Below are 72089 nucleotides of genomic sequence, written 5' to 3' on the forward strand. Positions count from 1 at the left end.
TCATGGAACCATCTTGCACATCATTTTCAGTAAACTTTAACACACCCTTTTACAACAGCCGTCAAACGGTATAATCCTTCATATTTTTGTTTATGTTCTCCATACTGTGTAGGATGTGGTTGTCAGCTTAGAACTTGGAAAGAAGACTACAACCAGATTTGAAACGGCTAGAGTTGACTTTGTACACGGTGCAGCGGAGGATGTAAGTTATTGATCAAATTTGAGTAATGACAAACATAACTACCTCTTAAAAGATTTACATAAAAACACCTTACACTAAATTGGAAACAAACAAAAAGGGAATCCTGTTGAGTTTAACACGTAGATGTATTTATTACGTGTAAACCCAGTTGTATCCCGCAAACAAAAAATACGGAATCTATTTTCTGGTTGTTCTATATCAAAACTACGTGCATCTACAGCTGTTCTCTGTCTGTCTCTCTGTCTGTCTGTCTGTATGTCTTTATCTGTCTGTCTGTCTGTATGTCTGACTCTCCCCCCCTCTCTCTCTCTCTCTCTCTCTCTCTCTCTCTCTCTCTCTCTCTCTCTCTCTCTCTCTCTCTCTCTCTCTCTCTCTCTCTCTCTCTCTCTCTCTCTCTCTCTCTCACTACAGCATCCAAACTCCGTTAGCTACAGTGGACCCTATCTCACCTACTCAGATTCACTCACTGTTGACATGGCAACATACTTATTAACTGCCACTGGAATTGGATCTCCAATCACCACTCTCCAAACTGGTGACGATGAGCTGTCTGAACCAATCGAACTCGAAGTAATTAGCATAGATGAGTGTCTAGATACCAAATTTTGGGGTCGTTTCAGTGATTACGTCAGCCGTGGATTGTGTAGTTTCACTGATCTGTCTGAATTACTTTCCAGACAAATTAATCTACTCAAAGCTTTACAGGTGTATGCTGAATGGAAGAATGCTGACACGCCAAGTGGTGAGTGATTGAACATTGAACTCTGCCCTAGTATCTATCTAATCTTACTACTAGACCGGAAATTACATTTCGTGTGAAAGCGAGGTTGTTATCCACATTCTGTCGTCTGCGTCGTCTCGATGAGTCACTATGATGGATATACATATATATTGAGTTGTAAATTGCAGTAAAACTTTTTTTTGGAGTAGAGTTGTAGTAGCTATTTGATTGTTTTTGAGGTTAGACCCTAGACCCTACAAGTTTTCTAAAGATGTACACAGTGCTTTTTACACTTGTAAACATGTGATAAAAACGAAAGAATAATATGCAAACTTGGTTCTTGAATTTGTTCACCAAGTATCTGAATCCGTCAACTTACAAACGTGTACGTATGTATACAGTCCACTCTATCACAATCGCTAAACACAACAATGTATGTCACGATGCAAAACATAACAAATAAAACACGTACAGCATGTTATAGACTGTCGACAGTCGTTTCTTGCTACGTTTTATCTAAAACTGAAGTCGTCGCCTCGCTCCGATCCGGAGCAATACTATATAACTGTGGACTGATTATTTAGCAACATCACAGTGAAACGTAGCCAAAAATTAAAGGCACGAACGACTGTCAAAAGTCTAAGCATTTTATTAGAAATATGTAAGCCGTTACGCACATCATTGATATTACTGTTGCCATGACAACAATGGTACTGCCACTACTATTTATAATCAATGCACATTTATTTTATATTTTTCCCAAGATCCAATTGTTCAAACTGCTATCACGTGGCCCCAGGGACTCTATGGATTACCGGAAGTGGATACCAACCCACACGGATGTCCCGAATCTCCTGACTTCACCTATCAGACAGGATGGCGTTACCATGACACTGCAGACGTGTTTCCTAGCAACGATTGGTCTAATCCATACAATCTTAAAGGTCCGGTCTATTCAAATAATATGTATCAGAACTTTTGTATGAAAGAACCCAGGGTGGTGACTACATATGATTGGCGTTGGATGAAGGGAGAGTATTGTATCTTCAGAAAGGATGGTACTTGTCCACTTGGTAAGTAAAGTTTCTCTTGTCTTATCCTTCTCAGTTTACATACCGTGAAAGGTTTTCCCTACAAATTTGTGGCAAACACGTTTTCGTTCTTGGTGTTCTCCGACGCATATTGCTGTATACTATATCGGTGGTACTGTAGGGTGTTTTCTTCGATTCTTGGGTGTACTGTTTGCTTATATATTTTATTACCTTTGTATGTACAAGATTAATACTACACTACACTAGTACCACATTTTCTGTTTAGAATAATTACAAAGTTCGTTTTCCGAATTCATTGCACACTGTCTATCTCTGACTCATCGTTATCTATCTATCTATCTATCTATCTATCTACCTATCTATATATATATATATATCTATATATCTATCTGTCTGTCTGTCTGTCTGTCTGTCCCTATCTGTCAGACTCTCTCTCTGTCTCTGTCTGTCTCTCTGTCTGTGTCTGTCTGTCTGTCTGTCTGTCTCTCTCTCTCTCTCTCTCTCTCTCTCTCTCTCTCTCTCTCTCTCTCTCTCTCTCTCTCTCTCTCTCTCTCTCTCTCTCTCTCATTTAAGACGTCATCAAACACGTGAACAATGACAGTACAAAAATGTCAATGGGAGGAGGGTCTTGGGTCTCTTTCTCTCGGTGGCCCATGCGTATCTAACCGACATCTATGATTTATACAGGTTTTGGTACTGGCTATGTTTACTGGGACGACGAAGACTTCAACAACGGGAATGAACATGGCGGCAGTCTCCCAGACGGAATCTATGACGAAGATACTTTGATATTCTACTGTTGTCGTGAGGATGCCACTCCCGATCACGTGATGTATCTCCCAACTAATATACCCTTCGTACTTATAAAGCGAACCACTAATTGCCCCACTGTGTTTGGTATGACGGTTAGTCACCAGTGGTTCTATTGGGACTGTGAGGATACTGGTAACGAGTCAGGTACCAGTGGGACCCACCCCTATGAAGATGGCGGTGATGAAAATCATAGATTACACTATTGTTATTATTCTTAATAATATTTGGTTGGAGTGTAAGGTTTTTGAAATTTGAATAAGTTGATGAAATCTTGAAATCTGATGACGCAAAATAAAGTCATGTCGTGTCAACAATATCCAATGTGCTCTTGTCTCTTCAGTACAGGATATCATTCTGAGAGAGAGAGAAAGAGAGAGAGAAAGAGAGAGAGAGAGAGAGAGAGAGAGACAGACAGACAGACAGACAGACAGACAGACAGACAGACAGACAGACAGACAGACAGAGACAGGGAGAGGGGGAGGGGGAGAGAGAGACGGGGGCAGGCAGACAGACAGACAGACAGACAGTGACATGTGCGAATACGAATGTATGCACGCATATGCACATATTCATTCACCCACTCAAATGAACATGCACCATCCCCATCACACACACACACACACACACACACACACACACACACACACACACACACACACCGACATTCAACTGTGAATTTGGCGGGGTTTTCAAGGAGTGTACTTAAATCATTTGAGTAATAAATCAATTTCTTACTCCACAATGGTCATTTAGTTAACAGGTATCCTAAATTGTAAGACATCAATACATATGATCCATCAATTCACCAGCATATCTCAGTGACAAAATCCAGACAATACAGATTTATTACAAGGAATGTTTCAATTTTTAATTTTACATGAAATTCAAAAATGTGACTCAATAAGGGTGCATTTCACTCATTACTGCACAATCAGAGTGTGGTAACCAATCACTATCATAGGTGAAAAGGCCTATACTTTGGTCATAGGACAAAAAGGTTTCTGTCCCTGGTCAAAGTTACTAAAAATGTCTGTTATCCGTCAGTATAGTCCCATGGTTCGGTGTTGGTTGGTCTCACAAATAATTCAAATGGAGTTTTGTCCCAATACGTTATCGCGCCACCTATCGACGATTGTTGTATAGGAATGACGTCACCAATAGATAAGAATTGTCTGTTGGGACGTAAGTGGTGTTGATTGTCTGTGGTTTCACAGTTCATTATTGTTCAGTTATTCCATGATGCCAAGTTTACATTCAAATTTCACCATCTTCTTAGCCAATTCCTCGCGTCGTTTCATATCAATCTCTTCCTGGGTCCACGGTCTGTATACTTTCTCCCACTCTTCTTGAGGGAAGAGTCTTTCAAAGTGATCACCCTGACCAACGCCAACCTGGAAGTTTCAAAATAAGAGTTTATTTTGTTAGCAGGGTACTCTTGTCGGTGCGTCTTGGACGGTGCCGTAAAGAGGTTCTTGTTTACGACGATGTTTTTAGACAGTTCTATGATTATGCATTATATACATATAAGTATGCCACACATCACGTCATGTGAGCAGTAGTATATTACTTAGATACCAGTGCATTGTTTACTTACATGTGACTAGATATTGAGGGGGGGGGGGTGTATGGTATAGGTAACGCTTTAATCATATTATGCAAGAAATATACCAGCACAAAATTAACGTGATGTTTGCCGAAATCGCAAATAATTGTAGGTTATTAAAATCATGAAATGGCTCTCTAGAACCCATGGTTTATGAAAATGTCACTTTTCTCTGGAGTGGCGTTCCCCTTCCAATGGCTTAATTGTTTACTTTCCTACACTGATAATCAAAGTGTTCCACTTCTACATCCCAACTGTGTGCGGCATGTATATTTTACGTTTGAAGTTGTTGTTGGTGTTGTTGTTGTTGTTGTTGTTGTTGTTGTTGTTGTTGTTGATGATGTTGTTGTTGTTGGTGGTGGTGGTGGTGTGTGTGTGTGTGTGTGTATGTGTGTGTGTGTGTGTGTGTGTGTGTGTGTGTGTGTGTGTGTGTGTAAAATATGTCATGCCCCATGCCCCATCATCGTCGCAAACCACTGCCTCTTTTACGGCACAGTCCAAAACGTGCCATCCTCTCGTTATTTCGAAGTTCGCGGGAGAAATAACTGCTCTGGTTTGCGAATATATGTACCAGGAGTGATACGCCAAGCCGACTCTGCTGTAATATGTACTGCTATTTACTGTTACTAACCTGTCTGAATAGGAGATTTTTGACTTTATTGCTGAATCTGTTTGGATTGTTATCGCCTTCAAAGATTTTCTTATCTGCCCTGACAACCAGTGAGCCACCAATATGGAGATCTTCTTGAAGTTTGCCCTGCTTGTAGGAGTAGAAGACACCCTGGGGGAAAGCTGTGCATCTACAGTCACGTGGGTTCATGTCACCGGGTTTAAAGAACTCTGTTGCACTCATGTTTGGAAACCTAGGGTTGAAAATCAACAACAACAATAACATTAACAACAACAACAACAACAACAACAACAACAACAACAACATTAACATACTGGTAAAGCTGTAATCCTCTCACAATGTCTGAGATTTATTTACTTGCATCTAAAACGTCAATTGGTAGGCCAGTGATGTCTGAGTCGTTTTACGGCATTTCGTCGTAAAGATCCAATACAACCCTTCTGCGGCAACTACGATCTTTGAAAAGGTTTCATGTCGCTCGTACACTACCATAAGATAGCTAAATTAAAATTTGACATGAACACAAAAGAAGATAGCTTTTTTAATGTGAAAGCACAGCTTTTAGTTTTAAAAAAAATTTCAGGCTTTTTGCGTTTTATGATATACAATTGCAAACGTACGTGTAAATTAAATATGCAAAGTTTATAGATCTCCCATCGAACATACCATTTCATCAAACTATTTTAATAATTTTTCATGAGATTATGAGACGTCAAGAGATATGTAAATTAGTAACGTATATGTAAATTATCAATTGATATGTAAATAAGGTATATGTTGACGGATGATGACGTACTTGTGATGGCTGTCTTCAATGGTGACTATTACCATGTGTTCTTGTTTCATAAAGTAGTCGTTCTTCAAAACCCAGGCATGTGGGAGTTCGTAGTAATATTCGGCTACTCCCTTCATTGTTTCACCGTCTGAAAAGAAACACAAAATCAAAATTAAACTTCATTTATGTAACAAGACCCTGATTTACGCGATATGAAATCCGTTACTATTCACATTTCAACTGATAACCAACCCATCTTTTAGACAAGATGGATGTCTTACATGACGTTACCACCAGTCTCAGAAAACAACAGCATAACCGAAGTCTTTCCGGAAATACTCGAGCATTGTCCGAGTGACTAAAACGAATACAAACCATATATTAAGAAACGCGGTGTTGCTGTAGCACCGTGGGTTGTAACAGTTGGTTTGGTTTTTGGTTTTTGGTTTTTTGGGGGTTTTTTTTGTTTGTTCGTTTGTTTTTTGCTGTGTTTTTTTTTGTTTTATCTTGAATACCGTGTTTTACAATCACTGGAGATTTCGCAATCTGCTTTTTTATCGAATTCTTGAAATGATCACTGGAATGATAAATGTAATCCTGTATATATTAGTGATTTACAAAAACCGACTGTTTCCCTACTCACCGCCTTCGGAGTTTTTGCACGGTTTCAACACAAGAACATCACACAGGAATCCTTGTCCTAGCTGGTACAAAGCTGATGAAACACTCACGTGATCTAGAAGACGAAGAATATAGTAATAATAATCAGTGATAATAAATACTAGAATTACGTGTCTATAAAGAACCTCTCACAATGGATCACGATCATAGTACTCAACGATTATTACCCAGGAACAGACCTGTAGTGGCACAAAGACCTTCCATACTTCCTCAACTCTAGAAGCACGCAAACACATGATTGAATCTTTTGTAAGCGCATAGAAATCAAACCTATCAACCTCTATCTCAGGATACCAATCATTCAACATGTAGACACAATCGTGGTCCTCATATTGACCAAGAAAGCAGCGTGTTCTGCCGACACCGCAAAGGGGTCTAATGGTTTTACGACACTAGGGGGAGGGGAGTGATCAGTTGACGAAGTGAAATATTTATTTGACAGAATTGATAATGTAACTGTTTACTTACGGACCATAAAGTTGGCTATCTCATTAGCATCTATGGATGCGAAAACCTTTTTCCTCAGCTGACCGTTGTCGTACCGTAAATCCAGCATGTGAAATAGTGTACGAACATTGTAACGGAATCCATGGATAAATCCAGAGGCGGATCGGCGGTCACGTGACTGCATAGCAGTCCCAATGAAATAAAGGTCTGGTATAGTTGTTTGCCAGTGTTCATCCAAAACTATGTATTTGCCTTCGGTGTGAGTTTCTAGAGGGAAAAAAATATGAAAGTTATCTGTAGAGGGATTGATCGATGTGTGAGGGCGCCTGTCATGACGTACCTTATATACTAGAAGTTGTTTGTAGAATGCCATAGCAACCTATAGTTAACATATATTGCTACTTTAAAGGCTTCAAATGTGTTATGGAACTTGAAAATCCAGTTTAACCCACTTTGCAACCATTTGGAGCCCTAGATAAGGTAAATGTTGAGGGAAGGGCGTAAACTTTGAAATGGGTTTGAAACCATGCAATTACAGAAGCAGTCTTTAAAATGAAAAGTTAACTCGGGTGAGTTCCTAAAGAACACTCAAACAGCTTGTTATCTACTCTGTATTGCATCTGTGCTAATAATTTGAGACTTGAAAGATTGAGAATGGCGATATTTCAAAGGAGGCCCTCTGTGTAACAAAAAAAGTGAAATATTTATTTAATATTTGAAGTGAACAGAGATAGTGAATGTAATCTTATCAAGCAGACGATCATGATCTAAAGCCTCACTTTCGACATATACGTCATTTCCGTTTGTACGACATAGAAGGTCACAACCACAAGTAAATACCGGTTCACACTGAATGTAAACAGACAAGCTAGTGTTTTGAGACAATATTACTATGATTTCTTACCTGGTTTACAACTGTCATCGAACATGGATATATTAATAAACTTCCACCCTGTAGCTAGGATAACTTTGTCGTAGCCTGTGCTCTTAAATGTTGCAGTACCTGGTGGGCTCCAGTGAGGGAGCTCCATCTCAAATGTCTGGGAGATTTTGCCATCGGCCTCCTTAACGAGCTTCTTGGTATCACATTGACGGAGAGCGTGCAAAGACTTAAGGTGATACATGTCCAAAATGGAGTTGTTGACAGCCCGGAGATTACCGACGAAATGAGTGTCCCAGGCCATTTTAACGGGAGTTCGGGTACACATGTGAATGAGAGCAGCACTGCCAGCCAAGTGATCAGCGGTCTGTACAGAAAAAATTAAAGAGTTTCATAGTGGTGAAAAGACAATCCATAATATACGATGTACACTCTCCGGAAATACTGTAATTTAAATACTATAAGTCATGTCTATATATGATCGGCAAAACTGTACCCCGAGTACATTAATTTCATCTTTCGTATTTATTTCGTTGAGGATTTCTTACAATCTAGGTATCAGTACAAAAAATAACGATATCTGCGATAAACATTTTGGTTGTACTTTGTGTGCAAAGAATTTGACAATATCATGAAATGATGAATAAGGAATTACTAATGAGATAAAAGCGCTGTTATTCTATCCCAGAGACATGACAATACTGTAACTTGGCAAGTCCAACCTGAGGTAGGGAAGACGGTACGTATGTGTCTATGATTGATGTATCTGGGCTATTTTGTACTATGACCTATTCAACACGTTGACATGATGCATAGGTGAAAATATTCAATAGATACACTCTATCACCTCGGCTGAGAACAGTGCTAAAGATTCTTACCTCAAACGCACTGTTTCCTCCGCCCAAAATCAACACTTTCTTGTTTTCGTATTCTTTCACATCTAAAGAGTGTGTTTGGTAATCGTCCACGACATCAGCGCCCTCTATGTCGGGTACGTGAGGCACTACTGGACCAGTTCCGACGATGAGCACATTGCATGTGAACTTGGTACCGTCCTCGGCTGTCACTGTGAACTTGGAACGTTTTTCACCCAATTGTGGTTCCCGGTGTATGTTAACAATGTTGGTATTGAGACGGACCTTTAACTTGAACTTGGCAGCGTAGTCTTGCAAATACCTGGTAATGACATTCACGTGAAATCATTAGAGACGGGCTTATTACAAAGTCGTTATATTTTTTAATTTTATCAATGATAATTATGTTTTTTGAGCATACAAGTTAGTGAGTACTTACTTGACTAGGAGACCTGCGTCGGGAAAGAGATCGTCTGAGTACTTTGTGAATAACAAGTCGTCATCATCACTGAGAAGGGAATTCCAGTCGTGGCGTAGATTGTAATCCCTCTCGGGAAAGTAGTTGTGTTTCTTGTTGATTGAAATCAGTGTACGGTGACGGGGATACTCTCGGTAAAACGACCCAACACAGTCATTACGTTCCAATACGATGTAATCTTTGTTAAATTTCTCCATGAAATAGGCCATCTGAACCCCAGAGGGGCCAGCACCAATGACGATGTACTCGAAGTCTAGATGGTAAAGAAAATAATAGTGTGTTAGTGAGAATACAAAGGGTGAAGAATACAGGTTTTACTTGGTTGGTTGATAATACTAATCAGTCTAAGTTACGGGGTATGATCCCTTTATTCTTAGGCTACGATGTGAGCTTACTGTATAGCCAAGCAAGGACAAGTATCTGTACCTGTAGTACATTATCTGTACCTGTACATGTACATGTACCTGTATCTGTATCTGTACCTGTACCTGTATCTGTAGTATATGTATCCGTACCTGTACCTGTATCTGTACCTGTATCTGTAGTATATGTATCCGTACCTGTACCTGTACCTGTACCTGTATCTATATACCTGTACCTGTACCTGTACCTGTATCTGTAGTATATGTATCCGTACCTGTACCTGTATCTGTACCTGTACCTGTACCTGTATCTGTAGTATATGTATCCGTACCTGTACCTGTATCTGTACCTGTACCTGTATCTATACCTGTACCTGTATCTATACATGTACCTGTATCTGTACCTGTACCTGTATCTATACCTGTACCTGTATCTATACCTGTACCTGTATCTGTACCTGTACCTGTATCTATACCTGTACCTGTACCTGTACCTGTATCTGTACCTGTATCTGTGTCGTAGACGTACACGCACCAATACTGGTTGTCGCGTACGTAGTCAAGGGTCGCGTGTGGGGCAATACCATCAAAGCACTAAGGGGCCCTAGTATTGATAGCATTCAGTGCAGTTTTGAAGGCTTGTGTGTTGGGTGCACAGCGAACTTCTTGAAGTAAAGAAGTAAGAAACAACTTATTTGTTTGTGAGCCAAGTAATAGTACATTTCCCAATGCAAAATAACAGGGTACTGTCGCCCGGAAAGAGGGGGAGATAGACAGGAGTGCGGCTCAAATTCAAAACAACTACCTATGTCCAAAAAATTATCATATCTTCGGGAAAATAATTTGTTTAAATGGTGTTGTGAACGTATTTGTAAAACGTGAAGACATGTTATCGACCCCAAATGGTTAGAGGCCTTTCACGGTTTGGTGAGATGTTGACCGTTTGGGCTGCACATATCCGTATACCTTTCTATGGTAGTGCCCCCACCACAACCCATCTCCACCCACCCCACTCCCGGCATCGCGAACTCCAAAGAAACTAATCAGATTCAGAACAAAAGAACGTCATTTATGGCGATAAGACACCAGTAATGCGAGAACCTGGCCTTGGAACCCTGTACACGTGGTTTGAATGTCTTTCAAAGCTCACACAACCACCGGTTATCTGAACTCAACGTAATACGTTTCAATAATGCATTCAGCATGCACTTGTCTTTTAGTCTAGTCCCTATATGGCATCGTTACGATTTACACCTCTACTCATGCATAGTCAAAGTCGTTTGGGAGGGGGGGGGTAGGGTTTCCGCTAACGTTTGATTATTCGATATCCACACATAGGTAGTACATCGATGTGCCCGATAAAAAAAAATGCGTAATAATATACGCACCCAGACTACTTTTCTGCCGCATCATGTGTTTTTTTACTGCTAACCGTGCCACTTCTATCGTAAACTACTGAACCTTAAAGTTTCGACTTCACTTATACAGGTTACTTGTATATGGTGAATGGTAAATAGAAATACAATGCGTACATATAAATTATAATACTATTATAAATGTAATACATTTCAGCAAGGAGGTATACAAGCGAATGAGAGGAGACCTCCATGGTACGAGCTTACAAAGTTTGGTGAACAGAAGTTGAACGAACACCTAACCCAAGGACCACTGTATTGCTCCCGGATATATGGATACACTAAATTTATATACATGTAGTGGTGTCAGAGGAGGGGGAGCCCTACCACGTCTTAGATGTATAGAACACGTTTCATAATGATAATATACACATACCTGTTTTTTCCATCGTGGTTGATGTATAAGTTAGCTGAGAACGGGATGACTGTGTACAGGTGCTTTGAAAGTATCGAACTCCAGACGACCGTAGTACTGTGCAAAATCAGAAATACACGGACAGAAAAACCTTTTGGTGACGATGGAAAAAGGTCAAATCTACATAACAGTCACCCTCGCTTAACCAATCAAATAACACGATCCATATCACATGTTCTGAGTTATGTAAGACTAGCGAGCTGTCAATCAAAAATTTGACAGGTTTTGACGAGTAAGCTCTTTAATAGCTTATGTGTTATCTCAGCGTATACTTTTGTTCGTTAGCTTAGTAGATTCGTGGTGATAGTGATAACTTGTGCAACGGGACTACTAGACATTGACCTCGGAACTCTTCAACACAGAGAAGATCATGACAAGAAAACTAATCACTGTATTACTGTAAATTGAAACTACCGTTTCACTCACAACTTTGAAGTTGAATTAAACTACAACAGAAAATGTGGGTGTTCAAGTCTTGTTGTTGTTTTTTTTGGGGGGAGGGGGTTCTTTTTTGAAGTGGCGTTGTAGTGGGGACCGTATTTCTATAAGTTATAATGTACTTGTGTTGCGTAAATTACAGGAGCAAAAATCGTTTTTTTTCTTCTTTCGTAAGTGGCATTTAACAGAAAACTAATCATAAGATTTAAAACAAATGTCCCCATAGGTCGTATTTGCATAAACTGTATATAATTTATTAGGAGTGTACTAAAAATAAATCTGTTGTAATCCCGGCTGATAGTGTGTTATCCAAGTAAACATCAATCGATTTATACAACAGATGGCGTGAGGAGGAGAAGGCGATACATATTGGCAAACTAAAAACAAATTAAAAGACTTGTTTTGTAACTGTGTCCTGTAAATGAGAAAAGGGTTGTATCATTTATTCTCGCATGTTACGTTTTGTTTTTCACTGCAAACGTTAAGAGTTAGTTATAGTTCATCAGCGGATACCCTAATTTTTAGCTGATTGGTACTAAAACAAGGTAAGCCGGTGTTCTCGTAAAACGATACACTTCTTTACGGAGAGTCTTACAGATACGGCAAACCAGACAGAACTACGAACGCAGTATGCACACTCACTGCACCCGTCATGATTTCACCGTAAGAATTGTTGTACACACAAATTCAAATTACTCTTGTTGATAATATTTCTAGTGCACACACCTGGATTCGGTGTAAAAATGTTTGGATTAAAATTACCATGCTTTGATTTCATGATTGCATAAACCGATCAACGCAGTTGTCCGCGGTGATGGAAATTACATGTATGTTGGAATTGAACCTCTAAAAAGCCTTTTTAGGTCGCACGGTTGAAGGCTAAAATTTATTTTACAATTATCAAAATAGTTGTTACTTGAAATCACTTCATAGATTATTATCAATACTATGAATCCAAATAAAGTTGATGTTTAGGGTACCAAAAATTCAAAGAAATACAAGAATTTCTGCCAGACCAGTGATTTTCAAGTTGCAATTGCCGGAAATACTCTGTTCAAATTTGTGCATTGTGTTAATTTCATCCAAAATTTTAGAAAAATCCAAACAAACAAACAAACAAACAAACAAACAAACACACAAACAAACAAACACGAATTTGCGTCATTAAATTTACTGGGAAGCTCAATTAAATTACTTTACCTCCCCCCCCCCCGCCCTCACCAATTTACACAAGTTGACATGTACTAAAATGTGACAGTTAAACAGAAAAATATTGGTAACTTATGTTATTTTAAGTTGACCTCGAAAGTGTGCTGAGCTAAAGAAAAGATCAAAAGAAACAAACACATGCACTTTCTCTGTCAAATGTTTTCCTGTTGCACACACTTGCACCATGCGATGATAGTATATCACCATTGCACCTTTGAGTATGTCGCCAGGCCGCATTCCTGTGCTATATTATTCTTTCATATTTGCTTTTTGATATACTCTTGATCCCGAGTGGAATCTCAGACTGTCTTGTTTGGTGGCCCGAGGTTGAAAATAATAGACCAGGCCATATCATCCGTCATTGTCCAAAGATTACAGCAAATCGAAGTCCACGTGTCCACTAGTGTAAACGTTACGTGACATCACGGTCAGACACAGGTGTGTCCAGTGTGTCGTGGAATACGGGTTTAATATGCTTTATTGGACGATCGGACAAGGGTACAAAACTTTCTTATAAAGTCACCAAACTAAAATAAAATTTGTCTATGAGCTGTGAATTGCATGGTTAATTTTAGCTGTGGTGTTCACTTTGAAATCACGCCATTTTGCTCTGAGTCTAGACTTGGAGGGAAACAGAATGCATCGTCGGATGAGCATAGTGGATATTCAAGACATTTTATTACTTATTTGAAAAGCGTGTATCTCTTTTTATAAGAAATGTTGTGATTTCGAGAGAAATAATGCGACTAATATAACTGGCGGTGCAGATGTATAAAATGCTTGGAAACCCGGGCCTTTTTGAAAAAGACGATTCACACTGCCATTTGTGTATCGAAAGAGTACAGTGTTCAAATTCCGACTCGAAGATGACAATCTTTCTTTAAATGAAATATCGATGATCAGAGTCATTGTTTCTCCCAAAAAATAAAACTTCACAATAGTACATTTAGTTGAGTGTTATCATGCAAGCAGAGTGTGCCTCGGTGACTTTTACAACCACATGTAAATGTGACATTTCGTCCATCCGAATTACGTAACATAGCCTTTTCATAACCCAGCCGGGGCCAGTGACCTTTCTTCTCCGAGAAAACAAGGTCGTAGGCCTTTTCACGGGGAGTCCATAACCTCAGTACCCGTAATAAGTTGTCACTGGCACCAAACGTAGATTATATGGACGATTGCCTGATACTATCGCATTCATTGAAGTGGTTGATATTTTTTTTTACGATTTCAAGAACTAGATGTCATCAATACTTTTTCTTTGTCGTACAGCTAAAATGATGTTGGTTTGGTGTTTCACACAATGAATATAACATGACATTTTTTTTACACACACTCAGACAACTTTTAAAGTAAAAAGAAACAGTTTCATATGTGCCGTATACAGTGGGGATGTAGAAATAGTCAAGTTAAAATGTTGATTATCAGTTATATTTGGGGTACACGTAATAGTAGATTCCAGATGTGTGCATTATCTATTTTATGGCATGGTACACTGGCGGTGCTTTCGTTCGCATACTTTAACATTTGCAAAGACATTTTACAACTACATTTTTTCCAGATTAAAAACACTGAAACTTTATATAAAAGAAATCCATCCAATATTTGTGGATTTAGAAATAAAAGTGATAAAATATACTCAATTTATGCGACTTACATAAGCCACCAATCTAGTACTGTGTCACCGTCGCAATTTGTGTCACTTTGGTTATGTACACCTCAAGGTTTCACTTAGAATGGCCTACACGTTGAGGTATGTTAACCATATATTTATGTTACCTCGACAACAACGAAAATGACCCTTCGTACGAAATGTTTCGTATAGTTCGTCTGCTATGTCGAGGTCGTTGAACTTTGATATTTACGGGCATTTGCTATAGTTCTTGAAAGTGGGGAGACGTACACTTCTCGACAACAATTAACAGACAAACAAACATCAACCTGAACTCTAGTACATTTTGAAACACCTCCCCCATCTGTCTATGCTAATGTAACCTTTTTAGCTCTGTGATGTGATTAGCTAGCATTTACACCGAAGGTGGGATGGCCTTCTTATTTTGTTGTAATCTTTAGGAGTATTGTTGTAGTATTAGCCCCGCCCATTCCCATAGTTACATAGATCGATCTATACTTATATGGGTAACCTGACTGAAGTTCCACATTCTCTCCGTTAACTCTCTCCACGTTGAGACCACTAGCTTCTCTACAGTAGAGATAACTTCTATTGCCGTTACTCTGTCGTTCAGCTGTGAGAATCGTAAGTACACGACTGCTATCTTTACTATTAAGTAATGCATACATATATCTGGTTACGTCTTTAAAAACATTCTCGCAAACCAGCGCTGATATTTCCTCAGCGAGGCTGCGAAATAACCTCCTGACGATGTGTCTTGGACGGTGCCGTAAAAGAGGCTGTGGTTTTTTACGACGATGTAAAAGAAAGACAATCTTGACAAAGGTATAGACACCTTAGTTCAATGAGTGTTCATGAAATGATACCGTGATTTTATTCCACGATAACCCAGACTCCTGGTCATCTGAGCTGGCAGTGCTTTCAAGGCGAACGAACCGTCATGTCGGACAGGGCCAGGTCAGCTGTGCCATCACGTTTATATAGCGCTATGCAACACAAACTGTTAATTCACACACACAAAAAAACCTTTGTGTATGATGTATATTATACTACCTGCTTTGCAACCACTCTTGGTCACTACGGAGGGGGAGGGTGTGTCGTTCTGATATAGCATGGAAGTATCACCCACTGCACCTCCATGAATGTACCATTGAGGAAAATAGAATCACACTTTCTTCCTCCATGGACGTAACTGATAGTTCTTAAAATGCACCACTTTATTTTTGCGAAGGACTACATGTGCTTAAATTAATTGTCAAATTGTGTGTTCTCCCTATTTGAGAACTTATAAAGACGGGTCGAAGTACCACAGACCTCTTTGTGCAACTATAGTGGTGCAAGTGGTCTGAGGATGACGGTACACCTTAGTCCTAGGTAAATTGAATGTGAAGATGTGAACAATGTAAAATATACTACTAGGATAAAGACGATATGTCGCTGTTATAGACTTTGTGGGGTTATTTTTCACTGTTTGATTTATTTTTGTGGTTTTGTCTATAGGTGTGACTTATAATCCAACTACTAGTAATCAAACATGACGACAAAAACAGGTAAGTAAATTTACATAATGATAATAATCCTTGAACGAGGATGAACGTGGTTACAGACGTGTCATAATAGGACTGAAGTTGCATATATGCGGTGACTTGCCTTATTGGCAAGCCTTAAAGCATATAGTGGTGGGGTACCCGTAAACGTATACGTATTTATACAATTTTAAATTGACGATTGGCGCTATAATTACTGGGGGGTTTTTTTGGTAATAAATTTCAAAGTCAACTGTCGCTACACTAGAGCTCAGACCACTATAGTCTTTATGGTGGTCTGAGACTAGCAGTACGCTACGTTTCGCCTTACGTATACGGAGTATGGAGCGCCTCTAGCGTCAATAGACCGAGTCCACTGTCACTTCTAAGCCAACGTCGTCCAATTGGTCGCCTGGGGGCGTGCTCTCACAAAGCCATCATTCTGACAGACCCTATTTGATGATCTAGTATGCAAATTAGGGTAGCACAAAAACCATGGCACTATGGTACATGAATGTAAATGTAAACTTCTCCAAAATGTACAAAGTTCATAGGTCGACAAGAAATAGTAGGGGATGGGGTGGGGTTTCCCTTTTTTAAAACTCTCTTGCTTGGTTTTATTCAAGAGAACGGTGATTAACAACACTGATTCGGAATGGGTGGAATCATTAACGTAATGTGAATAGATCTATATTATTGTACAATACATATTTTATTTTAATTAATTAAACATGAAAGAGTACTTAAAAAATCGAGGAGTGTTTTATCATTGATAACAAACATCGAACACGTTCACTTACAATAAATAAATTTTACATTTTTTCAAGCCCAGGAAGACCTTACAAATTGAAAATTTAACATAATTAAATCAACATTGAATATTTTATCTCCATAGACTTTGAGTACATGATCATCGGCGCCGGTCCTGCCGGTGTTCAGATGGCATACTGCATGGAAAAGTACAAGATGGATTACATGGTCGTGGAGAGAGCTGACGGACCAGGCTCATTTTACCGTAAATATCCCCGTCATCGTACCCTGATCTCCATCAATAAGAAGTACAACGTGTTTCCAGAGCGTGAGTTCAATCTCCGTCATGATTGGAACTCTCTGGTCAACGATGAGGAAGAAAATCCACTACTCTTTACGGATTATTCCGAAGAACTCTTTCCTGACGCAGGCCTTTTGGTCAAGTAAGTTTTTCAGTGGATTGTCATTTTAGATCAGCTTTAGATTATGGAATTACCAGCATGTGCTTCTGATTGTGGCTGTGCTAATGACAGTGTTTGTTTGTTTGTCTGTCTGTTTTGTTTGTTGTTGTTTGTATGTATGAAGATGACGATGTTATACAAGTTGTTATGTTGTTGTTGTTGTTGTTGTTGTTGTTGTTGTTGTTGTTGTGGTGGTGGTGGTGGTGGTGGTGGTGACAACAAAGATGATGTTGACGAGTGAGGTTCCCGGTGGTTGTGGTGGTGATGGTGGTGGTGGTGGTGGTGGTGGTGGTGGTGGTGATGATGATGATGATGACGACAAAGATGATGTCGACGAGTGAGGTTCCTGGTTGTGATGGTGGTGGTTGTGGTGGTTGCTCATAGAAACATACTCCTTACTTGGTACTTTTAGTCACAGACAAGTCATTTTTACTTGAAGTTGTCTGTGTTTTAGTATATTACAATGTCAAAATAGTAATTAAGTGACTTTTTTTCTGTATCTAGATATCTTGAAGATTTCTGCAAAAAATACCCATCCAACATCAGGTACAATACCAATATCATTAACATACACCGTGATGACGTCATGGATGACGGCAAATCCAAGTCCAGGTTCACCATAACCGACGAAAGGGGAAACAAATTTACGTGCCGTGTCCTCATGGTTGGCACTGGTCCAACTCTGCCACATGACCCACAGATTGAAGGGGTTGAACTCATTGATTCATACCAAGACCACACATTAAACCTGGAAGAGTACAAAAACAAGAAAGTGTGCATCTTAGGTGGTGGTAACAGTGCGTTCGAGGTGAGCTTCCCTGTCTTTTTTGTTCAGTGTTGTGCATCAGATCATAGTTTTTGAGTAATACTTCACACTACTATAGTGGTCAATTGTGGTCTGAGGTAATACTGGGTCGCAAATTGTAACTTTTCCGATTTTTTTTAAATATTTGAAGCCAAAAACAGCGTTTAAATTATTCTTTTGGTCCCATAATGTTTGACTTTGTTTTCCATATTTGTTTCTCGGATAAGATTTCTTGCAAGACGGTTATAGCAAATTCAGTTTTCAGCAATTTAGGAAAAGGGGTACACCGACAGATTCGACATTATGCACATCCAAACCTTTAAATCATAGGCAACAAGAGCGCCCTCAGCGACGATCCTCTTAGTCTAGACATGTGTGCTGTGCACGATTTGTTTTACCCGTCGAGTGTTTCATTACGGAATTCCCCTGCCTATTGATCTGTCCATTACAAGTGTCACTCACTCTGTTTTCCCGCAGACTGCCGACTACTTGGCCGGATCAGCTGGTATTATTCACATGTTCAATAGACATGCCGTAAAATTTGCATGGGACACCCATTTCGTTGGTCATCTCCGTGCAGTCAACAACAATATCCTAGACATGTACCATCTCAAGTCTCTCCATGCCTTGCGCAAGTGTGAAGCCACCAGAGTATGGAAGGAAGACGGTAAATTCTCCATTGAATATGATATGCACCTCCCCAACTGGAATCCACCAGGCACTGGACGTTTCATTACCAAGGGTTACGACAAAATTATTAGCTGCACCGGCTGGAAGTTCCTCAACCGTGCTCTTTTCGATGACACGTGTAAACCAGGTAAGTTAACTATAGAGGGAGTCCTTCTATTGACAAAAAGAATATGCTCGACCAAAAAATATGGGATTTATACGTTGGTCAATGTACATCATTCTCTTAGTGGTTCTACTTCTTCCGTTCTCATGCTGCTGTGATACTCGAAATCGAAACGTACAAACTCAAATACTCAACAACAAAATTGCATTAAAATTGCTATGCTTGCTACGTACTGATATTATTCCTCAATATTTATCTTTATACATCTGGAAAATAATAGTGACCCAAGTGCTTTGCCACCCATTGTCTTCGACTCAAAACGACAAGGCCCCTTAAGTCACTTGTATTTTCTTTGGTACAATCATGAAAGACAAATTATGGGGAAGAAAGTCTAAATAGTGCAAACATATAAATGGACATTTGTTTTGTGTGTTTGTTATTTGCAGACACTCATACTGAAGGCAAGTACCCGGTCCTTGATGAACATTGGCAGAGTACTGTACAAGATCTCTATTTCATCGGTACAGCCATGCAGGCACGTGACCGTAGGTCCGCATCTGGTTTTATCCATGGATTCCGTTACAACGTAAAATCACTCACCAACATGCTGCGTTTTACGTATAATTCTATACCATTTCCAGCTATAGAGTTCAGTCCTATTAAGCAAGATGAAGTTTGTAATTGGGTTATAAGTAAGTAGAAATGGTTTTCTCTTGTGTCTCTCGATTTGAAGGGGGAGAGAGAGAGAGAGAGAGAGAGAGAGAGAGAGAGAGAGAGAGAGAGAGAGAGAGAGAGAGAGAGAGAGAGAGAGAGAGAGGGAGAGAGAGAGAGAGAGAGAGAGAGAGAGAGAGAGAGAGAGAGAGAGATATGGGGGGGAGACGAACATACATACATACATACATACATACATACATACAGACAGACAGACAGACAGACAGACAGACAGACAGACAGACAGACAGACAGACAGACTCAAAGCGGCAAAGTGAAAGTGAGTGTGAGTATGTGCACATATACTAAGATTCCTTTCTGTTTTTTGCCAATCGATAATATAATATCACATTCCAATATTTAGATTAAGAAATATTTTTCCTCATTGAATGAAATCGCTAAAATGCCAGTATAGTACAACAAACACCCATCTCTTAAATGCCATCAGTGTGTCATTTTTGTACTAATTTCAACAACTTCGCAAAATTGCGTTTCAGCTGTACCTTCCAAAATGTAAAGTTTGTGTAATAATCATAAACTAATGATAACTTCTTTTTCACACATTAGAACGTATCAGCGTTGTGTCATCACTCTACCAGCTCGGCCAGGGTTTCTTGTGTGATATCATGCTTATTGATGTGCCGAAAGATGCTAAAGTAACCGATGATGGTGTTGCCGGCAGAGTAAGATACATAAAAGAACTTCCCCAGGAATGGGTAAAAACACAGGAATGGTTCAAGAAAGCAAAACTGGCTGTCGTGGTCACCATTGAAGACACCATCTCAAAGTAAGTATTCAACTCGTCTTTGCGTCTTTGACACAACGTACAAGTCAATTAAAAGTGGGTTGAGTCACCATAGTCGAACGATTAGAATGACCAGCTTGGAATCTGCAAGTTGCCGGTTCAAGCGTAACCATGATAGCTTAATATTGTTTCTCAACGGCAAGATTTGAACCGCGATTGTGTACCAGTCACTATGGATCCGCTTCTGTAATTCGGGAAGTGATAGGTCAGAGGTTGTAATTTGAATATTTTAATCCTATGCGCTTATATAGGCTGCGACAGACTGTACAAGGATGAAGGTCGTTGTGCCATTACGGGTCCATGTCTGAGTAACAATTACATTAGGCAGTGTGAGAAATCTATAAAAAGACTAACTAAGATAGGATTATATCATTGATTTTGTCAGTAATACACTAACAATATTTAAGTATTAGGAAAATAGCCGAGTTGTGCTTTTGTTGCGGTACGGTAGACTGTAAAATTACATCATGTCGCGCACTGTCACGTCAAAGTTGCAGATTAATTGTTGTGGGGGAGTTTGCTGCAATAAGCAGTTAACTTGTCTGTACAGGATCCATGTATAGAGCAAAACACTTGGAATTTCTTTTCCTGGCTTTTTTAAAACATGTACATGCATCAATGGCATAGGCATCAACACTTGTCTTGAGCAGAAAGTACAATTTGAGTCCTGGGTTGGACAATTATTGTCCATATGCGTCCTAACTAAACGATATATATAATACTTACGTTTTGAATTCTCTCCTATAGATATCCAGAAGTGAGAGCTACCGAGTTCTTCACTCCTGGCGATGCCAATGTTACCAACTGTAAATGTTCACCTTTCCCACAAGGTGTCTTCAGAGTATTCCAAGAAGGCAAACTCGTCGACGATCTCTACATCGGAGGTTCCCTGGTAGTCCGTGCAGATACCAGAAACTTTGAAGGAGACACTAACCCAGAACGTTACGTCAACAAACTCAAAAACCTCTTCTATAAACACGTACGTATGCTCATTCTGCCTTTGTTTGTCTGCCTGCCTGCCTGTCTGTCTTGTCTGTCTGTCTGTCTGTCTGTCTCTGTCTGTCTGTGTCTGTCTGTCTGTCTGTCTGTCAGTGTCTGTATGTCTGTCTGTCAATGTGAGACATGTACCACATTTAGGATAACATATCTTCACAGAAACACAAAAATTTAGAGTGCAGCGGGGACAATGAAAACCATGGTTTTATTTCACTTTTCAAAACATGAACGGAGAAAATGAAAAAGTAGACGTTTACCTGCTATTGGAGTGTGTGAGCTAGGCGTAAAAAAATCCGATGTAGTGTCTTATGTTTGATTTCGGTTATTCTTTTATTCATTTATAGTCCAACATTGGCAAGGGTGGATTCTACGAACAGCTCTTTACACCCGAAATGTGGCCAAAGGTTTATCGTCCATGGAGCCAGGAAGAAATCGAAGCCGAAAGAAAGTCCGAAATGGCTAAAATGAACAAGAAATACGAATGCAGTTTGGGTGTAGTAAAATATGACCAAGTCGACATTGCCGACATGTAATGCAACAAAACCTCTGAACTTTGACTCCTGACATCATTTTTGCCCATGGATTTTATCACCTGACTTTAAACTTTGACATCGAATTCAGTCATGTGACCCAGGACTGCCTGAATGTCGGCAGAACAAATATATGGCTGGTGCGTCGGATATGTGCTCTGCTTCGTGTGTGTCCTAATATCACAGTGTACCGTACCGTAGTACGAGCATCAATTGGAAGTAACAGACAATTTCTGACGATTTATCAAATTTAGGCAGACGACAGATCAGGACATTGTAATAAATGACTTTCTTGAGAAAATACAAAATGTTTCATCACTTTTAGCATTTAGAATCTCAGCATTGATCACTATTTACATTTTGAACTCAGGATAATGATCAGTTCACAAAGGCAGAGTCCTGCGGAACATTATATCGAAAAAACTCGAATCGACAAAATCATAACAATCATAACCGAACATGAAACGATCACGTGACCATCACGTGGTCGAATGTCTTTTTTTTCTTCTTAGAATGAAAACAATGGATGTGTAGGATGATTGAAACCTAATTTAACTTTAAGAGCAAACACACCTGTGTGTCATTCAAATACGTATTTCAATAGAATAAAACATCTAATTGTTATAGTATATAGTGTTGTTATTTTTGTGAGTTATGGTTGTTACTGTGAAGTATGATAAATTGAATGAATGAATGAATGAATGAATGGATGGATGGATGAATGGATGGCTGGATGGATGAATGAATGGATGGATGAATGAATGAATAGATGGATGGATGGATGGATGAATGAATGGATGGATGGATGGATGAATGAATGGATGAATGAATGGATGGATGAATGAATGAATGGATGGATGGATGGATGGATGGCTGGATGGATGAATGAATGGATGGATGAATGAATGAATGGATGAATGGATGAATGAATGAATGGATGGATGGATGAATGAATGGATGGATGGATGAATGGATGAATGAATGAATGAATATGATCAGTTTATTTACCCCAAAAACGGGGAGTCAGGAAATAGCTTACAGCTAGTCTGGGCCTGATCCCTCACATATTTATATACATAAATTCACAGCAAGGTACTCAATATGACTCAAAAAATATAATTTATTATGTAAACACAATTAAAATTTTTAAAAAATATACAGTTGATCAGTTATACTGCACCAGTAGATGTTGTTTACAGGTTTGTTTGAAACGATATAAAGAGTTAACACAATTTATGTTGACATGGATGTTATTCCCCCAAAAAAGAACCAGGAAATTGACCTGGGTTCGATCTGAGCTGCCATGACATGCATTGGATATAGATTTTGATATCAGCAAACTCGAGTATAATAGTCGTGACTAGTAACTCTAAAATAATTTTCATACAAACTTCGGAATGCGGTGATTGTTGGTGGAATGAATGGCCTGTCCCCTCACATATTTATATACAGAAAATTCACAGCAAGGTACTCAATATGACTCAAATATATCATGTATTATGTACACATGATTACAATTATAAATATACAGTTGAAAAGTTATATTTATAAATTAAAAATCCAAAACTAATATAAAACTAGCTTTGCTCATCAACGTACATTGTGAAGTAAAAAAACGCAATAGATATCATCGCCACGGTGCAGGAATACAGCAGTTTGAAACTTTTACATCGGTTCAGAATATTGCATTGCACTGTGTGTTTTGTGTATTTCATTTGTAAGCAACGAGGCTGGCTACCCACACAGACTTTCAGTGTCACAAGTTCCGTTGCTTTGAATACTCGACTCGTATATTCGATGACGTCGTTCCTCTACCATGTTGTGTCAAAAAAAGTAATACGTGCCGTGTGCAAAAGTTCTGCTTCGAGGTTCATTCATTAGAACAGTTCTGCATTCGCTGAACGTGAGCACTAACTTTGTGTATAATTTACGAGTTGTTATCAAATCACAACTCCTCCAACGTCGCATTCAACTGGTAAGTGAATGTTAGAATTATGCTATACAGTATTTAAATTCATGTGATCGTCCAAGGTTGTGTAACCGTCTGAGGTAATCTGTCCGTGAGTCCGTGACCAGGTTGCGTCAGGTACATGTACGGATTGGAAGGCCAGGGCGACTTAGGGAGAGGGCGTGTCTCTTTTAAAAGATGTGGCCTTGACGTGACTAAAGGGACAACGTCATTAATTACCAAATCATGTCTGTTCATCTCACGAATGGACGTGTGAGTTCAACCAGCGGCCCATGGTTGTAGCACCACATAGCAACGAGATTAAGTGTTGGGAAACTATCATACGTACGCTACGCTGCGCTGTTAACCGTATATTATTACTATTTACCTCCGTGTTCGAATGTTCTAGTGAATGCCCCTTGTTCATGTTATAGGTCGAGCTATATCCACATTCCGACCATAGTAGCCCCAGTTAATACCCTTTTATATGTAAACGCGCTGTGATTAACTTGAGCTTTTGCAACAATGATTTGGACTTTGGAAGCAGTTTATCAAAATTACACGTTAATGAGATGGTATTCAGGGAATGAAAATTACACTCTTAATTGAGGGACGAGGTGATTAATAGTAATTAATATGTCCACAATTTTGACAACCACTTTATGTGTTTGTTTATACAGAACTTTCTAGAGGAGCTGTGACATTAACAGAGAAAAGGTTGAAGGGATGATCGAATTACAGTCAATTTACATTGTAATAACATTATATGGTGTGTTTTATTATTGTTGTCACACCAAATCATTATGGCTTTTCTATGGCAGAGTGACCAGGCCACATGAAATAAAATATGTGTTTCCCATATGTTTCACCTTTCAAAATAAGGGTATATTTCAAAGGCTTGAGAACTGTTGACATTTTGTCGTATTACACTGTAATTGACTGATATGCAAACTATATAATAATTACAAAGTATTTAATAATTATATAAATATGTATTATTTTTGTCTACCTTTTCAATTTTCTTTTTTAAAAATGTCTGAAAGATTTGGTAAGCAGGTAAGAACTACATTGTCAGTAAGGATAAGGAGTCAACTCGTAAGACCATGGAGGGTTACGGGTCAACAGGGGTTACAGGTAAAAGTAATTTAGTGTATGGGAGTGGGGTAGCAGATGAAATGTAGGTGGGTGATGGGTGGTGGGTAGGGGGTTAGGGGAGATCAATTGCTAATCATTAAGAAAGGTAGGGAGTCAACTCATCAAAGATAATTTAGGGGAGGGTTAACAGATGAAACAACGTAGAAAAGTAAAAAATAGGTTGGGGAGGGTTAGAGAAGGTGAGTTGGTAAAAAGAAGGGTAGTTGGTCAGCTTATAAAAATCAGGTAGGGAAGGGTTTACAGTACAGGTGAAAGGTGTGGGGCATTGGGGATGGGGTCAGAAAGTAATTAGTAGATGGGTTAGGAGAGGTTGACAGGCACAAATCAGAAGCTCAGTACTCAGAAGTTTAAAAAAAAAAACTAGGTAGGGCTAGGGGATCAGCAGATAAAAAAATATTGGGTTGAATTATGGGAAGCTAATTTTTTATTTTATATGGCCTCATATTATAATGAAATGTTTACCTTTTAATTGTAGAGTATAGTCAATATGGTTGTAAAGCCATCCTACCTTTCCACATAAATATAGTCTGTCTATATCACTGGCACTGTGTTTCTGTTTACACTTGTCAATATCAAGGAGTAGCATAGTCACAGTCCAGTGACATAGACAATGGAACCCTACTTATAACCTGTCTCCATCACTTGATGTTAGGGAAGCGGAGTCATGGATCCTTTGAGTAGACAGGCTAGATAATGAAAGAGTGAAGCAGAGACACGGATCCAATGAGTAAACGGGCGAGCTGACTTATGAACACTTGTTGATGATTACTAACACTTCATGACGGAATGTGTTTTCCATACAAGACATTCCAGACATAGTTAAATGAAATATATACCATATCAAATTTTATTTGCCTATACATCATTCTGTACAGTATTTATTAGGTGAAGGCTACATAGAATCAGATGTATATAACATTATTTTTATGTCTTGTTTATAGCTTAACCCCATATATCAGGACTGCGAGGTAATTTAATATGTAACTGTGTAATTCCTTCTGTACAAAGCCTTTCCTGTCAAAATTAATTCAACACAAATTCTTGTTTTTGTGTAAATTTTTGTTGTATTTCTACTCGATTTTGGACTTGTATCTTAGTAATTATCTCTAACAATGACATTATATCAAAAGCTCAATTCAAAAGTGATAAAACTTACAGAAAATATAAATTTTTGGTAAATTTTAGACATGTGGTATTAATTTTAGGCATGTGCCACTATTAAAGTTTTCCTTAATGAAATTATATCAAAATCATGGTTTAGAAATAGAAACATTTACAAAAAATCTTGTATTATTGTACACTTGTCACATGTGACTTTCCCGCCTAAAATAGGTGAACATATTTCTTGTTTTTCTGTAACTTTTAAATTCTTTCAATTTTATTTTAGTACAGCTTCATAGAAATAATCACATAAGATAAATACTTATCCAAATTTTCAGGTAAAAATGTTAACAATTACACAAAAAATTACAATTTGGTGTCTACATTTACATGCCTTTCCTGTCTGGTCTGCATGAGGATGAACACACTGTAAACACATTAAAGGAAAACTGACACTCTTGATTTTAAAAGTACATGTAAAATTTGATAATTGCAGACGAAGACTGTGAAATATTCAGTTGTCCAGAATAACATAGTATCTTCTGGGGTTTTTAATTTACTTTGGACTGTCCAAATTAATCACAGATTTTTACTGTATTCACTATTTACTGAGCACATAGTAATAGTATGCGAGGATACATTAAAGCATGTTTATTTATTCAGTCTGTATAGTATGTGTTAATCATAATGTAAGTTGAACTCTATGGCCTTGGCAGGTCTGTATGTCATACCAAAAATAATTTATTATATGTACAAGGCTACAGGACTGCTTGAAAAGAGCACTAATATTAATTCATTTAACAATGAAGATATATGCTTATATACAACTTTTTACGTCCATTATTTCTGAAGTAAGATTAGCTTTTTCATCATCACATCTGGCAACATGACACCATGCCAGTAATGAATACATCAAGCTTTCTTTATACTGTGTCAGTGCAATGTGTTATTTTGTTCAAATTTGTTAGCATTAATTTGCAGTTCGACATTTTGTTTTTAGTCTGTACATGCCATCCAGCTGTATTGGGTGGGGTAGTGATTGAGTCGGGGATCAAGGGGTTTGGACTACATGTCTCCCTCCTGTGTTCATCAGATATCAACCCCTCATTTATCTGTGGTCTTTGAAGCTCTACAATGTTCAAAATAGCTCAGGCAGTGGCCACGTAGTGGTGCAATGACTAGTACACATGCACGTCCTATAATAGTATGTGATGTGTTTTTGGTGGTTTTACCCAGAGATGCATTGCGGCGCAATGACTATGCATGTGCGTTCTATATACTATGCGCATTCTCCAATGACTACGCATGTGCGTTCTATATACTATGCGCATTCTCCACGCAGAAGGCACTATATACAATATCATCGTGAGGCAAGCCCGTCACAAATGAATCTATCCTGTGCGAGCTTATGGGCTTTGCCTAGTTATGATATTACTGCCAAATTATAATAACCAATCTATATTGAAAGTGCAGCATACACATGTATGTAGCTGTCAACATACATGTACATGCATACATGTCAAAATTTGCATTTGAAGAATTGCAGTGTGAGATATGTCAATATGATATGATGTGCAATATCTGTAAAAAAAAATCTAATGAATCAGAATCCATACAATCCTAGTAGCTCCCACATTTAATACAAAAAATGCTGAATTTCAATTTTAAAAAAAAATAACCTGACCTTACGTCACCGTCACAGTACCATATAACATTCAGATGATATGTAACATTTTACATAACTAAACTGTGTTATCATGATGTACACATGCATCCTGTATAGATGCTGTAACAATGTATGTCTGAATGATTTATGACAGTCACCATGATGGCACTCTGCATTTAAGTATCTAATAATAACAGTATTGAATAATCATTATATTTTTATACTTTTTTTTTGCCACCAGCCTGTGATATAAATATTTTCACATCAATTTACTAGGAAGTTCTGAGAAATGAAACTACCCTATACAGATAAATTTGCATTCTGTACAAACACTCTTTGATCGGTAGTCAGATCAGTGACATCTCTAAAAGTTTTCTACAGTAATGCAAATGTCAATATGTAATCTGAGATAATTGTCTGATTTTGTTACAAACACTGATAAAATATCCCTGGTAATTCTTAGTATTATGAATTCCTTAAAGATTTTCTTTGTTCAGCCCAGGAAATTAGGAGTGACCTAAGGGGCCATGTCATTATGAGTCACTTGATGGGTAGTGACATACATAGTCATGAGTATTTTCCGGCTGAATTAAGATCAATATTGGGAAATAACGTAATTATACCAGTACCAGTAATATCAAAGAAAAGTTGGGGAAAATCAAAGTAACGGCAATTTGAAACGTTTTCGATATATACATGTATTTTGAACACAACAGAACCAATAATATAGAAATGCGTTGTCGTGACATGGACATGCATGCATTATCATGACTTAGAATGACCAGGGGATAAATTCCATATTTTTTGTTCAAATGTTTGAGTGTCATACAACAGAATGTAGATATATGTTACGATAATTTTGACTGCCATAGAAGTGTTTTTTTGAATAGCACTGCATCTATAATACTTTACCATGCAGTTCAGTTATAGTCCATAGTCTACTTTTGACAATAAATATACATGTAACCATAAGTACTTTGTGTTCTTGTATAGTGGTCTTCTAAATGTAATTTGTGTTTTGTGTTTTAAAAACAGTTTGAAAACTTATCTTTTTAGGTCATTTTTAGTCATTTTACATATTTTACCTTTTTGCATGTGAAACATTTTAGTAGTATTTATCAAATTTTTTTCAAATAGTGTATTTTTGTTGTCATTTAATTTTTATGTTTGTTTGTTTGTACTGTAGTACCATCAATGACTTGGAGATTCTGATTCTGATTCTGATTCTAGCCTAAATTTATAAATTATTACTGAGTGAGATTGCAGGCTGTGTGGAGAGAACTAGTGTAACACTATTACATGTATTTTGTTTCTTTTCCAGAATCGTAGTAGTTTGTTGTTTACGTTCTCTTCACTGAAAGTAACAAGATGCCAAGGTATGGTGGTGGTGATCCATGTGGGCGATGTGGAAAAACTGTGTATCAAGCTGAAGAAATTATAGCAGCTGGTGGGAAGTGGCATAGGCTTTGTTTCACATGTGGTAGGTACAAGTACAGACCATTGTAGGAAAGACAAAAGATTTCATAGTTTAGCCACTAGGAGTGCTGTTCGTAACTAGCTGTGGAAATGAAAGCAAGTGTCAAAAGCATCATTTTCTGGCAATTTTTATAAACAAAAGTTTCATATGCAAAGATAAGAACAGTGGTGAGTATGAATCGACTTGCTTAGACTGAGTAACTACCCTGCAAAAAATTATATAACTTGCAATCCAGACTGAGCATGCTCAGATGCAAAGGACTGTGGGATTACATGTATCTGTGGTTATTGTAATTTCCTAATCTGGAGCTACTGATAAAAGTAACCTCCCACAATGATCAGGGTAAATATGAATTGATTATTTGTGGTTACAATGTATCAACATTGTTTACAATACTAATTGATTATTATTTATAACCACATTTCCCATGATGCAGCATTCAACATGGTGGGTTTGCAAGTTCCCTATTGTTGCCCAAACTTCACAGTTGTGCTACAGTGCCAGTGTGCTATACGTTTTCTCTTTTTTTTTCCAAATTGTGTCATTAAATTATTTGGGGTTATTGATTACATGTACAGAGGATTGCAACAAATCCCTGGATTCAACCACTGTAGCTAGCCGTGAAATGCATATATATTGTAAGAGTTGCTATGGTCGTAACTATGGACCAAAAGGATATGGATATGGTGGAGGTGCTGGGGTTCTGAGTATGGATGGCAGTTCAAGAGGTGACCAACAACAACAACAACAAACGTAAGTAAGACATCATTGTCAAAATAAAACAACAGTCAAACAACTTGACACCAATTTTTTCCCTTTGAGAGTTTCCTGTCTCAAGTTCTGGTAGTCTGTAAGGTACGCCATGATGGGGCGCCCTCACACATCAGTTGACAGAGAGAGAGGAGGCTAGTTAGGACATAATGACACCACCACGTACATGGATCTTTAAGTCTAAAGTTCTGAACTTTTCATGAAGTTTGTATGACTGCAGTACTTCATGTTCATTTATGTTAATGTATGTTAATTTATGTTATTTCTACAGATGGAAAAGTAGTGGTACTGGTGGTGCACCCAGTCGGTTTGGAGGTGCTGTCGAGAAGTGTCCACGTTGTGGTAAATCTGTCTATGCTGCAGAGAAAATAATCGGAGCTGGTGAGGTGAGTTACAGTTTTTTTACACTGATGTCAGTGTAGATGTACCTGTACCCTTCGTAGCAGTCAACCTGGCAAGCATTACATTTATGCAAATTTGTTGAATAAATGTTAAAATGAATCAAAATATTAAATGTCCTGTTCGAATCCAAAATGGCCACCAAACACTGCTGACACTAGCACACATAAAAATCGGTTGAAGCGATGTCATATTAGAATGGAAAATGGTCATCAAACACTTTAGTATAGATTGTCAATTTCCTTGAAAATAAAAAAAATAAATAAATAAATTCCTGTAACGATTCACAAAAGGACCATGAATTAAGCTCCGAGTGATACGAACTTCTTTGATTTTCAAGCAAATTGGTCCTCAAGGCATGGACTTTGTCAAAGACAAAGCTATCTATAAAAAGATACAATTACATGACTTGAATGGCTGTTATGACTTTTTGACAGGCATGGCATAAAAGTTGTTTTCTGTGTGCCACTTGTAACAAGAGACTGGATTCAACAACTGTCTGTGACAAAGAAGGTGAAATCTTCTGTAAAGGTAAGTCCTTTATCCAATCGATGTATTTACCGTAAACCTATAGACACGAGAGAAAAATTTGCAATATCAAGGGTGTTCATCTTGCCCAGTTCATTGATATTGAAGACTCGTGATAGAGGCTCCTGCACATGTGCAATACAACTTTGTACCTTCCTAGTATACAAGACATGATCGTCTTGTCAGATTTTGTGCATGAACTCAGAAGTTCCCTAAAATATTATTTGAAATCAGCACTTTAACTCTAATCCAGCCATGACTACTGTCTTTTACATGAAATTGACGCTGAGGGTTAATGAACGGAACATTTAACGTACAGAAATTATTACAGCTATTACATATTTTCACATGTCCACTTCTTAATACTTTGCTAATTTGTATATTTTTATCACTTATTTTCTGACAGCTTGCTATGGGAAAAATTATGGTCCCAAAGGAGTTGGGTATGGTCAAGGAGCAGGCGCCTTATCACATGCTAATTAAACATGTGACAATCATGTGACTAGGACAGTCTTTTGATTGGATAGTACACCAAAAGAAGATGAGACAAAATAGGCATTGTAGACTGAGTATAGCAAACAATGATCAACATGTAGGATTCTTGTTTGCTTCTAGTAATTGTAGTAATACTGCAATCTTTTTAAACATCAAGAAGAGAAATATGGTACATTTTCAATTTTTTTTTTTAAGTTTAGGGCATCCGTATTCTAAAGATCATAAAACTTATAATATATGCAAATAAGCTAGGCCTCCTGATCCCCTAGGATTAAACCATATGTATCCCTGTGGTGTAAACTTTATATTAGGTTTATAACTTGATTAGAAATTAGAAACCGGTATGGGCAGGAATGTAGGACTAAGCGTAGTACTAGCAGGGTACATACACTACTTAAATTTCATGGAATTTCCAAACATTGAGTGCTGGAAAGTCCTGGAAAAATTGTTTACATTCTGAAAGTGAAATTTATGAAAATATGAATAACTGCTTGTTTGAAAATGTGCATTGCCTGGCAATTCTACTTTCTGTTGTCGAAGAGTCAAAAGATGATTGTTAAATGAAGTGAACTACCAAAGTGGTTCTTGAAAATCAGATTTATTGTTGAGAAAAATTGCCAGTAAATGACCCCAAAATTCCAGGAAACTGGAGAAATTTAAGTGAATTTCAGTATATGAACCCTATGACAAAAAGTCTAGACACTACACCTGTTGATATTTTCTATGATCTCTTTCTCCATGTATAGTCAAATGGACAAATTCTACCAAAAGTGTAGCTAAATCTCCTGCTGGGAAAAGGTTGAACAGCGCATGTCGGTAGTAATCCATCACACACTGATATACAATTGCAATTGGTTACTTCATTCAGTTTTACAGGGAACTCCACCACCCATCTTGAAGTCACACTAGAATGCGAAAATGTGATGTTTATATGAACGCTCCAATAGCATTAAACTTATACCACTGTAAGTGGTAAGAATGGAATGTCATGCTAAGGAAAGCCATTTGACTATACAGTGGAGAGAGAGAGATTACAGAAAACAAGCATACATGTATAGTTTCTAGATAATATGACAAGTGCATTTAGCAATTAAAATTTATTAGTTTTTGTGGATTTTTACTGGAAAATATTAATTATGATTATAACTGTTTTGGCTTTTTTGTCACTAAGCACTGCTAGAAAGAAGGATTACAATTAGTATTATGTTATCAGTAGTGGGATATATATATATATATGATTTAATAATTCTAGTAGAATTGTTAACTTGTAGACAAACTTTGCACACTGTACATTCTAGTAGTACCATTATCACTGTTGGATAGAATTTGGTGGACAAATATAAACTTGCCATCAGTTAGTTGGCCACCATTATCAATCAATCAATCAATCAATCAAAAATAATTTATATTGCACCAGACTGCAGAACCAAAGTACTACTATTCAATGGCACCAATAAGGATCAATCCACACAAAATGTTTTTTTGAACATGTGTGTCTTCAGTTTGTTCTCGAAAGTGTTCAGATTTGGTTATTGCTATATATTCAATGGTAAGGAATTCCATAGGTACACAGTCTGAAAATGCATGGCTACCACATGTCTTGGTCTTGAATTATGCTGGAAGTAGTATGAGTCATAAAATTTAGACTGTAAGATACGTTGTCGTATCAGACGTCTAAACCAGCTTGGTAGCATGACATGGCATGTCATATCTTATACAGACTCTATAAAATGATGTGCTGATCGCAGCAATTTCTATCAACAGCAATAACAGTTATATTTCTAGAGTTCAGATAGTTTCATTATAAAGCAGTATATATTATGGTCTGTTTTTACCATACAACTCCATTTTGTGTGATGTTATAAGTCACATGGTCATTTGAACCAATCATACAGTAGAGTTGTTGAATCCATTTGGAAACCATTAGGTACTTGAAAGCTTTTACCATGTAGCATTTAACCAATCAACTCTTTTGCTTTGTATGATGTAAGAAGTCACATGATCACATTTAACCAATTACAGTAGAGTGAAATGTTTGAATATATTATTAATTTTTGAAGCTGGTATTTAATACATAATACAGCATACCCCTACCACCTCCAGCATGTTGTGTGATGTCATTAGTCACATGACCTCAAGTCAACCAATCATTCTTGACATTCCATAATAAACTCTACATATTTACAATAATGTCAAACTTAGTAAAATTTCATAATGATTTTATCTATCTGGGTATTTCACAGTACCTTCAAGTTATAGAAACATATCAGACAAAATCTGTGAATGAAATAAAATTTACAAATTACAAGATTGTACTTCGAGTTCAACAAAAGCAGGTTGTGACCATCAACTGGTGGATACTGTATGGATGCATGGCTGTGGCTCCAAAAAAGGGTAATTTCACGTTTGTTTACAGTTATTAGTTGAAAGCAATCTTATTTAGATCACTAAAACTTGAATTATGAAATTGTGTTTTATTTTCTTGAAGACGTGCACGATTTACAAGTATACCCTCACATGGCTGAAAATGCAGTACATCACATGCATGGAAACTGAGGAATGAACAGAGCATTGCAATAAGAACTGGACTTTTAATATAAGATGAGGTTATATATCATTAATTATTACAAACTGTCTGCCAATCAACTCACAAATGTCATCATCCAGTCTCGACTAACATGTTATCACCCAATCACAACTCACAAATCTCATCATCTAATCACAGCTATTAAATGGATGTCAACCAATTACAATTCACAAATGTCTTCCAATCACAGCTCATGAATGTCATCATCCAGCCACAACTAGCAAATTTCATCGTCCAATCACAGCTCATGAATGTCATCCAATCACAACTAACAAATTTCATCGTCCAATCACAGCTCATGAATGTCATCCAATCACAACTAACAAATTTCATCATCCAATCACAGCTCATGAATGTCATCCAATCACAACTAACAAATTTCATCGTCCAATCACAGCTAAGGAATGTCATCCAATCACAACTAACAAATTTCATCATCCAATCACAGCTAAGGAATGTCATCCAATCACAACTTGTGGATATTCATGTCTTCCAATCATGACTAATTGTCATTGAATTTTCTAGTCTTTTCAGATTTTCTAATTCAATATCATATCATATCATATAATGTAACAGTAAATGTCATTGTACCATCTATTTTCTTCACGAGTACATATTATATTTTGCTAAACACAAGGAAATGGGTGATTACATGTTATGTAATTTCGTTCTTCCACAACAATGTTTGTATTTCAAATTTTCTTTCTTGCCATTCCAATTTCAAAGCATCTTTTTTTGTTTCTATTTTTGTATAGAGTGGTGAATTTTTCTAGATACTTTGTAATTATGTAAGCATATGGGTTTCAATAAATAATTAAGGATCAAGTCAATGTCTGTGTGTCTGTGTGATATGATGATTTGGTTCAATTTGTAAGAGGTGCAAGCTGAGCTTTACTAAATTACTTTTGTGTGATGTGTGTATCTATTTATCCCATCTATGGCATTAGCACTCATGTAGGAAAGGGGTGGCTGGGTTACTCTCCAAGGGAAGTGTGTGTGGGGAGGGAGAAGCAAAAGAAAATCACTACCCCTTTTCAGATAGCAGAAGTAGTTATCTTCTTAATATCAAAACAGGCGTCAATTTCACTCAACAAAAAGTAAGCAGCTAAATAAATAGTAAAGAATGCATACACAAAATGACTCGGACAGATAAACAGACAAAATCAGATATATACGAAAAACAGATCTGTATACATAACAATACCAAGGCCAATCTATCCTTTAGGTAGCTACTTATATAGGTATCTATCCTTGTGTGTGTGTGTGTGTGTTTGTTTGTTTGTTGTAATCTACAGAGTTAGAAGTAAAACAAAACAATATAAGACCACCTACAGCACCAAAATCCTGTGTTTGGATAACACAGTGTTGTATTAAAGTCAGAAGACATTTTATATTTCCACTGTGGTCTAAAAGCAAAGTAACAAGCCCCCCCCCCCCCCATACAAATCAAACTCCCTTGGTTGATTAACTAAATGATTATTTGGACATTTCCCATTTGATGTTTTGAGAATTCTGTCATTGTTGGATGTTTGCCAAGTTTGTATTGAATAGTAAAGTGTTTAACATTTATTCTTGCAGTATCCATGGCTTCATCCACAATCTACATTATTTTTGAAAGAAAAAACGAAAATTATTTATTGCTGGTTTTTTTTATTTTACTTTGCTCTGGTTGTTGTTTGGGGTATTAGTAATACGGTATTAGGGTTTTTTCGTTGGTAATTTTTTAATGATAAGATAAGCACTCTTAATGAATGCAACTCTCATCACTTGGGTGGTCATTTCCCATGATGCCAAGCCGTCAAGATGGCGGACAGAGATGAAGTGAGTTGCAAACATGCGATTCTTGGAGGCCAGGTAAGATATTTATTTACGTTATCTGGGATTAGTGCTAGTCAAGGCTTGCATCATAAGCCGCCAGGTCCCCCGATGTGGTAGTGATTTGAGATCGGGCGCCTATTCGTCGATACAGCAGCGATCGAGCACGCAGTGATGGTGAAAGTGTACGCTGCCGCACGCACGGATATTTGTCTTTCCCTATGGGTGTGAATTACTTTACCGGCCACCGGTGGCAAAATATACCATGGTCTAGTATTTACCCCACAGTCACTAATGTGTGCTCTTGCCCAGTTCTTAATCGTCACTCAAAAAACTGGAATATAATTCCATGTACTAAATTGCCCACCCATGGAAATTAAGTGCTCTCTCCAACAATATAGCAATGAGCTTTCTTTATTCAATAAAAATTAATGAAACAATATTATTATAAATCAATCGCGAAAAGATGACAAAGAATCGATCTGATGCAGATATATATCTCTTATGTTTGAAGTATATTTCAACTCAATGATATGCTTACATTCAGCATTTTTTGTAAGAGGTATTGAAATGGCATGTATACAAATGTAAAAAGCCAGGCGGGTAAAATATATTGTTTCACCAAATGTATCCATTTACATATTAATATTTCAATTATAGAAATGAAATGGAGAGATATTTGGTATGTGAAAACGTTATTGTTCACTGTGAAATGTAATTATTTAGGACTTCATTGCGAAACTAAACTAAAATGGCAATTTCCAGTACTCTCTACAACAAGTTTTGAACTCATAGAATAAGGTTGGTGATGTGAGTATGCTTGTTATGTCAGTGGTCCTCCAGTTACATTGTACACTGTCTGCTCTGCACAGAGTATTGTGACTTTCAAGTTAAGATTAAAAACGTACCTTTTTGAGAGAGCCTATTTATGACAGTATCAATTGTAAGCACCTCTTTGTTTATTTATTTATTTACTCTATGTTTTCATGTTTCTCCATCAAGAACACCATCACTGCTGAGTAAAGTAAATATAATTACCTTACATACAATGATCCTAACTAACATACATCTAACATCAAATAAAATCATTTCCTTGTTTTTATTTCGAAGAGAGCTACACTGAATACAGTAAGCCAGACCTGTCTTGTCGTTTGATAATTACGAAAAAGTAACTTTTTACTAATACTCATAATCTAACTATATATAACCTTAAACCTAAAAACAGAGTTTATGTTATTTTTCTTCCATTGTCTTCAGTAAGACATTATTATTTGACCTCCATGTATATACATTGTACATGTAGTCCTACATACATTGTACATTTCATTGGGGGTTTGGTTGGGGGAGGTGATGGGGGTGGGGGGGAGGGGGGGCAAACAAAGTCAGTGCTGTTTGTAAATTTGTATTCAGTGAGATTTAGTCTTCCCTTTACTGTAGTGAGTTATAGAAATATATCAGGTACATTTTTTTTTTTTTAAACTCTGAATACATCATGACATGTACATGTACATTGTTGAAAGTTTTCCCAATCAGTTGTTTGTAAATTGTACTCTGTGTTCATTGAGATTCAGTGTTCTTTTACTGTAGTGATTTATATAAATAATGTCCTGTATTTTCAAACTAAATGAATATATATTAATACATTATCATACAGTAACAATACATGTACATTGTTGGTGACATAATCAAGTATTCTATTGTTCTCATACATACTTAACCTACATTGTACATGTATATTGATTTTAATTGTCATTTACATATCATCTGTCCATGCATGTATATGTTGTGATTCATCAACTAACCACACTTCTATTATAGCAACATCAAATCATATTCCAAAATATTATTATTTTTATTATCAACCTTAGTTTTTGTCACTCCAAATTGTCCAAATGTTAGGTACATATAAATGTAGTGTATCCAAAGCTGTACAACATACATGTACACTGTGCCCTCTAACTACAGCCAAATTTTGTTGTTGTGAGTCAAAATGAGAAAAACTAGGTTTTCTTGTGAGTCACCACATAGTATAGTAAGAGATAGGGGAACACCAAATTTTGGTGTGTCACTAGAAATTTCGTGTGTCAGTGGCACATCAAATTGGCTTAGAGGGCACACTGTACATGTACATGTACATGTATTTTTGGAATTGAAGGTGAAATTTATTTCCAACAAGAAAGAAAGAAAGAAAGAAAAAAAGAAAGTACAAATGGCTAGTAGAAAAGTAAGCAACAAATGTGGCATATGAAAATTAAATTGCGTTTGTGAGAGACTAGAAAATAGTTTTTGAAAAAACTACTGTAAACCTGGAAATGTTCACGTAAGATTTATTTTCGCTAATTTCGCTACAAAACAAAAACGCAAAAATAAGTAGTAGCGAAAATATATATTTCTGCATAATACAATGTACCAGTATGGTTATTAGTGAAAATTAATCTTTGTGAACTACATGAAGACTGTAAAATCGCAAAATTTTCTAGTCGTGAAAATATGCAGGTTTACAGTATTCAAGCCTCAGTAGCCACTTGATGTTAAGAATGTCCTTGTATTGTAACCATACATGTAGTTTACACAGTGAAATATTTATTTACTATGAAAACACACAGATTTACATAATGATACACATAGATGACAAGATTGTATTCTTACTGTACAGTCTGTACAGTAAGAATACAAGTCAGTGTAATGTTTACTGGATGTATCCCATTCTAAAACATGATATGCTAGTACATATATGTGTAACAAGTTTAATTTTTGAGTGCCCTTTTAATGAAATGAAAATCATACTTCAATTTTCAAATCGCTTGATTTCGTATAAAAATAGTAACAAAACTCAAGGTGATAAAAAATGCTAGGAAGCCCTCCAGTGTACATGTGTAGTACATTTATATGTCATTACATGTATATAACTATCATTACAACATACATGTATACCCAGTAAGGTGGGGGTGGGGGGGGGAGGGGGCACAAAATAATTAAAATGTTCCCGGCAACTCAGCAAGTATAACCATAAGGCAGCTTGAACATCACTACAACGGACATGACTGCTTTAAATTAGTGAGATACTTCGAGTTTACAAACATATGTGAGAAAGCTGCTAGTCTGTTTGTATGTGTGTGTGTGTGTGTGTGTGTGTGTGTGTGTGTTTGTGTGTGTGTGTGTGTGTGTGTGTGTATGTGTGTGTGTGTGTGTGTGTGTGTGTGTGTGTGTGTGTGTGTGTGTGTGTGTTTGTGTGTGTGTCTGTAAATGGGTGTGTACATGTATGTACATTGCATCTCAGTCTGTGTGTCTTTCTTTAAAATGATCATTTTCATCAACCAATGTTTAATTTCGGACAAATTTGCCAAATAATGGCATCTTCATTTTGCAGTGGCAGCGATAATCTGGGATGTCAAATTGTACTAAATAATCCTTTTTTTTTCTGAATTAATAAATTGATTGAAATGTGATATTCAAATGTTTTAGTTTTAGTATTTTTTGTATTGTTTTTCCAACATTGACCAACAATCCTTAATAATACTAGTCCATCAGTGACTATCAACCATGCACTTTTTGGCATGCTTGATGCAACAAATACCAAACTGTACCCCATAACTTAATTAGTAATACACATAATTATATTAATTAACTATTTTAATTGAGAGGACATAGCAATTCAATCAATTTCAAATACCAAGGTATTTATTTGATGGATAGTAATGAACAGTATGGAAGAAAAAATGAATATTAATTTGCACCCATGTCAATAAAGATTTCATCACCAGAGATAAGGAAATTCAATATTGCTATTTGAATGAAAAAAAAGACTTGCCCGAGGAACAAAAATCCTGTTTATTTTGTTCCCTGTTTTTCTAAAACTGTGAGTGATTGATCATACACCACATTAGTAATTTTTGTCCTGGCATAAATATATTTTATTTGTTAACATTTTAAGAAAACTTTGACATTTTAAGTGACTGACTGTCAGGTTATCAACCTAACCTGATAAGCACACCTCTGCACTTGTTTACCTATGTAAATTGAAACCATAACAACCACTAAGTAAACAGAATTAGAGTATGTATTTATTCAGGTTGGCTTGGGTTACATAAGTCATAGGGTCTACCCAAGCATGTGTAAAGGTGTGTAGTTCAGTCATTAGTTTGTCAGTCAGTCAGCTGTGTGGTGGTGGTGTTGTTGGAGGCCATACAGTATGTTGTACTCCACACAGTACCTAGATGCTGTACCAATGACAGTTACTGGAGAGGGTGAGGATGCTGCAACTGCACTAGCTAAAGTTAGTATTTCACAGATTATAGCATAGCAGGGAGATTGGTACAATGTTGATGGCGTTAGGATAGGATCAACATGATATACTAGACATTGACATTGTTGTAGTAATTTGTAGTTAGTACCAGTCTCAGCTAGCACTGGCAGCATGTGTGTGTGCATGTACATGTATGTCTGTCTCTCTGTGTGTGTGTGTGTGTGTGTGTGTGTGTGTGTGTGTGTGTGTGTCTGTATGTGTGTGCATGTGTGTGTGTGCATGTATGTGTGTGTGCATGTACATGTATGTGTGTATGTGTCACTGTGTGTGTGTGTGTGTGTGTGTGTGTGTGTATGTGTGGATTTAGGTGGGGGATATCATAGTTATTACAATTTACATTCAAAATTCTGAATGGGTATCAAGTGCAACAGTGTTCAAACAATGAAAAGATCAAAACAAAATTTCTACTCCACTAGTAAAATAATAGAATGATAATAATAAAGTAATAAATTAAGCTCAAATTATATATACTACAGCCATTAAATAAACACTAAATACAATGTATATTAGTGGTAAAGGGGTGAGTTAGGGAAAGAGCATGAATTGTTTGTCGCATATCAAATATGTTTTCTACAGGTTATTATTATTTTGAATTGGAATTGTATTAAGAAGCTGAGCAGACCCAAATATTATGTTACATATGTAATTCCCATAAAAGTTCTTTGTGTTTGTATTTCAAAGCATATCTACCTGTATGCTATAAGTGTGCTGATGTCCATGAAACATGGCAGACAACAACAAAACTGAACTGATGCCCATTACTCACTAGACATACGTTATAAATGTATTTGTAAATATTTACATATAGGATGTTACATGCATCAAAAATAGGTCACTAAAATATTCTTGAAAATAGTAACAAAAACCTCAAAGTAAATCATTAAATGTCATAATCTCTAAATAAATTACTAATTTAAAATATTTTGAATGTTTCATTATGCCATAAAGATATGTTTAGTGTCATACAAATGGAATATTGATATTACTAAAGTGCGACCACAGACAGACCAAATTACATGTAGGCAGCCATATTGAACTGTCTAAAAAAAAAAGACAAACATTGACCTTTGACCTTATCCTTGTTTACATTTGGTTGTATCCTGTTCATTGAGGGTGTACAAACGTTATGATTAAAAGTGGTGACATGGACATGACATGGGTATTTGTTTTGGATTTTGAATTCATAAATCAATTCTGCTATATTAGTACATATGTATGGACTTGAAAATACAACATGAGACAACAAAAGTATACCAAGTCCCTGTTCGTTACTAAAATTGCAAAAAAAATTTAAGTTGTGTAAAATATTTGTTATTGTACGTACAATAAACTTTTTATCCACTTTTTTGCCTTTTTGTTATTGAGTTACAAACATTAAATTGGTCGATGCTGATTCACATTGTTTCATGTGGGACAATGACCTGGTCATTACTATTTTGATATGAGAACACAACTTTGTATTTTTTTTGTAGAGTAACCATGGCCATTCACATAAACCATACCCAGTACAACCTGGTTATGATCCTGAAGCGATCTACCCTGCAGCTGGTACACCAGGAGCCAGACCTCCACCCCCACCCTTCATAGATGTCAATGAATTCTTGACAAAGCAACCAGGCAGTCAGAACAAAGATGACAGCAGTACATGGGATATTATTAAAGCTACGCAGTATGGCATGCTGGACAGGGTCACGGAACTAATAGATGGTGGCTATGATGTCAAAGAACCAGACGAAGAAAATGTCACTTTATTACACTGGGCAGCAATCAATAATAGAATTGAACTCGTGAAGTAAGTACTGTTGTACATGTGTGTGTACGTACGTACGTGTGTGTGTGTGTGTGTGTGTGTGTGTGTGTGTGTGTGTGTGTATCTGTGAGTGAGTCTGTGTGTGTGTGTATCTGTGAGTGAGTCTGTGTGTGTGTGTGTGTGTGTGTATCTGTGAGTGAGTCTGTGTGTGTGTGTATCTGTGAGTGAGTCTGTGTGTGTGTGTGTGTGTGTGTGTGTGTGTGTGTGAATGTCTGTCTGTCTGTGTATGTATGACTGTACATTGTATGTTTCTGTCTATGTGGTCATGTATGTGTTGTGCGCATGTATCTACATATATGTATTTCTGTAGTTTTCTGTGTCTGTCTTTGTCTGTCTATAGTATGTGTCTCATTGTATGTGGCTGTGTTTGTGTCTGTACATCACATGTAAATACACACATGTATGTCAGTGTGTGTGTATGTGTTTATGTATGAATTCCATTCACAGTATTTGTCAGTCCTTCAGTATCATAACCTTCCAACAGCGTCCTTCAAAACCATATTGTTAATATAAATGGTACAAATTTATTTAAAGAGTAGCATTAGAAATAAGTTGCCTATAATTCATTTATGTTTCAGATATTTGATGAATAAAGGTGCTGAAATCGATAGATTGGGAGGTGAACTGAACTCCACACCATTACACTGGGCAACCAGACAAGGTCATCTACCCATGGTTATACAACTTATGCAGTATGGAGCTGATCCAACAATACTGGATGGAGAAGGGTGTGCATGTGTACATTTAGCAAGTCAGTTTGGACATACAGCAATCTTAGCATATCTTACAGCTAAGGGTCAGGTGAGGAAATAGCTAGTCAGTTTGGACATACAGCAATCTTAGCATATCTTACAGCTAAGGGTCAGGTGAGGAAATAGCTAGTCAGTTTGGACATACAGCAATCTTAGCATATCTTACAGCTAAGGGTCAGGTGAGGAAATAGCTAGTCAGTTTGGACATACAGCGATCTTAGCATATCTTACAGCTAAGGGTCAGGTGAGGAAATAGCTAGTCAGTTTGGACATACAGCGATCTTAGCATATCTTACAGCTAAGGGTCAGGTGAGGAAATAGCTAGTCAGTTTGGACACACGGCTATCTTAGCATATCTTACAGCTAAGAGTCAGGTGAGGAAATAACTAGTCAGTTTGGACAAATTTTGACTGGTCCTGAATTGTTTCGTTTGACAAATAGACGTTACTGTCAGTTTTCCTTATCAAGTCCTTTCATTCTTACTATTTTAACTACTGCTTGTAATAAGGTACTTTAATGTCGAGATGTCCATGATGAAAATAACAACCCACAATTTCCTTGATCTGTGGGGTCTTCACACAATACTTAAACTCTGTTTTCTTTGAATTATACTGTTAGGACCCTGATTTGTTGGATCAAAATGGAATGACACCTTTGATGTGGTCAGCCTATAGGATGTATTCGTAAGTAGAGTTAAACAATATGTATTATCACAGTTTCTCATGTGTTATGAATCCTATGGTAACTGTCATTTAGTATAAACTAGATTTCAACTGAATGCATACTGTAAAGGGTAGAGAACATATAATTGGATGTAAGCCGAATGCCTACTCTAAGGACAACACACTTTTGATTTGTTCCAACTCATTAAAATTGGAAGTTACAGAGTACATGTAGACCCTGTAAAATTACTACTAAATATATTTTGTCATTGAGTAGACCCTGTAAGATTACTACAAAATATCACGTTAAGTCAGAGTAGACCCTGTAAGATTAGTAATAAATATCATATTTGTCATTGTCAGAGTAGACCCTGTAAGATTACTAATAAATATCTTATTTTGTTATTGTCAGAGTAGACCCTGTAAGATTACTACTAAATATCTTATTTTGTCATTGTCAGAGTGGACCCTATAAGATTACTACTAAATGTAATACCTTTTTTTTTCCTTTTTCAGGGTAGACCCTATAAGATTACTACTAACTATGGGTGCTAGTGTTAATCTACAAGACAGAGTACATCAACAAACTGCATTGCAGTGGGCCATCATGTCTGGCAATACATCAGTTGTTCCTGTACTGTTACATTCTGGTGCCGATACTTATGTAGAAAATGCCAAGGTTAGTCCAGTCAATCTAGCGTAAAAAATGGCCGAACCCAAACATAATTGCAACAGAAATAATTTGTAGTGCATCTTGCTCAGAATTTTATGCTGAATAACATATCAAAAGTCTAGAAAAATCTAAGTGGTGGAACATGGTGAAAAATGACGTTTCTTAATTAGCATAATTAGTGAAAAAATAATATTCATGAGATATCATTTGTTCAAAAAATCTATTCAAGTAACATGTCTATGGGTAGGTCTGAAGGTGAGTAATTACTTTGGAGTCACTGTACGATCGTGCAACCATTCCTATAGAATTAATATGTGTATTTTTAATTACTTTAATTAAGGACACTGATTACTTGTAACGTACAATAACTATACATTTTTTTTGAACGCCCCTGTTAGTTGTATGTCTCTCATTAGGTATTGGAGTATTTGAATCCCTTACTCTGATTATTAAATAACTCCTCCCTTGTTAGATAAACATGCATGCTAAACAAGTGTTAATTAGTGTAATTAACATGCAAAACAATACATTAGTAAGCATTCGTGATATTTTTTGTTCAATAGTTATTGACACTTGATTTTGAGTGAACATAACTTTTCAATCATCAAACCACTCCAAGGTAAGCTAAAGAATAGTTAAAGTTTCCTAATTAATTAATTAATTAATTAATTGATTAATTAATTAATGTAATTATCGTCAAGATGTTGAGAAGTTTTTTCGATTTAAAGTATGCAAGTAATATGTCTTTCGATAGGTCTTGACCTTAAAAGTCAGATGAACATCATTATCAAATTGTCAAACCTGAGCGGGAGTACCATTCATGGGTTGTTGGTTTTATAAATACGTGTATTCAACCTATTAGATATTGTGTAAGGAGAAGATTCTGTTTTCATTATGTGATTTTATATCACCGTGTGTCCAGATGAGCGTTCAAAAATGATGTAGCTACACCATAATTATACAACCTCGACGCTGGCAGTATCTGAGATGCTGTACTCCTAGACCTTTTTGTCTTCTTCCCGATAATTTTGATATCTCTCAGAAAAAAAAATGCCCTTTGATTCTATCAATATTCCGTCACTGTTTGTTTACATAGGATCGTCTGCATATCTATAAATATGTCTTTTACAATAAAGTTTGGCTTTACTAGTAATTACTTGGCATGCTCTACCCTTTATATTTCGTTTAAAGCTCGATTACTGACAACATGATCTTCAGTTTGTACATTGAACTGTACCTTGTTTTTAGTAAAAGATATCTTTTCATATCTAGATATAAATTAGCTTAAACTTGAATCTTTTGAATTCCGCGCTATGTAACATGGACACATATTACTCCTACAGACAAGTATTCAGATGAGTATTATATACATTTGTACATTTTGTTACATCCCTCTGTGAATTGTTTGAATTCAGCTGTGTTTTTATTTCAATGTTACAAAAATATAGATATCATCTTTGAAATGACATGAAAGGCAGCATTATAGGTACATTTTTTGCACATTACATGTATTATTACTACTGTACGAAACATAAGACGATTTTAGGTGATACAGGACATTAATAATTTATTTGGATAGGGCCCTTCCTCTATTATCTTCTTTCTTTTATTTCTGTACCATTACCAGTCATCTGACAGTTACATATCATTTTGAGTGTAAATCTCACTTCGTCTTTGAAATTAATTAATTTAATATTTGAATATGTTACGACCACAATTTTATATTTGACCTGGAAAAGTCATTTTTAATAATTCTGCATACTGCGACATCTCAAATATAGTTAATAAAATAATTGGCAAATTTGGCTCAGAAGATGCCTTCTGTACAATGAGACAAGGAATTTTTGGAAACAAACAAACTTTGGAGCTCCAAATCTATTTACGGATGATCGCACGATGTCACAAAAGCTCAATAAAGTATAACTTCGTTCGTTTGGGATGGGCGGGTCTGGCATCAATGCGATTGCTGAACTTCATTCTTGCACTTCTAACCAAAGTTCGAAAACTTTCACAATCACGCCTTCAATGATTTCTATATTTATACTAAGATGTTCATAAGTTGATTAAAATTTACTTCTTATGTGATATACAACTGCTAGATTTCCAATATAGTATTTAATGTGTTGTCCTAAATGGACAAAGTTCATTTATTGAGCTTGTGGGATATATTATGCGATTGTCCCTTAATCCTTGCACAAACAATGCTGATGATATCGTTTCAACAGATTTTTAACTCCTATTTTGTGTTTGAAAATGACCTCTTCTATTAGGTTCTAAACTTTCCACGATTGTATAACTCTATAAGGGGTCGTGTGATGCAGAATACTATCGGCGAAACGTAGACCAAATCTAATTGTAAGCAAATGAAATATAGCTACAATAAATCGCCTTTGTAATATTAATAGTCTGGCTGATAATGACTATTATAATTATTTCAATTTTCTTTTATTAGTTTTATCATCTAACTTTATTCATATTTTCTGTGTTTGTGTTTACATTGTTACACAATCATCACAACCTTTGTTTTAATTCCAGATGACAATGCTAATTCTTACGACATGATATTTAAAATTATCAATACTTTTGTTTGGATATCAGGGGCAGGTAAATGTTGCGAAGTACTTTAGCTTCCCTCATTTTGTTTTCAATTTCTACAAAAATATATGGTATATTTGTTTAGATTTCATTTGATTAATTTTTATTCAATTTTGATTCCATTTTGTGAGGGTGATTTAATCATTTTTTATTTTATAATTTCTTATTCCCATAAAACACGTGCACAAGAACTAAGCATTTATCAACCATGCAGTGCCTGTTTTTTAAATGAAAATTATTTGGTTTCCATAGAATCAGTGAGAATTTAAATCCTTTTAAAGTTTTGTCATTCAATTTTATGACAGGATTTTAAAAATGAAACAACTGAATTTGATAGCCTTCTTGACATGTCATTTGTTTCGAACAGAATTTTTACCGTATGTAATTCCTGTTATATCAGGCTAACCATTAAGTTTGACAAATTATTTGAGTCACTACATAAATTATTGCGGGCTCGATTGAATTGGAAGGCGATTGTCATGTCATTGTGGTAAATTGACACAAAAAAGTGACTGATGATGTTACTTTCAAACTATATCAGTGTTAAAAGGGGTGTTTAATTAATTTATCTTTCTGCACTGTTAATAATAATATTTATAGAATTGAATCAGAAAGTTTGAAGATGGAAATGTGTTAAAAAAGAACAATATGATAAGAAAGAGATTGGCTGTTTAGTTTAGTGATGAGAATGATGAGGGGAATGGACATCCCATAATACTTTCATGTCCTTGTCGACTCTCAGTATAAGTACATCTTAATCTTGTGTTCCTCCTAAGTTAACAACTTGATATCAGTGCGGTATGCGATAACAATATGTACACATTAGTTTACAGCGATACATTGGTATAAGAAGTACACAATGATCCAGTGATATAAGTAGTAACTTTTGCAACATTGTTGGTTAGATGCATAAAGATCATTATACCTATACTATTGGGTGGAAGTTTCAGTCAAGATGCAATTGTTAACATTTATTGCCTTGATTTCTCTGTTGCATAACTACAAAACAGAAATATGAGTTATCAGACTGTCTTTGATGATATTAAAAGGTCCATTGTAGCCTATGTAATTTGTCATTTCAAGACCTTCCCTAAGACATATTACTTGCATGGGAGATTGATAAACCATGTATATGCTAATTATGCTAATTACTAATTAATTAAGAATCTTTGATACATTTTACATGAAAAGTGTTTGATGATGACAAGCACGCTAAATTTATTTCCCACTGTACTGCAAATCAAATGATATATAACCTGCAAACATTTGTGTTAAAATGTTATCAAATTTGAATATGCTGATTATAAGTTTTCATAATTTACATATTAATTATGCTGATGAGATGTTGAATCATCATATGGTGGTCCTAGTATGCTTTTTCACCCTTAGACCTATCCATAGACATGTTACTTGCCAGGTTTTATTGCGAAAACAGCATTTTAAGAATATAATATTCTCGCTAATTATGCTAATTAATAAAAACCTTATTTTCACCATGTTCCACCTCTTAGATTTTTCTAGACTTTTGATATGTTGTTCAGCACAAAATTCTGAACAAGATGCACTAAAAATTATTTCTGTTGCAATTATGTTTGGGTCAAACCTTATTTTGACTGGACTAGTCAGTAAAGTCAGTAAATTCATCCGACATTGCTAAAACTGTGCCGTAACCAGAGTTTTAGCTTTGATGCTACACCATGGGTAGATAATGGACGACATTTCTGAAAGGCTAATTCATTCCAAATGAACACAACGTTTTATTATTCACCAAACTTATAGGTTTAACGTACAGGAAACTATGCCAGTTTTACCAAATTATCCAAATTCTGTCACTTTGGTTTACACATGTACCTTAAAATACTGTAAATAAGGAGTAAAAAATGAGGAAAAAAAAGTATGATGCTCCTAATCTCTGTATGCAAAGTTCTCAATACAGAAATAAGTGAGAAGTTTCTCAGGATAAAAAGAGTAAAATCATTCAATTTGTTGTTTCTGTTGTTGAATACAGGGAGAAAATGCCCTCAAGATGGCGCTGTCTAAAAAGAGTTTGTACATTATCAAGAAGATACAAGAACAGCGTGGTGACACACCATTCAAGCATGTCGGTATTCTACATAAATTATCTATGAATAAGGTAAGTGTGAATGTGGTAAACTATAAATGAGGTAATCTATGAATAAGGTAAGTATGATTGCAGTAAACTGTAAATTAGGTAATCTACATTTGTTCTTTACACAAGTCTTTGACTCCAAGTACTTCAACAATTTGTACCAGTTTTTATTTGTTGTATATATGTGCTGTCGATCTTGTTATTTAACTGGCATAAACTATACTACTCTGAGTCGTATTCTGTTTGCTATTTCAGGCATATCGTACAAAAATAATGTATGCAACACCATTTGGGTTATTTTTCCTCCTGGGTTTTATACCAGAATTAGAATTATCCTACCCAATTAAAGTAATACTACTAGCTGTTACCTATCTCTTCTTCTGGTTCCTCTCAAGGTAAGTAAGCTACTTAGGATTGTTGAATTAATAAGAATTTCAATTCAGAATAGCAAGATTATCATATGTGAAGACATTGTATGAAACATCGAATGAAAGATGCTATCACACCGAGTTCTTCTTTGGGGTCACAAGCTTGACTAGTTCCTAAAAACTATTTTTGTGGCCCTAGCCGGAAATTTGTTTTGTAATTCTCTACATTATCTATTTGTGGCTCTTTTGACTTGTGAAGTTTGATATTTTGTACATTTGTAGATAAGTTTAGAGTATTTTGTAAGCCTATATTTTCTGACAATAAAAGTTATTATTATTATAAGTAAATTAAACAGCAAACAACATTTAAAAGAAGGAGGGGGGAGTGATAGTTTACAACGCTCTCCTGTGTTCATGTGTCAAGTCCGTCTGCTACAGGCAGTCCTGGGTCCTAGCTTATGTTGGACAGTTGTGTTTACAAGTGGTGTGTTGCAGGAGGGTTTCGAGGGTTTCAGGACTTCATTAAGATGTTGCTGCCCTACATGTGATGTCGTTCTTTACTTTTGCTTGTTTTCTTGCAGGTTGTTTTTTGATGATCGCTATAGCAATGTCACACCTGTTTCTGTTTACTTAGCAACCAAATTTTTGATGTATACATCCTGGTTTTTTTTTTACTGGCCATATATCCTTTACGTATGATAGTTGTACTCTGTGTCTGTGTGTATCACTTTGTGTGTACTATGTATCACTTTGTGTGTACTATGTATCACTTTATGTGAACTATGTATCACTTTATGTGAACTATGTATTATTATGGGGGTACTTTGTATAGTTATTTGTGTATGCATTAATTTATGGGACTATTTATCATTTTAACACACATCAATCTCTAGCTGTCTTATGATTGGTCAAAACCAAATCACATGGTGTAAGCTTAGATTACTATCTCATCTAGTGCTTGGAATGAAATAAAGTAAATTAAAATAGATTTTTAGTGTAGGCTGTATTTTATTTATGCAAAGATATGGCCATTTTGTTAACTATGAAGAGATTTCTTTTTGGTACGTGCCAAAATGATCATAAATTCTAATCATACTCATGAACAAATGCGTTTTGGGGTGTGGTACCATGTAGTAATGAATAAACTTTGTTGAAAATAACTAGTACCTTAGAGTGCCTCAATGGAATAAAATGACATCACTTCATATTGTTTGACGCGAATCTTGTTTCCTTAACACTGTTGTACATATTAACAGTATGTACATTCATATACCATTCTTCATCAACTCAATACTGTTAATATATAACTTTGGTAAGGCTTGGAGAATAGATCCCGGTATAATCACCACATCACAGGAGGAGAAGAAAAGGGTTAGTACATGACAATATTTGTTATTCAGGTCTGTTGTTTGTGCATTGTATTAACAGAAGCATAAGATTTAGATATGCCTTATTCACTTACCTTTATATTGATCATCGTTAACCATTTGTAATCACAGCGCCACCTAGTGGTCAGATGTATTTTGTAATGATGGTGATGATGATTGTCAACTCTGCTTGATAACAGCGCCATCTTGTGGTGAGCTGTAACTAATGAATAACCATTTTGGTGATGATTGTGTACCCTACAGCACCATCTAGCACTCGACCTTGGCAAAGCGAAAGGCTAGTAGTAGTACTACTACGAAAAATTTATCTAATTGCATGGGATACCTTTACAAAGACAAAGTGAATGTGTACGTGTTAGATCATTCATCTCAAGAACTCTCCTTATCTTTAATTCCAGACTATAATACGATTGGCTGAGATGGGCAAACTAAGCATTGAAGTGTTTTGTACGACATGTCTCATACAAAAGCCAATCAGATCAAAACACTGCTCGTACTGTGACAAATGCATAGCTAAATTTGACCATCATTGTCCATGGATTGATAACTGTGTTGGTAAGTAAATGTGTAAATGACAAAAAATGCAATACCGAAACACAAATATACCTCCATGCAAATGAGGACATGACCATTCGTGCTACACAAAAGCATGTGATCGCATAGTGTCATTTTTAGGGAAAATTGTTCTTCTGAATATAAACATGTAATAATAACAGCACGCCATGCAGCATGAGTGCCAGTGTTGGTACTCAGGTATTTGCACTCATGCTTGCAGTGTTTTCTGCTGCACTTTCACTTGCTACGGACAAGTATGGCCACAGTAGAGAACACTGCAAGTACTCATGCAAATACCCTGAGTACCCACACTTGCACTCATACATCATGGGGTTCTGTTGTCATATTACTATCATAAACAGAGGAGGAAGCATTCAATTCAGACAGTAACTTAAAAACTTATCACTTTTAACTTCATCTATAATTATGATAATAACTTGTCTGTCTCTTTTTTTTCAGGTATTGGGAATCACAGATATTTCATAGGTTATTTATTCTTTTTGGAATGCATGATACTTTGGTGTTTGTATGGAACATTTTTGTGTAAGTTATATACACTTTTATCTTCAAATGGAAATTCATCTATGCTGGTAAACCATATTATTGAATGATGTAACTTTTTTGTTCCAAACCCGACTTCGAAAATTTTACTTGAAATTTCCGACTGCACACTGAAGGTACAATTTTCAAAGTTGTGTTTGGAACAAAAGTTCAATTTAATATTATATAGATTCTTATCGTACTTGATATTTAACAGTTATTGTTGAGGGCTCGCTAGTAGATATTATATTACCCCATGAGCTCTTATGCTGTGAGTGATGTTGATAAAATGAAGGTTATATCCAACTTCATTTTCTGCAAAAATGGTACCTAAACAACCAAAATTTCTCCCTTCCTTGTCTCCAGCCAGCAACTACAAATGTTAGTGGTCTCTGTTTAGAGGAAACATTGTTTATAATATTTCAAGTTTTACCACTTGATAGCAATGGTCCACAGCAAATACTTTGTCAAATATGTTTCCAAAACAACCTCCAACCCCTTACCATCGTCATTATCATCCTCCTTTGACTGCAGAGCAGGCGACCACGAGTATTCTCCATACTTCATTGAACGGCAACATGCCCCAAAATCCCCAAGTAAACAGTGCATGTATGTTAGATATGATGTACTATGATAGTTTCTCCTTCTACCATGTTTGGGCACATAAAGGGCATATCACTAGAATTACACTTTCTAGAAAATTTGCAGCAGGAACTTGCTTAAGGCCTCACCATTTTTTTACCTGCTTCTGTTACAGATTGGGAAGGAACTTGTGAGACCAACTTTGAACGCGATGGATTTTGGTTGTTTCTATGGCAACTGATGAAGTGTTCTCCTTGGGTGTTCTGGACATTCATGAATGCTATAGTTCATGTCATATGGGTTGGATTATTATTTGTATGTCAGATGTACCAGGTAAGCCAGCACCAATCATGTGATCATGATGTAGATATCATGTGACCAACATATGCATATCATGTGATTAAAGAAAAAGTACTAAATGAATCAATAGATTTGGTTGAGAGATTGATTTATGACAGAATTCAGTCAAGCTAGAGAGTTTGCCTGTCTCAAGCTATGTTAAAGCTATGTATTTGTGATAACATGTGACAGACATGTGACTCGCATGTGATTAACATGACTGACTCCACAGGCAATCAGATTCATTGTATTACTAAGTACAAGCTATGCAGGGACAGTGTGGTAATACAGTTATTCTATGCAGTACTACTAACTTCAAATCCTCCAATGGAGGATTAATATCTCCTAATGTAATTATAAATTTGATAATTTTTGCCATTTTTATAATTCCAGATAAGTGTAATAGGAATGTCAACAAATGAACGAATGAATCAACATAGATACAAACATTTCCGTGGACCCAAAGGAACTGTCAAGAATCCATTCGAGTAAGTAATCATGTGACTATACAGTACTATTCTATTACTTTAATGTGTGATGTATGTATGCTATCAAAAGTATGTGTAAGACCCTCAATGAGTCACAGATCATTACATCCATGCAAAATGCAGCTTACAGCGATTTTAAGAGACTTATTGCTGCCTTAGCATAATTGTACTGATTACTGCCACCAACTTAAATATGATTTCGGGGAATAAAATTTCACCTTGTTAGCTTAAGCAACTTTTTAAATATTTTAAAAGAAGTTGACATGTGTCCAGCCATATTTTGGGATTTCCTGCTAGGGTTTATGGGAAACCCCTGATAATAACATAATGGATACCCTAAACTCTTTACCTAACACTCTTTGTATTTGAACTAGGTAGTATATGAGGATTTCCTGCAAGGGTTTATGGGAAACCCATGGTGATGACATTCTTTGCGTGCATTGATATTCTTTGTATTTGGACCAAATGGATTTGATAAAAGTTCCTATGAGAGATGATATACAAATCATGCCACTAACAATTATAACATGCAGATTGTATTATCTAGCATTCACAAATGTCCTCGTTAATTAGTCACATTATTGAGTGTTTGATCTGTTATTATTTCAGCCGTGGTATAATCAGGAATCTAGTAGACTTCTTTGAATGTACCTGCTGTGGGTTATGCCGACCTTTAAAGAAAGACTGGAAGAACGAATTTGAGTTCAACATCTCACCAGCCACAACCAAAGATAACTACCACTATGTATAGAACTATTGAATACCAATGATAACTACCGCTACACATATTGTCCAGTTTATGACTTACTGGAGTGTTTTTCCATAGACCTTACCCAAGGGGATAGAAGAATGAATTGATCTCGACATCTCACCAACCACAAACAAAGATAACTACCACTATGTGTAGTTAGCTATTGATTACTAGTGGTAACTACATGTTAACCAGTGATAACTAACTTATGTAGCTCTTACCAGACAGCATGGAAGAATATGAATATATCAAGATCTCACCACACTGTATACATGTAGCTCCCACTGTGTATAGTCAACTATTAATTACCAGTGATAATTAACCTATGTAAATCTTACCAGACAGCATGGAAGAATGAACTTAAGTTCAACATCTCACCAGCCACAACCAAAGATAACTTCCACTATGAGTAGTTAACTATTGATTACCAATGATAACTACCACTACACATATTGTCCCATGATGACTTACTGGAGTGTTTTTCCGAGACCTTACCCAAGGGGATAGAAGAATGCGTTGATATCAACATCTCACCAACCACAATGTTATTACCTGTAATAACGGTCACTTTGGCAGACTCATGGTAGCTACTACATGTTGATAACCAATGATATCTGCCAATAACTGTTTAGAAAGTTGCTCCGTAACAATGAAGAAAAAGAGAGAAATGACTTTGTACATAACACCAAGTTTAAATAGAGATAACTTCAGCTGTGTATATAGAGCTCCATCGGTAACAAGTAACCAGCATTACTTGTGAATATTTATTCTAATCAACGAAACACAAAGTAATTTTATTCTATGTTCAACAATAGATAAACAGTATCTGTTGTGTTGCCAACTAGTAAAACCATTGCAGTGGTACTATCTATGGGTTATCAAAGATAAACCACCACTACGCGTAGTGTACTAGTGGTAACAACTTTTTTTATCTATATGTTACCAGAGATTAACCAGCACATAGTTAACTAGTACTAACCAGTGGTAAGAACTATTGTGTCAATGTGTTACCAAAGCCAAACCACCACTACGTGTAGTGTACTAGTGGTAACATCTGTTTTATCTATATGTTACCAGAGATTAACCAGCACATAGTTAACTAGTACTAACCAGTGGTAAGAACTATTGTGTCAATGTGTTACCAGAGATAAACCACCACTGCATGTAGTCTACGAGTAACAACCAATGGTAACAGCCACTGTATCTATGTGTTACTAGAAATAAACCACCACTGCATGTAATTAACTAGCAACAACCAATGGAAAAAAACGATGTTTTACCAGAAATAAACCACCACTAGATGGTTACTGGGCACCACTACCAGTGTGTGTTAATAGAGCTCAATAATTTCTGGTACATGGTAGTAATGTGTGAAAACTAAGTCATTCCCATCAGCGGCATGTAAATAAAGTTTAATCTGTTGCAACTTGTACATACAGAATATTTTGTGAGTTGAGATAGTTATCATTAATTTAAATGTAAAGTTACTTAGACTCTCTGCATTGCACCATAGACATTGGAATCTCCAACATCTATAATTGCACAGTAAGTAATTGAAATTGTAAATTGGTCTAAATCAATATGGTTGCTTCTGTGTATGTAGCACAATGACCAATCATAGTTGATAATTCTAATTAGGGTTATGTTAGGGAGCCCAACCCAGTCCCAAACATAATCTTAATCCCCTAGCTTGAATACAAATATATATCTTTTTAGCAGTCAGTCCACTGTTTTACATTCTTGATAAAGTCTACATCCATATGTGTTCGTTAGCACAGGAGTAGGCTTATTGCGTTCAGCAAGTCAGAAAATTCAGAAATTCTGTATGTGTCAAAGATAAAGAGAATTTTTCTTACGTAAAAGTTAGTTTAGGTGCTAGTGATTTTTATGTAGTTTATAGTTGTTGAAAACTTTGCTGCTTTTGAATTATGTGCAATTAATAGTTAAATTGATATTGTGCAAATTGATTATTTTCTGATTAATCTGTTAATTGATTTACCATGGTAACGTATCAGTACTGATCATGAATAAATCTAATATTGAAATGAATCAGTTGTTTGTATCAAGATACGTGATTGGCTGAAAATAGATTAAATGTATCCTAGGATCAGTACCAAGCGATTGCGTGATTGGCTGGCAGTAGGCTCAATCAATCATCTTATTGGTTAGATCTGTTGCCAAGAAAGCATTTGATTGGTTTGGTTTTAACCAGTGTATAATGTGATTGAATGGGTTGAGTATCACCAATCGTGTGATTGGTTGGATCGTAAACTAATATTTCATGGCATTGGGTATTTGCATATCTAAACTGTCATTGGAATGGGAGAATGAAGCATGAATATATTATAAGATTGGCTATGTGCAAGATAAAAATATTACTACAGTGGCAATCAAGGTTTCGACCTACTAAGATATGCACAAATTTATATAAGCTTTAGTTGTTTGATGTGATAGATTAGGAAAGTGGGTGATAGCGGTGCCTCTGTTATGCAAATATAACCACCCTATGATCAAGATAACGTAAACAGTGTTAGTCCCCAAACTGTACATGTACACTGCAAGATCATGGAAGTCATCAGTAATGCCACCCTACTGGAAGTACAATCAAACCAACATCCAATCAATAGCTTATAACGACGTGTATGTGTCACAAATAGTTATAGTTTGTATCTATCTAAAGTCGAAACCTTGATTGTCACAGTTATAAATGACAGACTAAGTTAGACAGTAAGCAGTTAGATTAGCTTATCCCCTGGTGAGAATAAAATGTTTCTGTAAAGGTTTAATAATCTCTATAGTTTAATTAAGGTGCCAATCAAAATATAGTTACATTGTAAACTTTTGACGAGTGTACAAACTATAGAAGGCAGAAACCTTTTTTTTCACTTCAGAAAAAAACTGCTTTATTTATCCTGTATCAGTTTGTATATCATTACACATCTTTCATACCTTTACCAATGGCAGAATTTCAATATACAGCAAGAAGTCAGAATTTTTTATATCAAAGAATTTTCTCACCAAAAAAGATAAGCATAAATTCAATTTTCTGAAAAGTGATTGACTATTTTCAATTTTATTTTAGTCTGGAGTGAAATAAATTATACTGAGCTATAAAATTGTGTCAAAATTGTGTTTGGTAAGACAACTTATTTCCTAAAAATGCCACCCATGTACTGTAAGCCTAGATATTTTTTCTCCAAGAACATTTTGTGATTTAAGAGTTTTCAGCTAGTTCTCAAAGAGTAATTTTTAGTAATTGCCAGACTTTGTGTTAATGTACAAGAAGGCATTTTAGTCACTACTTATTTTTCAATTTTTGTTGTCCAGCAAAATAAATGAAAATAAGTCTTAAGCAAAAATGTCCAGGTTTACACTATTTTTATTTTGTTTGATAAATTTCTGGTAGTATACAATGTGTGATTTAAAATTGTCAAGTTCAAGTGTCCATAGTCTAAAATTTGGTATCTTTTAATATATGTACAGTTTTTTTTTACTGCATTTAAACAACTTGTTTTGTGGATAACGTGCAAGGTCCAAAAATGTGATTTCTTTCTAAAATGTTAGTATGTTGTAAAGTTTTCCCCGCCGCATTTTAGTATGATATATACACATGTACAAGGTCAACACCTACATTTGATTCTTATCAAAATACCTCGTTTCTAATTTTTAAAAAGTGATGTTTTAAAGTGGCCATATGGATGAGGTTTGGGTAGTTATTTTGGATTTTGGATTTATAAAATGATTTAATCATGGTTTCCTACTTGAATGTGAAGCAACATATGCTAAGTCCTTTTGTAACTTAATAAATTACAAAAGATTACTAATGTGTAAAATTTTTGATATTGTACATACAATAACAAACTTTTTGCACCCTTTTTAGCTTTTAGCAATGTATTGAGTTACAAACACAGACTTTGTCAGTGTTGTTTCACATTGATTTCTCAAGTAGGGGGCCATGATAAAAATGTTCTATAAAATTAAAAATCCAAAATGTATATCCAATCCTCATCCATATTTGCCACTTTAAGGTTTTGTGTCTGATATCGCATGCTGATCAGACTTTTCAATATTTTAAATGACCTACACACAGAAAACAATCAAATGTTACTACCTATTTATAACTATCTTGAGTTATCAAGGTTTTTATGATTCCTTTCAGTATAGTGTGCACTTTGGAAATAGAATTCTTGCTGTTACTTACCTTTGTGTAAGATAATCTGTTCTCAGTTGAAATCAAGAAAAATAATCGGGTCATCGTACAAGATTTTGAAATATAGGACTATGAAAATGAATCCATTTTAGAATCCAATATGGCCGCTGAATACTGTACAAAATCGAAAATGAATCCATTTTGGAATCCAATATGGCCGCTGAATACTGTACTAAATAGAAAATGAGTCCATTTTGGAATCCAATATGGCCGCTGAATACTGTACTAAATCGAAAATGAATGTTGAATCCTCAAACTACTCTTATTCTTTCAAAAGGGCCAGGAACAAGATATCTTATGAGTTTGAATTTCTTTGACTTTCAGGGAAATTAATGTCTGTGATGTATCTTAAATTTGCTCCATTCCAATACTGCAATTTGCATGTTTTTCATAAATGTAGCACACTCTCACACAGTTAATTTGATTGGTGGAAATGGCAACACATTACCCATTCAAATTGACCTTACTGTCACTAAGTTGAGGGAACCATTTGTAACAATTTCTGTTGAATTAAGGGTGCTCGACATTTTTGTAGTTGATTTATGTCCAATTATTTTTGTACTATTTATCAAATTCAAATTAGGGTATTCCTAATTTTTTGGGTGATGATTTGTATGTGTATGCAGACAAGTGAATGCATGCATATGGATTGGAGTCAGCATTTTTTTTTGCACAGAATTCATTTGTTTTGTAAAGTGTTCATTTTTTTTCAACGATTGGAGAAATATGACGTGTATTGCATTTGAACTGTATTTGTAATAAATAAAGTTACTATCATTAAAACTGCCAGTTGCTATTACTGGATTTTATTTTGAAATTCATAATATTTAGCACACCTGAATTGAGGTTCAGTAGTACTATGTGAATGACAAGGTGTGTGTGTGTGTGTGTGTGTGTGTGTGAATGTAAATGTCTCGCAGAATATTCTCGATGCAAATATTAGTAGCAGAGCATTATAGACTTAGTTCAAAAGAATAGGATGTAGCAAATCGTTACTCAGAGTTTCACGCTTCGAGCGATCTTCAGACAACTAAATTGAGATTGTCAAGGTCTGTACAGACACTTAATGTTTGTATGTATATTTTGCGTAACAAGATGATCGGACTAAACTATTCCTTACGGGGGTTTATTTCTTTAGTATGCTAGTAGATCAGCAACAGAAGGGTATGCGTAATGATCAGATTCAATAACCATCAATCAATTGAAGTCTCTTTCTATATCCCTGTAAATGTAAGGCTATACTACTACAGTAGTTAGTGATACAGCGCGGTTGAGGCAACAATAAATCCTTACAGAGTGAGTCAATGCACGATTCAAACAGTTGCCTGGAACCTCAAAATGAAAGGCCCATTAGTAGAATCACTAAGGTCTAAAGATGGACTGTTTAACCATTGATTACCTGAAAGTGTTGTAGGAGAAACGGCCTCCTTTCTCATTTATATTGGCCCTGATGTATTGGAAGTTTGTGTTAGGTGTTACACATAAATGTTGACCCTACTGTTTCTCAAGAGCTTAATAACGTTATTGAGTCATGCGACGCGACCACGTGTCTACAGGCTACATTGCTGACAATGTGTGAACTGGAGTGAACCCGAACAGGCCAAATAGTAATATATGATTGTCATGGCTATGAATAGGTTAGACTCGAGCTCCCTAGCATAAACGGAAACACTGTACACTCAATAATAACACTAACGAAGACAATCTTGCATGAATCATTTTCATATTTTTCACCCACTTTCTGGGTATTCTTTTCGTAGGAACCATTTTCTAGATCCCAGATTTCCATCCTACGATCGAAGTGGCAAAGTTCGTCCTCATGTGTGACGTCATCAGTAATAGTACAGTCGACATTTTATAGGCGGCCTGAAGGATCTACAATAGCTAGCTGTATACTGTATTGACATGCTAATCTCAGTTCCATGTATGCAGCCTCCGTACAAATGACAAATGCTAATAAAATAAGAACTAAGGCTAAGAAAATGGTCAGGACAGTTTGTCTGGAATGTTGTGATGGCATGTTTTTTTTTTTAAACTCTCAACAAACATGTCAATCTACTATTCATGGCAGTTAAATGTTCGTTTTATTTAGTACTTTTAGAGCAAGTGCGCATGTGTAGCAGATACGATGTCATTTGCTTGTTCATGATGGGCTCTGCAGTTGTCTTCACTTTAGTGGGGAGGATTATTTTTGTGTTGCCCCATGGATCTGCAGAGTTCATGGGCTGGACAAACATGAAGAAAAAAAGACTGATGCGGGGATATTTAAGTGATGCAAACGCTGACTAAAAACTTCTTTTTTAGGCCTAAAGGTACAAATATCATAAATTGCATCAAACTGAATACTGAGGGTGAATATGATTTACTATTCAAAAACATATCGGTGTTCATCTCGTACACGAGTCAAAATAATCATCAAGATAGATAGACCAGTTGAAATTTTCTACATCAAGGTTTTAATACTGGAAATTTAGAATCAAGGGTAGCAATCAATCTGCCATTAGATATATCTACAACCACACTAAAAAGAATTATACTGATTGATCTCAAATATATTGATAAAATTATTGATTAAAATATGTAGATATAATATATGATTAGTGAAAAAGTATAAAAGTATTGAAGAATGAATTAATTATTTAGAACGTATATGTTCAGCTTATATAGATGATCATACAAATTGCTTGGTGGAATGAATAAAGTCATGTTAATAACCTCTGGTATATTAACTTCAACAGCAATTTTGGCAATAGTACCAGCTACACCTGTTTTAATATCTGGTGTTGCAGCTGTGTCTGTGATATTGACTATAAGAACTTCAAATTTAACACTTGTTGATAAGACTTCTTAAAGTACAACACAAAAATTACAAACAAATGTTAACCTACACAAGAAGCAACTTATTTGAAGAAAATGTATCAGACGTTCTAAAAATATGTATTTAATAAATCATTGAAGTTTCAGAAAAATGATAATTATGTAACAATTTTAGAAATCTACACGAAAAAGTATGAATTAAATGGCTATAATGAATAATAAAACATAATTTCTTAATATATATCAAAATGTAGGTTCCAGATCTTTTGGTGTAAAGTGCTTGATACGGATGTGGAGGTTGATAAATGAGTGAAAACGAAGGTGACTTGGTTACTCGTTACATTCGATTCTCCACTAAAAATTTGTTTCGTATGGCCAGTATAGCTGGTCACACTAGTCAGGCTGGTGAATTCGAAGTGGCCACAATTTGTAGTGGAGAATCGAATGTAACGTGTAAGCAAGTCACCTTCTTTTTTCACTCATTTATATATATTATATATATATATATATATATATATATATATATATATATATATATATATATATATATATATATATATATATATATATATCTCGGTGAGTATCAATCTGCTAAGACAGTGCTCTATACCGCAGTGGCAGAGCGCAAATATATATATATATATATATATATATATATATATATATATATATATATATATATATATATATATATATATATATATATATATATATATATATATTTATAACTAATTTTGTGCTTGAATTAAATAAAAGTACCGGCAATGGCGTTGTAGCATAACTGTACAGTTTTTAGAACGGTTTATCCATATGCTAGTCCCTGCTAACAATAGGTGTTCATTTGCTGAATGACTGTCCAGTTGCCTATCCAATCATGTTGCTATCTTTGAGATACACATTTGGCTGTTGCTATGAGCGTAGTAATGTTGCTAGATATATTTGCATACATTTTTGAATGTTTTTGTTCACTTGTGTGTGAATTTCTGATATCTTTGCAATAAATGTGATCATTTGGCTGTTGCCATGGGCGTGGTTTACACAAACATACATACACGCACACAGACAGACAGACAGACAGACAGACAGACAGACAGACAGACAGACAGACAGACAGACAGACAGACAGACAGACAAACAAACAGACGCCGGGCGATCCCTATAGCACTACTGAATCTCACTTCAGTTGTGCTAAAAATGATCAGGTATTTAATATATTCAGTGGAATGATAGCCCCTACTCTATAAAAGTAAGTGGAATGCCATCCCCTACTCAACATTATTAGCCCGTTCATTTTGTTATCTTCTGCTGGAATGTACGCAGTTCTGGTTCAACATTACATGATATTCTATTCGTCAATCAATACGTACACCTGCTGACTATGGAACGTAATAAACCAATGAGCAATAGGTTTACAAATCAAATTCATAAACGTGTTGAGTTAGGTGAATACGTGATATATATACCAGCGTTCATTAAATGAGAACAAATGCGAAGCTGCATTTCATCGTAGCTAATATTTATACTTTAAGTTAATGCGGTGAGTCAAGAAAGATCCTTTTCACCACCCTGTACCTATATCACGTGACAGTTACTAATGATTCCAATATAATAGATGCTGTGGGATCAGTCTATATGCCCGGATTCTATGAATCGTAATATACATAGTAAGATGTCGTCTACTAGGTTTTCATTACCATAGGTTAATCACAAAGACAGATACGATTGAAACAGTAAATGTACAAGAAAACTAGAATATCTGGTGATTATCGTGATAAAATCAAATTTTAAAAAAGTTCCGTCGCCAAGTAGACAGAAACTTTGATAGGAATGTCATCGTCGTGTTTAAGAAGAGATATGTGGGAGTCTTGAGTCAAAGAATACAAACCATTTTGGAATTTCATTAAAGTGAAGAGACAACAAACATTTGGTATACACATCTTGTAACATTCGCATACCTAGGACACGGTTGTGCATATAGCTGTATCAGCTCAGTGGAGCCACGGGCTGTACCAGTTATGTGTACAATACTCCTGTAAAAGCTCTGGCGAACACACTTCGTGTAACATACCTAGATTTGACATATGACTGGTATGTCAACATATTAATGCCACAATGGAGTACTTTTGGTTGTTCACCTTGTGTAAGTTTTCAAATCGATACTCTTTTGATCATTTCATTAGTTGTGAAGGAGTCTTCAACTACTGTGACGTACAGCGTTGTTACCATGGCAACCAACATTGTATTTTATACGGAATTGTCCATCTGTAAGTCAGGGGATATCTGTTTTTTAGGACATCCTCTGCACGATTTGGGATTTTAACCTTGAAGTCTGCAAAGTCAATTATTCTCTCAGGTATTATCCATGAAAGTGGTATTGTCTCGTGCTCTATGATAGCAGTGTCTAGTTTACTTCTGGAATCTCGAGTCATTGCCACCTTCTTACAAGGCTTCTGATCACATAACCCTTCCACTACATTCGATGAAAAGATATCCACGTGTAGGTTGATGTCTTGATTTCTATCATCAATTAGACGTGCCCTGTGAAATCCTTCTGCATCTGTTAGATATATGCCAACTTGCTTCAGCTTTTCTTTCATTTCCTTATATGATTGGTTTGTTATAATTGTGATGTCGCCATCAGAATCGTGCCTTGTGGAGTAAAGAAACAATTCCATAGAGTATTAATTATAAAAGTAGTACAAGATGAGTTTACACGCTATTTGATGCGAGTGAGAATATTTACACCAACTTACATCATAATTAAGCTATACTAGTATACTGTTCATATTCTGGCATTGTTAGGGTGCCTTCATTAATTACAGATGGGCAATGGAATGAGAGGATTGCTTTTTACAAATCAGTCCTTGTGGAGGCCATATTTTGGAGAAATAGCGCCAATGGTATTGTAGCACAACTGTACATGTTTACGAAATGTTTATCCACATGCTGATCCATGCTAGGTGTAGGTGTTCACTTGTTGAATGATTACCCTGTTGCCTATCCTGTTGTTATCTTTGCAATATACGCTATCAATTTGGCTGTTGCTATGGACGTGGCCATGTTGCTAGACAAATTTGCATACATTTGTTGAATGTTTGTTCACTTGTCTTTGAATCCATGATGTTATCTTTGTGGCATACATCATCATGTGGCTGTTGCTATGACTGTGATCTTGTTGCTAGATACATTTGCATATTTTTACTATGTTTACTCATTTGTCTATTATTCCCTGTTGTTATCTTTACATTATACATCATCATTTGGTTGTTGATATGCGCGTGGTCTTGTTGCTAGGGAAATTTATATACATTTTTCGAAGTCCCTGTTATCTTTGCAATATATGAGATAATTTGGCTGTTGCCATGGGCACGGTCTTGCTGCTTGGAATATTTGCATACCCTTTTTGAATGTTTGTTCACTTGGCTAAGAATCCATGTTGATATCTTTGTGAAATACACCATCTTTGGTTGTTACTATGGGCGTGGTCTTGTTGCTAGGGAAATTTATATACATTTTTCGAAGTCCCTGTTATCTTTGCAATATATGAGATAATTTGGCTGTTGCTATGGGTGTGGTCTTGTTGCTTGGTATATTTGCATACATTTTGTGAATGTTTATTCATTTGTCTATTAATCCATGTTGCTATCTTTGCAATATATGAGATAATTTAGCTGTTGCCATGGGCACGGTCTTGCTGCTTGGAATATTTGCATACACTTTTTGAATGTTTGTTCACTTGGCTAAGAATCCCTGTTGATATCTTTGTCAAATACACCATCTTTGGTTGTTACTATGGGCGTGGTCATGGTTGCTAGGGATATTTGCATACTTTTTTGAACGTTTACTCACTTGCCTACCAGATGACGTTAGTTTAGCAAAATATGAGCCGTAAAGATTATTGCCCCCCTGTAAAATGCAGCAGTTGTCCGTTTCACGCAGGGTCCCACACTACAACAGTAGAAACAAGCAATCTTTCAGCTAAACTAAGATATAGACAAACCAGATCTATTGTTGCAGCATGTTTGTATGCTTACACTATTACAGGACGTTGATATAATTACAGTCTCAGTTTGGTGCTGTTTCTGATACATTTTCCCTCCACTCTACATTGTATAACATTTCTTGATCTTTCAGTTGGGAGATTTCAGGTGGTTTACTATATTGATTTAAATATTGGGTGATAATTTGTAGATAAATAAAAGCAATGGTTTTAACCATGCACCATTCCCACTCGAGTAACTTGATCTATCACTTTGAACAACAATGATTTTAGTTTGTAATAGCCGAAAGCTGGCTTTCAACAGTAAAACTAGTACCCATACCTCATAACATCTCCATTTCTGATTGCCCCTATCAGGGTACCGTAATCCAACCAATAGGTAATGTTCATCTCGTCTAGGACTTTGGTGGTGGCCTTCAGAATAAATCTGAAATCGTCCATCTGGTTGTCCGTCAAATAACAACGACCCGGCTTAATTGGTAAATAAATTGTTACTTTGTAGTGTAGTGTTGCTATGGCAATGACCCCAACAAAAAGGATAACAAAGAGGATACACTTTGGTGATGGATTTAGGAACAACTTCCTCTCCAGACAGCTGCAACACCCAAGACTGGATTTTGACATCTTGTGAGCTTCTAAAGAAAGATTATGAAAATGCAGATTACTGTAGTCAAACAAAGTTTATTTGGATAAGAGGGGAATAAGAATATGATCGTAAAATCAGGCATTAGGGAGCTGTAATTCTTTATGACCAGGGAGGGGGGGTCGGACAAATTTAAGGGGTCGCTCTTCAATTCATTTGACCATTTTAATGGTATTGAACAGTACAGAGGCTATAGTTCAAAACACCCTATTCTAACTAAAGTTCTGTCATTTGAGCAGTGTATTTGCTTGAATTTAGAGTTTTGTGTGTGAAAAGTCTGGCCATATAACGTCTGTTAAAGGCACAAACGATATGTAATTGTGTTTGCAAATAAAGAAATAGTGTTTTCAAATAAAGTAATAGTGTTTATAAATAAAATAATAGCATTTGTTCATAATGACAAACGGAATGTAAAATAAAATAACAGTGTTTACTCATGACAACATAAAGAATATAAAATAAACTAATAGTATTTTGCTATGTAACATACTTTCTGTGGACTTAAGACACCTGTGGCTTGCAATAACAATACTGTACCTTATCAGTTCAGTTGTGCTAAAAATCATGTAACAAGTGACACTGTATATAATAAGAATAAAATATAAAGCGGAAATTTTGGGTTTTATCCATCGTAATGGCGATTTTGTGCTTTCTCCGTTCTCCATAAAAAACATGATATTTCTGATGGATTGTCACGCTTTTGTTGCTAATAAACCGAATATCGTCTGCGCCTGGAGGAGCTACACCTATCCATGTATAATACTTAGCAGAACACATAACACTGTTTAACATGGCGGCGGCGAGACAGACGCCAAGATATCCAGAAATTAAATTGGTAAAAATTAACTAAAACTCTTATGCAAACAGATAGAGAAACAGAAAGCTAGTATATTATTATCGAATCCGCCTACTCACCACAATTTCTTTTGACTTCCCTGTCGTATTCAATCAGATGTCCATGTAAGTGTAAAGTTCAGAGACCAACATATTAGGCCTTCCGGAAGTCAGTCATTTGAGTTACTCCACACTCCTGCTATGTGGAAATCAAGTGGTCCGAAGAAGTACAATTCTTTTCGGACCACGATCCGATATCAATTATTTTCGAAACAATGGCACTCTTTTTAAAGAAAATATTTAAAAGAAAAATATTTTGACTTTCAATTAAATATCAGCCTTCAAAAAAATTCTGGTTTGACGAAAAATAAATCGAAATAGAGCCTACAAAACAATAATGTTAACATGGAATAAAAGTGTGGGGGATTCCATTGAAAACTACACATAAACGGTTAAAATTAGTTTGTAACTCTGAAAAATATCAAATACTATAGCTAAAATAAGAATAATACTTTTGGCCTGAATGGCTTACCATATCCTAGCTTGTTTTCTTCCTATTGACACGAATTTTACCCTCGATATAATCCGTTAAATTTATCTTTTTCCATCGCTGATTTTCTTAGAAAGGAATATCTCTCCAAAGTGGCTTACACATTTGTCTATAAACAACAAACTCACCTGACTAATCAATTCCTTTAGGTCTGACCTCTTGAAGCAAAATTTATTATCGTCACAGGCGACTAACTCTTTTATGTTAGGATGGGACTTTTACCTGGGGGTATTATATTACAGTCTCTGAATCACACAGCTGGAATATGTGTAATTATTTCGCATCGGGCAATTAGTGTAAACATATTCACATGGCATGTGTCACGTGACATATTAACAGACTTTATCACAATATTCTGAAAATTTCTCCTTGAAAATAACGATATCCATTCTAGGTATTGTCAGAGGTTATATTGTTGAATATGTTGCCTATACAATTCAGAGTACATACCTACGAAAATAGGTATGGCAATTGTTTTCATTTGGTGTGAATGTGTGTGTGTGTGTGTGTGTGTGTGTGTGTGTGTGTGTGTGTGTACATGTGTGTGTGCAAGGCCGCCACACACACACACATATATATACACACACACACACACACACACACATCCACACAAACAGACTGATAGACAGACGCCAGGCGATCCCTATAGCACTACTGAACCTCAGTTCAGTTGTGCTAAAAACAGGGAAAAAACTCAAAATTAAAACTACTGCTACAAATATTGCAGCTAGACCGCCATACCTGTGTATATACTGTTATGTACTATGTGAATACCCCCCCCCCCCCCAGTCAACCTGGACGTGACATATTCAAATATGTCTTTCAACCCTCACCAATTGACTGTATGTCGATCTTGGCTTAATAGTTGCTATGGGAGCCTTCAGTAATTACGAGGGGGGATTTAGGGCATCCTGAGCTGTAAAATGTGACCCTTCCCTACTCTTTTTTCTAAAATGACCCCCCCCCCCCTCTCCCCATCCCAAGTTCTAAAATCTGCCCCCCCCCCCTCTCCCCATCTCAAATTGACAAATTCACTGATAGATGGATATAAATTAATGACATTATAGGGACAGTAACTAACTTTTGATGATTGTTTTAGTGTGTTTTGTTCTGTGTATCAACTCCAGTTTTTAGTTTCTTGTTCTACTCCATAACGCACATCGAAACACTCATGTCTTTGGCAAACGTTTGTAAACACAGCCTGTATATGTACAAACTGCATTGTTATTTTTGACAAGTGAATTTTAGTCTGGACTAAAATTATCAACAATAAACAGTGCACTTTAGACATATACAGACCGTGTTGACAAGCCAAATATGGGGTATTTCAACATGTTTTAAGGAGTAGAACAAGAAACTGCACTTGACACACAGAAAACAAGTATTGAAAAAAGGTCATCAAGTTACAGATACTGTCCCTTTAATTGTATTTGACTTTTCTTGCTGGAATTGACTGTAGTGTAGAACATTTACATCAAATTAGCTATGTTTGGAAAACACTAATTATCTGAAACTTCATTTCAAGCGAAAACTATTTTTTCCTTCACTTTTCATGCAACAGAGTACAACATAAATTACCTGTGAAATTCCAAAATATGTTTATTACGTTTTTCAACGGTAATTCCAGTGAAAATAAAATATTCTACACTCAGTCTGTTTTCTGCTAGATGGACATTCTAATGAGATAAGATATTGAAGCCAGTGACAGGTTTCAGTATGTATGTCATACAGGTCAATCTTTGCTTAGAAATCGCGTATATATGGCTCATATGCACATTTTGCGCTTGTATGGCAATGTATAGGCAGTTTACAACAATGGGCAATGTGCAGCTTGTCCCCTGTCACATGACATATTCCCAAACAGCCAAGCTACACAAGATGCCAAAAGGACTTGTTTAGCATGTGGAAAACAGTCATTTGTAACTACATGAAGTTTAGCTAAATATGAGCCTTAGTTTGAAGGGATGTTTGTTGTTTCCCTCAGAATTGTCGACTTTGTTTGAAATAGTGCAGTATTTACAAGAATTTTATCTTCTCACTGTATGGTAACAAGTACAAGCAAGGTAGGTCATAAAATGAGTCAACGTAAAATGTGACCCTCCCCCTGGACGGGTTTCTAAAATATGACCCTCCCCCTTAGACAGGTTTCTTAAACATGAGCCCCCCCCCTCGTAATTACTGAAGGCTCCCTAATGTACACCTTCATCCATGTTTACAATTTTATGATCAAAGTGAAAATATTGTAAAATTATCCTTCAAAGTCTTATCTTAGCTTACCTTAGAATACGTATTATAAACAGTTCGGTGCAGAATTAAACACACAACAACATTTTTATGGTATCTGCTGGAGTTTGCCTATGTCGAGTCACATGAGAACACCGGACACGTGACAAAAATAATGATGAAAGCACAGTCTGTGAGCTATTTATATCAATTCGGCAGTAACGATTATTCAGTGTCTACGTGTTGACAGGCCATGATGGCGACGGTGATGGATCATTTCGTCCCAATTTCAACTCGTCCCATTCAGCTCGCCCAAATTTCAACTTTATGCTTGCAAGAAATGTACTGTGTGATATACGTCGCGGGGTCGCTGGAGCGTGGTTTCCCAAGCTTCTCGTCTGGGTGGTGTCGTAGGAGAGCCCCAGCGGTAAGAGTATGACGTGGATAACCGAGTCTATGTCATCTCAGGCCGTGAAATACAATTGAGCGCATACGCAATGACGTCACAGGCATATTACCTCACTTGGCCTCCTCGAGGGTAGGGTTCGCCGGAATGTCATTTCGCTTGCACTATAAACATTAAAATGAGTAATACCTCTTGTCAACCAGGGCCGTAGCCTGACCAAATTGCCAAGGGGGCAGAACTTTGTCTTGGTGCAATCATGCATCTAAAATTTAGAAAAGTGCTAATTTACATAAATTTGCATGCAATTTACATAATATATATTTTAGGATACGCAATTGAATATCATATGTAAGGTCAGAAAAAATAAAAAATGCTTGTCAACCGTTAACCTAACCCATCACATTGGGTAAGTAGGTCAATTTCATTTTTTCACAATGCTTGACAAGGATCAAACTAACCATATATAATGATAGCAAAATATTTGAGGTCGAGTTTATATAGAACTAATTCAGTCATCTTGATACTATCTCATGCAATTTGTGTGCATAGCTACAGTTAGGAAATGTACACAATTTACGGTTAAACAAATGGTGTAGTTCCTCGCACCCTTTCTTCTCAAAAAATGTTAAGCCACGCCATTTGAAACTAAAACATTATTTTAGCCACCCCTTCTGTCACCCACACTACAGTGGAGATATAAAATCATACTGTACAATGATGCATTGGAAGGAGACAACTCCAAAGGTGAAAAAAAAATGAAAATAACACAGTGTAGGAGGCCATTTAATATCATAAAATATCAAACCATAGACATAATAAAATACAAGAATTGAAACAATTACATATTATATGGAAGTGTATTTTGTTGTGGCAAACCTAAAAGATATTATGCGGATGTGCACATGGTAAATGACTTCTCCTGAAGTTTAATTTCGTTTCAAAAATCCCGAATAAAGAGCAAAACCTTTCAAGACTTTCAGACTTTTGATGGCCCCAATGGTCGTAAACTTTTGTTCAATTCTTTTTAGTGCACATTGGATATTTAATCTCAATTCATGCTTGTATGCAACATCAGAGCCAAATAAACCACTGTATAAGATAGTATATAATTTGGAATAGACTCAAATGTATATTGTTACATGTACTATTCAGAAAATATAAAGAAATATCCTTAATTTTGAAATAAAATGCGAAGCCCGCATGAGGATATATTGCCCATCACCAGAAAAAAATATATGGGTAGGTTGAACAGCTTTTCCATTTTTTTCTGGCCGAATGTCGTATCATTCAAAGTAGTTGCCGAAAAGATGTCATATTCAAAGTAAGAAAAAATGGATGATGCTTTCTCAAATAAGTAACACAGCAAAATAATCATTTTCTTTACCCAACTCCCAAAACTGTTATGGCCTCGTTTATGTCGGAACCCAAGGAGAACTCGGTGAATTCTCCTTGTCATTATCATTATAATGGAAATTGAAGTTTGGATTTTGATGTCGAAGGTACAGCTCTGTTTACAAATTCAGGGCCATTCTTTCCATAGCAAATTGTCGCTTCAACATGAATTGCGGAATAACGCTAGTGTCAGTGTGCAATGAGATAATTATATCAAACAATATTTTAACCAAGACAACGTCGAACACAATTATTGAAAGAAATATCTTCAAATAGTGGATCTTAAACTGCGTAAAGTTTAATAGTTTTTCAGGGCCATCAAATATTACCAAAAGAGATCAACCGTTTTATCAGCATAAAATGTTTCAATATAAAGAACAAGATGTAAATGAGATCGCGCTCATCTTCGGAGTCACTGCATGCAGCATAGCAGGCAACCTCACGTTGAACGACTTTGTCCGTCTTTTTTTGAGTTTCACTCGCTGACATTATAATTGTGACTTGCTATCTTCAAATGAAGGAGACTTACAAGACTACTGTTACTCGCAGAAAATGCACAGAGCGTTTGCGCACTTCTTTTGTACTTTCCCGCGCAAAGCATTTTTAATTTGCTGCAAAAAGTTACAATTTTTAACTGGACACATTTTAATTCAAAGTTAAGCCAGCGTACAATAGCGATATAAGATACATATTAGCCATGATTCAGTGTACAGAAACTTTAGTAAACTATCCATTGAAATCGCGCACGCTAGGAATCGTCACGTAAATAACGATTTTTATAGCATCGCTATTTCTCGGTTGTACTATACATGAAAACATCAGGATATGTCAAGAGACTTGGTTAAACTGGCACTAGTAGCGTAGGAAAACTATTTTCTAAGAATCCAGACTGGAAAGGACTTTTGCATCATCTGATATAGAATTGGAATCTAGATGACAAAGCCCTGTGAAATATAGTTTCTTCGGGGCCCGAACTGTAAATGATGACCCTACTGTTTCTCAAGAGCTTAATAACGTTATTGAGTTATGCGATGCGACATTTAACCACCTGTAGGCTACATTGCAGACAATGTGTGAACTGGAGTGAACCCGAACAGACCAAAGTAATATATGTCATGGCTATGAATAGGTTACACTCGAGCTCACTAGCATAAACGGAAACACTGT

General features: G+C 36.2%; 5 protein-coding genes across 6 annotated transcripts; 3 read left to right on the forward strand and 2 right to left on the reverse strand.

The window, feature by feature from the left end:
* Positions 1-4017: 4017 nt before the first annotated feature.
* Positions 4018-11303, reverse strand: LOC144448495 (FAD-dependent oxidoreductase domain-containing protein 2-like). Its single transcript, XM_078138756.1, has 9 exons — positions 11291-11303; positions 9099-9390; positions 8684-8981; positions 7830-8172; positions 6947-7192; positions 6441-6533; positions 5819-5945; positions 5023-5254; positions 4018-4179 (listed from the first exon to the last, which is right to left on the reverse strand). The coding sequence occupies exons 1-9, from the start codon at positions 11301-11303 to the stop codon at positions 4018-4020; spliced, it is 1806 nt and encodes a 601-aa protein (XP_077994882.1).
* A 4840-nt stretch (positions 11304-16143) lies between these two features.
* LOC144448492 (FAD-dependent oxidoreductase domain-containing protein 2-like) lies at positions 16144-21989 on the forward strand. Its single transcript, XM_078138754.1, has 8 exons — positions 16144-16159; positions 17031-17328; positions 17851-18154; positions 18629-18968; positions 19391-19636; positions 20223-20442; positions 21208-21439; positions 21801-21989. Exons 1-8 carry the CDS (start codon positions 16144-16146, stop codon positions 21987-21989), a joined length of 1845 nt encoding a protein of 614 aa, XP_077994880.1.
* A 1847-nt stretch (positions 21990-23836) lies between these two features.
* Positions 23837-34359, forward strand: LOC144448732 (cysteine and glycine-rich protein 2-like). Its single transcript, XM_078139039.1, has 6 exons — positions 23837-23961; positions 29178-29336; positions 29912-30086; positions 30376-30490; positions 30941-31034; positions 31438-34359. The coding sequence occupies exons 2-6, from the start codon at positions 29225-29227 to the stop codon at positions 31512-31514; spliced, it is 573 nt and encodes a 190-aa protein (XP_077995165.1). The 5' UTR covers positions 23837-23961; positions 29178-29224; the 3' UTR covers positions 31515-34359.
* Positions 34360-35916: 1557 nt separating this feature from the next.
* LOC144447959 (palmitoyltransferase ZDHHC17-like) lies at positions 35917-55984 on the forward strand. The gene is made up of 14 exons (XM_078138081.1): positions 35917-35967; positions 41707-42026; positions 42623-42845; positions 43415-43479; positions 43975-44137; positions 48735-48860; positions 49092-49231; positions 49786-49886; positions 50451-50575; positions 50991-51147; positions 51607-51690; positions 52445-52602; positions 53002-53096; positions 53706-55984. The coding sequence occupies exons 1-14, from the start codon at positions 35917-35919 to the stop codon at positions 53845-53847; spliced, it is 1950 nt and encodes a 649-aa protein (XP_077994207.1). The 3' UTR covers positions 53848-55984.
* A 5635-nt stretch (positions 55985-61619) lies between these two features.
* Positions 61620-69581, reverse strand: LOC144448463 (uncharacterized). 2 transcript variants are annotated; one of them, XM_078138719.1, is made up of 4 exons: positions 69179-69581; positions 66433-66586; positions 65197-65506; positions 61620-63523 (listed from the first exon to the last, which is right to left on the reverse strand). In XM_078138719.1, the coding sequence occupies exons 3-4, from the start codon at positions 65496-65498 to the stop codon at positions 63094-63096; spliced, it is 732 nt and encodes a 243-aa protein (XP_077994845.1). In that variant the 5' UTR covers positions 65499-65506; positions 66433-66586; positions 69179-69581; the 3' UTR covers positions 61620-63093. The 2 variants fall into 2 exon arrangements, with proteins under 2 accessions (XP_077994845.1, XP_077994844.1); XM_078138718.1 differs by having other exon boundaries at positions 65197-65509.
* Between the last annotated feature and the right edge of the window lie 2508 nt (positions 69582-72089).

This window comes from Glandiceps talaboti, chromosome 17 (assembly GCF_964340395.1).
Source record: "Glandiceps talaboti chromosome 17, keGlaTala1.1, whole genome shotgun sequence".
In the NCBI taxonomy this organism is placed as follows: Eukaryota; Metazoa; Hemichordata; class Enteropneusta; family Spengelidae; genus Glandiceps; species Glandiceps talaboti.

Excerpts from the sequence above, each read along its gene's own strand:
- LOC144448492 (XM_078138754.1), top strand. Across the intron at positions 18,155-18,628 it reads GTGGTAACAGTGCGTTCGAG|ACTGCCGACTACTTGGCCGG; the intron begins GTGAGCTTCCCT and ends GTTTTCCCGCAG. Across the intron at positions 20,443-21,207 it reads ATTGAAGACACCATCTCAAA|ATATCCAGAAGTGAGAGCTA; the intron begins GTAAGTATTCAA and ends TCTCTCCTATAG.
- LOC144448463 (XM_078138719.1), bottom strand. The coding sequence starts at position 65,498 with ATGTCAAAATCCAGTCTTGGGTGTTGCAGCTGTCTGGAGAGGAAGTTG. Across the intron at positions 63,524-65,196 it reads AGAAATGGAGATGTTATGAG|GCACGATTCTGATGGCGACA; the intron begins GTATGGGTACTA and ends TTACTCCACAAG.
- LOC144448495 (XM_078138756.1), bottom strand. Across the intron at positions 6,534-6,946 it reads GATAGCCAACTTTATGGTCC|ATCACGTGAGTGTTTCATCA; the intron begins GTAAGTAAACAG and ends TTCGTCTTCTAG. Across the intron at positions 5,255-5,818 it reads ATTGAAGACAGCCATCACAA|GTTTCCAAACATGAGTGCAA; the intron begins GTACGTCATCAT and ends TTTCAACCCTAG.
- LOC144447959 (XM_078138081.1), top strand. The coding sequence starts at position 35,917 with ATGGCGGACAGAGATGAAGTGAGTTGCAAACATGCGATTCTTGGAGGC. Across the intron at positions 42,846-43,414 it reads ATCTTACAGCTAAGGGTCAG|GACCCTGATTTGTTGGATCA; the intron begins GTGAGGAAATAG and ends TTATACTGTTAG. Across the intron at positions 43,480-43,974 it reads TCAGCCTATAGGATGTATTC|GGTAGACCCTATAAGATTAC; the intron begins GTAAGTAGAGTT and ends TTCCTTTTTCAG.
- LOC144448732 (XM_078139039.1), top strand. The coding sequence starts at position 29,225 with ATGCCAAGGTATGGTGGTGGTGATCCATGTGGGCGATGTGGAAAAACT. Across the intron at positions 30,491-30,940 it reads AAATAATCGGAGCTGGTGAG|GCATGGCATAAAAGTTGTTT; the intron begins GTGAGTTACAGT and ends ACTTTTTGACAG. Across the intron at positions 31,035-31,437 it reads AGGTGAAATCTTCTGTAAAG|CTTGCTATGGGAAAAATTAT; the intron begins GTAAGTCCTTTA and ends ATTTTCTGACAG.